This window comes from Perognathus longimembris, chromosome 9 (genome assembly GCF_023159225.1).
Source record: "Perognathus longimembris pacificus isolate PPM17 chromosome 9, ASM2315922v1, whole genome shotgun sequence".
NCBI lineage: Eukaryota > Metazoa > Chordata > Mammalia > Rodentia > Heteromyidae > Perognathus > Perognathus longimembris.
In genome coordinates this window covers 42,545,504-42,617,592 of record NC_063169.1, presented here as the reverse complement: position 1 = coordinate 42,617,592, position 72,089 = coordinate 42,545,504, and the positions used below count along the sequence as shown (strand labels likewise).

General features: G+C 39.1%; 1 protein-coding gene across 1 annotated transcript; it reads left to right on the top strand.

The window, feature by feature from the left end:
- Window positions 1-51,734: 51,734 nt before the first annotated feature.
- On the top strand, window positions 51,735-69,625 carry LOC125357581 (TBCC domain-containing protein 1-like). The gene is made up of 2 exons (XM_048354541.1): window positions 51,735-52,021; window positions 67,683-69,625. The coding sequence occupies exons 1-2, from the start codon at window positions 51,735-51,737 to the stop codon at window positions 69,091-69,093; spliced, it is 1,698 nt and encodes a 565-aa protein (XP_048210498.1). The 3' UTR covers window positions 69,094-69,625.
- The last annotated feature ends 2,464 nt before the right edge of the window (window positions 69,626-72,089 follow it).

Sequence of the window (72,089 nt, the reverse complement as noted above, 5' to 3'; positions counted from 1 at the left end):
AAAGCCCTGGGTTCTATTCCTCAGCACCACATAAACAGAAAAGACAGGAAGTGATGCTGTGGTTCAAGAAGTAGAGTGCTAGCCTTGAGCAAAAAGAAGACAGTGATGGTACTCAGGCCCTGAGACCAAGCCCCAGCACTGGCAAAAAAAACAAAACAAAACTCCTCCCTAGTCAACATTAGCTTCTCATTCCTAGCTGCAGTCTTTAAACTGGTGATTAGCAGATATCTTGGAGGGAAGGTAACACAGTAGTAGAAAAATTTGACTCAGGACAAGTTGCAAATTTTCACTTATGTTCTAAGCCAGCAAAACAAGATTTGAATATCAAAGGCTTGTCAGAATATATCATCTACACTAAAGAAGAAAAGGCATTGTAAAATCTTCCAACTTTTTTCAGATTATCAGAAACCCTGCATAAAGTTATATAATGACCCTTATACATTAAGAATAAACATAAGATGGAGTTTTTTGTTGGTGGCAGTGTTTTGTTTTGTTTTATTGTTGTTTTGCAGAAAGGTCAAATGCTAAAATTAAGAGGGGAAAAACTCCAAGAAAAAATGTAGAGTTGATTTGTCACCTCAGCATGTGCTGGCTTGACTACAGGAAAAGCTGCAGAGGAACCTCCATGGCTAGAAAAACTGAGCCTAACCACGAGAGTTTAAGGAGTATGTGAGATAGAGAGAGAAATTTGCAGCTGGCCACCCATGGCTCGAGCCCATAATCTTAGCTACTCAGCATCTGAGATCTGAGGATGGCAGTTTGAAGCCAACCCTAGCAAAAAGTCTGTAAGATTCTTATTGCTAATAAAACTCCTCAAAAAGAGCCAGAAATGGCACAACGGCTCAATTGGTAGAGTGCTAGCCTTGAGCAGAAAGAAGCTCAGGGACAGTGTCCAGGCTGTTCAAACCCCAGGACCAGCAAAAAAAGAAAGAAAGATAGATACAGAGAGAGAGAGAGAAAAAGAGAGAGAGAGAGAGAGAGAGAGAGAGAGAGGAAGGAAGGAAGGAAGGAAGGAAGGAAGGAAGGAAGGAAGGAAGGAAGGAAGGAAGGAAGGAAGGAAGTTTGTACACATGAGAAGGGGCAACCTGCTGAAAGAATGGGGGAGACTGTACCACTAACCCGTGTAACTTTTCCATCTCCCTACACCATCCCACTGCCTGCCCTTCAGAATCTTGCTATGTAGCCCTGCCTGTCCTCAAACCTATAAATCCTCTTGCCTCGGTCTCCCAGAACCTGAGATTATAGGCATGTGTATCCACACCCAGGTTAACAGTTTAGCCTTCAGGTCAGAAATCAAACCTTCAAGTCAAGAATACCAGAAACACAGGAAGGAAGACTTCTTTTATACGCCTGTAGGAGGGGAAGGAGATAATCAGCTAAGAGCCTGGTGGATCCTAGCACCACCAGGTTTCTGTGTAGAAACTAGTAATAGTGGCCTGGGGTTTCTTAGTGGCAATCATAACCTGCATTTGTATTTTACCATTTATTAGATTCCAGAAATGTGCTTATGTTTGCGGGTTCTGGGCTGTGGCTGTGGCAGCCTGAAATATTTAATTTGCTTCAGACTATTTACAGAGTTGCATGGGAAAGGGAAGGATGGGAAGATGCAATGTGCTTCAGCTAATATGCTAAATAAACTACATACCTAAAAAAGGGCGCACAAGGCTCAGTAGCAGCGGGAACCCTGAGATCCACTGATATATACAATGCATTTCTGATGAGTTCTCTGTGCTCTGGGCAGAACAGAAGGAAACCAGGCGATACCTTTCCATTCTCCTCTCCTAACTATCCCTGAGGAAAGAATGTACTTGGGGTCCTTGATTTCCCCCTGAAGATCCAATAAGAGCACACATCATATCGTTCAAATTTAATGCACATTTATATGGCTAGCCTTGTCTTCCTCCAATTAAATTCTAGTATTTAGGCCTCATTGCTTCATCTCAAGTCAATTAGATTTCACAGAATTGCTAGGCAAAATGTTTTTGTTTTTGTTTTTGTTGTTGTTTTGTTTTTTTGTTGTTTTGGGGTTGTTGTTGTTGGCCAGTCCTGGGGCTTGGACTCAAGGCTTGAGCACTGCCCCTGGCTTCTTTTTTCTCAAAGCTAGCTACTCTACCTCTTGAGCCACAGCACCACTTCCCGCCTTTTCTGTTTATGTGGTGCTGAGGAATTGAACCTGGGGCTTCATGCATGCTAGGCAAGCACTCTACCACTAAGCCACATTCCCAGCCTATGCAAATTTCTTTAAAGGAAATAAAATTGTGAAGCAAGCAAGCTAGCTCTGAGCTCCACTCCCAGCCTTTAGGGCAGGTTTTTAGTTTTTGTTTTTTTAATCTCTATACTAGTGACATTATAAACCAATAATTCTATTGTCAGTAAAGATACTGAGCACTGTGGCTATGTTTAGCAGAAACCCAGTCTTTATTTACCCACCACATTCCAGTAGCACTGCCCATCCTCATAGATGATGATCAAAAAACATCTCTCACATTGCCAAACGTCCCTTAGGAGTCATGGACAGTCGCTGCACCCCAGAAGAGCCTCCAGTTCTTGTTAATTTAATTAATTGGAGGCAGATGCAGATGCACTTGAAAGTATGTTTCTTACTTATTTGGTTGGCTGAATTTTTGAGATGGAATCTGGCCTATGTAGCCCAAACTGGTCTCGCACTCTCAATCTTCTGCCTCAGCCTCCCAAGTTCAGGGATTCAAGATATGCATTACTATGCCTGGCTTACATTTTAGTTGTTTTGTTTTGTCTTGGTTTTTGTTTGTTTGTTGTTATTGTTGTTGTTGTTGTTTTTGGTGACCTACTCATCAAAAGAGTACTCAGAATCAATGTCTTTCCAGAGAGCAGACTCAGGAAGATGGGAGCAAGATTGAGCTGACGGTTCCTGCCTCTTTCTCCCAAGAGAAACCACCATAACATGTATGAAGAATTTCTTGGTTTGGGGATTGATTTGTTTGTTCCTTTGTTTTGTTTTTTGTGTGTATGTGCCTGTCCTGAGACTTTAACTTGGGGATGTTTCTAAACATGTTTTTGATCAAGGCCAGTGCTCTACCACTTGAGCTACAGCTCCACTTTGGTTTTCTGGTAGTTCTTTAGAGATAAGTCTCAGGGACTTTCCTGCCCAAGGAGGCTTTGAACCACAATCCTCAGATCTCAGTCTCCTGAGAAGCTAAGATTATAGGTGTGAGCCACCAGCAAACCAGGTTTCTCTTTCTCCTATATTACTGCTCAAGGCCTATAGGATAGAAGCCAAGGAAAAAAGAAGAAACTGGAACCAAGTATTGCTGTTTTGATTTCACAGTTCCCAAAACAACCACTTTATAACTTGCTTTTCTGCTCAAGGCTATTGCTTTACCACTTGAGACACAGCTTCACTACAGGATTTTTGGTATTTAAGTGGGGACAAGAGTCTCTAGGGGCTGGGAATATGGCCTAGTGGCAAGAATGCTTGCCTCGTATACACGAAGCCCTGGGTTCGATTCCTCAGTATCACATAGATAGAAAAAGGCCAGAAGTGGCGCTGTGGCTTAAGAGGTAAAGTGCTAGCCTTGAGCAAAAAGAAGCTAGGGACAGTGCTCAGGCCCTGAGTTCAAGCCCCAGGAATGGCAAAAAAAGAAGGGTCTCTAGAGCTTTCCTGCCCAGGCTGTACACACGTGCATGCATGTGCATCCATGTTGTTGGGAACTGAATTCAGAAGCATCCACCACTGTCACCTCCACCTCCAGCTTCTGAGATGGATCTTACTACATGCTTTGTACTTCAGTACTTCATAATTCCCTGTTCACATGTCAGGTCTTCAAACACTCAATGCCACGTAGCTCTTTGAACCAAAGCAGCTCTTCTTTTATAAACAGTTTTGTCATAAGAAGGGGTTCTTTCCTGGTGATTATTTCTCCTGATGTTTCCTGGTTCAACATTGAGTAATGTGCTCATACAATGATTTCAAAATTTGACTCCAATACTGTCTGCACAGACAACAATGGAATAGCTTTCCTTCCTGTTCTAGAGCCCATGCTGTATTTACATGGCATAAGCTTTATAGCCAAGCTGGGCATTGGTAGCTCATGCCTGTAATCCTAGCTTCTCAGGAGGCTGAGCTCTGAGGATCACAGTTTGAAGCTGGTTTGAAAAGAAAGTCTGTGGGACTCTCCTCTGCAACTAATCACCAAAAAGTCTTGAGCTGTTGCTCAAGTGGTAGAGTACCAGTCTTGGGGGGGAGGGAAAGTGCCCAGTACCTGAGTTCAAGCACCAGAACCATAAGAAAAACCAACACCCAACCAAAAAGAGATTTATAGACTTTTTATGTAGTCTCCTAGTTCATATATATATATATATATTTTTTTTTTTAAGAATTAGCCTCTTGTATTTGTGTCAGAGGTGTCTGTAGGGCTTAGTATTTACTAATTCATATACATAATTCATCTTATTCATTTCTATCTAATAAGCAAGTAAGTGTAATAATATATTTAGTATCATAGGTTTTGTCTTTTTCTTTTTCCAAGCTGGACTCTAACTCAGAATCCTCCTGCCTCAGCCTCACAAGTGCTGGGATTATAGGCATGTATTACCATGCCTAGCTTGTTTTCTGCTTTTTGTTGTGCATCTTTGTCAAGGTTGCTCTGTGAATTCATAAAGAATTGTTTCATTTTAAGTCTATCAAATAGGAAATATCAGCACGACTAGTTGGTATAAAAGTTTAGAAATATCAATGGGAAAGAAATAGTGTTGGGTTCTGAACGGAAATTCTAGTTCAGAGCAATTGGTGTTAAATGCACTGTTATAAGAATATATGAGAGATAGGAGAGGAGGAAGGAAGGAAACTGGGAAGGAGAGGGAGAACACATGGGAGAGGGAGAAAGAGGGAGGACAGGGAGAGGGAAAGATAGAATTCAGTGAAACATCTTACCTGTACACAGGGAAGGTATGTTTATTTTGCTTTAAGTCACTTTATTTATTCTAGCAATAGAAAATGAAAATGGTATGCACAGGCTTCCCTATGGTCTATTTTTAAAAAATGTTCCTGGTCCAGTCTACATTTCTAACAAGCTTTAAAGTGAGCAGCAAAGATTGTATTTCATCCCCATGATATTGTAGACAAAGGAACAGAACTTTGTTTTTTCAGCCATCATTTAGATGAATACTATTAGGAGAACTGTCTTTCTGCTCATTGCTTTCTTCAGCTGTCACTGCCCATTTTACCACTACTTAACAATAATAATAACAACAACAACAACACTCCACGGGGGTAGGATCAGCTGGTAAGGAGAGATGCCAGTGTTTGGAATACATGGCTCCACAGTGTCTGAGTGTTTGTCTGAGTGTTTATGGGGCTTGCTGGGGCAGCATCACTGACACTTAGCTGATACAATGTCTCTCTCATTACCAACACCTTGGAGCTATTTGCTGTAAGCCACAGGTCAATGGCAGCTCTCTTGCTTTTCAGAGGTCTCAACTTCCTAGGTATCAGCAAGTTCAAGAGCAGACATTCAAGGCCAACTATTGTTGTGACATGAAAATGGGATAATTTCCAGGAGAAGGCTCCAGATTGCAGCTCTTCTGTCAGCTCAGCATTGTACACAGCAAAGGGAGTGTTCCCAGAGACCTGGAGGCTATGGGCTGTGTTTATCTTGTTGCCCTCGGAGCTGTAATTACATGAAAGTGGAATGTCAGCTGACCTCTTCCTGATGGGTCCCAGCATGAGGGTTGGAGGAAAACTGAAGTTTTCAAAGAGGATAAAGTACTCCGCCAAAGCCTGGAACCAACACCCAAGGTGGACTGGAACACTCCAGCACCAAACAAACAAACAAGACCCAGGGCAGAATCAGAAAGGAAAGGATTTGAAAAATGTGGCAGGGACTTGTGATGAGGGATGAGGAGACTGCCTGAGCAAGGCTACACGCAAACCTTACATTCTGCAGAGCAAGAAGGCAAATGCACAGTCCCTGGAATAAGGGCTTCCCGGCCATCCAGTACTTGAGTGTTATATTAGGGACAGGCCCACGTTCCCTGGGGTCTACTCCTTGATTGTTTTCCTTTCCTTTCCTTTTCCTCTTTCTTTAATGTGAGTAAATACTGAGTCCGACAAACATCTATGGCACAAACACCAGAAGCCAATTCTTAAGAAATAATATATACAAAAGAGATAAGAGACTACATATAAAGGCTATAAATCTCTTTTGGGTTGGTTGCTGTTTGTTTTCTTTTTAATTATTCTGGTGCTTGAACTCAAGACCTAGACCTATCTTTCTACTCAAAGCTGGGGCTCTACCACTTGAGCAATAGCTTCACCTCTGGCTTTTTGCTGATTAATCAGAGGAATGAGTCTCACAGACTGTCTTTTTTTTTTTTTTTTTGGCCAGTCCTGGAGCTTGAACTCAGGGCCTGAGCACTGTCCCTGGCTTCTTTTTACTCAAGGCTAGCACTCTGCCACTTGAGCCACAGCGCCACTTCTAGCTGTTTTCTATGTATGTGGTACTAGGGAATCAAACCCAGGGCTTCATGTATACAAGGCAAGCACTCTTGCCTCTAGGCCATATTCTCAGCCCTCTCAAAGATTTTCTTGTCCATCCAGCTTCAGACTGTGATCTTCAGAGCTCAGCCTCCTGAGAAGCTAGGATTACAAGCATGAGCTACCAATGCCCAGCTTGGCTATAAATCTTATGCCATGTAAATACAGCATGGGCTCTAGAACAGGAAGGAAAGCTATTCCATTGTTGTCTGTGCAGACAGTGTTGGAGTCAAACACTTGAAATTGTGTGAATTCTTTACTCAACATTGTACCAGGAAACATCAGGAGAAATCATCACAAGGAAAGAAGCCTGGGAATGCTTTCTTATGACAAAACTGTTTATAAGAGAAGAGCTACTTTGGTTCAAAGAGCTATGTGGCATTGAGTGTTTGAAGACCTGACATGTGAACAGGGAATTATGAAGTACAAAGCATGCAGTAAGATCCATCTCAGAAGCTGGAGGTAGAGATGACAGTGGTGGATGCTGCTGAATTCAGTCCCCAACAACACAGATGCACATGCATGCACGTGTGCACAGACTGGGCAAGAAAGCTCGATAGACTCTTGTCTCCACTTAAATACCAAAAGCCTTGAGCAAAAAAAGCTGAGGAACAGTGCCCAGGCTCTGAGTTCAAGTGCCAGGTCTGGCGTGCACACACACACACACACACACAGACACACACACACACACACACACACTGTAAATGCCATAGTTTCTCTATATCACATGATGCCTTTATGAGTTCTCTAGAAAAAAAAAAACCTAGAGTCTATAAAATGTGTATATAAATCTGCAAAGGTTTATGTATTTACATATATATGTAACATGAGAGAGATATTTTAAGGAATAAATTTGTGCTAGCAAGTCTGAAACCTAGAAGGCAAGCCTGTATGATAGAGATCTCAGGGAAAGTTATAATATACTCTCAATCCAAAGCAGCCTAAACAAAGAATTCCCCTACTTAGGAGGTCTCAGCACTACCCTACGCACACTTTTTTCTCTTTTTTTAGTATTTGAACAGCAACTTCATTTCTTTTCTTCTTTTTTTTAAATTTAATTGTGTTGTCAAGGTGATGTAGACACACTTCTAATGATCTTCAATTGGTAATACAAGGCCCACACACATCTTTGGGGGGGAAGGGGAGAGATCTGTTTTATTTAAGTTAGTAATCTAAATAATAATCACATGGGTGCTCATGCCTGTAATTCTAGCTACTCAGGAGGCTGGGATCTGAGGATCAGAGCTCAAAGCCAGCTGAACAGGAAAGTTCCCATGAGACTCTTACCTCCAACTCAAAAACCAGAAGTGGTGCTGTGGCTTGAGCACAAAGAGGCTCAGGGCCATTGCCCAGCACCTAACTTTAAGCCCCCACAACAGATACTGGAGTGATTTAGGCTTTTTTTTGCAGTGTGCTCACAAAAGAAACTTCCTTTTTTTATCTTTATTATAAATCTCCCCAGCATCATGTCTCACGGTCCTGGGCCTGGTCAGAAAGTGGATCTAAGTACATTATGTGAATGTATGCAAATATCACAATAAAAGCCTTTGTCCAATTAATTTATACTCATAAAAATTGTGAAAGATCAATGTACTGGTCTGAAGAAAGCCAAATTATACACAAACTCAATCATCCTGACTTCCACACTGTGTTCATATACATGTAACACCATAAAAGTCCCAAAAGGAAAACCTGCTTTACTGCAGGGACCTGGTTTGTTTCTTTGAGCAAGGGTACTGAGCTTCTGGAAATAAATGAGAGGACTGGCTTATTTCAGGTCCATCTTTTTCTCCAAGTTATACATATACATCTTCTGTGCCAAATGAAATATCTGAAGTGCAGACACATGTAACATTCTCAACTATTTCAGTGTGGTAATGGATACGTTTTAAAGAATATATTTGGAGGATGAAAACTGAAATGTTGACTGAGAGTGGGAAAATGTCTAGGATAATGGGTGAGACTGGGTGATGAGCCATGGAGCTTCTTTATCCCATCCTCAGCTCTTGTCTGTGTTTGACAATTTTACAATAAAAAGTTATGAAAAATTCACTGTGGTTCATGGTTTAATTAGCATTAAAAATAAACGATACTGGAACTCAATGTAATGGTACACCCTGTAATTTCAGTCCTTATGAGGCTGACACTGGAGGACCCAAAGTTTAAGGCCAGCCTGGGTTATATAGAGAGATTCTGTCTCAAAGCCAAAAAGACAGAGAAGCCAGATGTTAGTGGCTCACACCTGTAATCCTAGCTACTTCAGAGGCTGAGATCTGAGAATCACATTTTGAAGTCAGCCAGGTCAGAAAGGACTGTGAGACTTTTATGTCCAATGAAGGACCAAAATGCCAGAAGTAGAGCTGTGGATCAAGTGGTTGAGCACTAGACTTGAACAAACAGATGCTCAAGGACAGTGTCAGGTCCCTGATTTTAAGGAAAGGAGGGAGAGAAAAAGAGATGGAGCGAGGGATGGAAACAAGAAAGATCCATAAAGAACTTGAACTAAGGTCTTATCACTGCTAGCCATTCCTGTCACATTGTTCTGCCTGTTGGAAACTGCCTGTTGGAAAAATCCACAATTACATTATTATTAAATTCCAGGCTGGGTGCTGGTGGCTCACACCTGTAATCCTAGCTATTCAGGAGACTGAGATCTGAGGATTTTCAATTCAAAGCCGCACAAGAAAGGAAAGTCCATGAGATTCTTATCTCGAAATATCCACTAGAAAAATGGAAGTAGAACTGTGTTCTAAAGTCGTAGAGCACTGACCTTGAGCAGAAAAGCTCAGGGACAGCACCTAGACTCTGAATTTAAACCTCATAACTGATTTTTAAAAAAATCAGGGCTGGGAACATGGCTTAGTGGTAGTGTGCTTGCCTAGGATGCATTAAGCCCTGGGTTCATTTCCTCAGTACCACATAAACAGAAAAGTCCAGAATTGGTGCTGTGGCTCAAGTCGTAGAGTGCTAGCCTTGAGCAAATCTAGCTCAGGGACACTGCAGAGGCCCTGAGTTGAAGCCCCAGGACTGGCAAAAAAAAAAATAAGTTTTCAATGGTTTTCTTCTTAAGTAAACTCTGTTTTCACATCATGTGCTACATGTACAAATCACAACTCTTCTCTCCCAAATATATAGCTCCTCCTAAGCTAATAATTTCATCTTGCTATTTACAAACTAATGATGTTTCTCACCAAGAATCTTTAATCCATCAAACTCAAATCAACCAGCCAAATCCATTGCCAATGTTGAGGCATTACTGCTTTAATATCATTATTTGGTTGTAGAAATATGTATTGTTCACACATTCATTATTTAAATGATGCATAAATAAAATCCTCCAAGGTTTTCAGATTGCTGTCCATAATCATTTATGTATTTTGAAATACTCCAACTGTTTTGGCAAAGAAGTGTGTGTGTGTGTGTGTGTGTGTGTGTGTGTGTGTGTGTGTGTTTCTAACTACCATTCTTGGACTCATTTTTTTTTTCATTGAGCTTAAAAAGAATAATTTGGAAATTTATTATATTTGTTTTCCCCTCTTTACTATGTCATCAGCGCTGGCTGCAAGTTCTTTGAACTGCAGAAAAGAATTTGGCTGTCTAGACAACAAAATAAGAACACAATGCTTACTGCAAGTAAATCACTAACTGCTGTTGGCCAACAATGAACACAAAGATATTTTTTTTTAACACTTTTTCTGTTTCATTGTTATCTAGGATCTAGGAGCCATATTTCTTTCCTGGCTCTTTTCCATTTTGTCAATAAGGGTGGTGTGTGTGTGTGTGTGTGTGTGTATGTGTGTGTGTGTGTGTGTGTGCACGCGTATACCAGTTTGAGGGATTGAGCTCAGGACACTGTCTCTAACCTTGTATGTTCAATGCTAGCATTCTACCACTTGAGCCATAGCTCCACTTCTAGCTTTTTGGATGGTTAACTGGAGATGAGAGTCTTACAGACTTTCCTTCCTTAGCTGGCTTTGAGTAGTTAGGATTACAGGTGGGAGCCCCTAGCTCCCAGCTCTCAAAAACAAAACAAACAAACAAAACCCAACTATTTTTTAAAAGAAGCTGCTAAAAATAAAATGTAAAGCTTGGCCTGGAGTATCTTACATCGAATATATTTTCACTGGGTAAGTTTGTGTTTGTACAGGCTACAAGCTTTGCTGAACAAATGTAGAAGCAAGAGATGTCTCCTGTTTCCAAGACCTGCATTTGTAAAGACTCAGTCCAGACTGTTATTTGTGTTATCATAGGAAGGAAGATGAGTGGGCACGTGGCCTCATTCAATTGACTTAAAACCAAAGATTAAATGTGTGGGACATGCCAGGGCATGTTACCTCAGAAAGAGGCAACTAGCTGGCCCCGCCTGTTTCCCAGCCCCGGGGTCACCTGTGGCTATTATGATGGAACCTGGAAAGGCGGTTCTAGCTGGCCCTGCCTCCCAGCCTTGGGAGCACATGTGGCTAAGATGGCACCTGATGGTGAACCCGGAGGCAGTCCTGTGGGCTGTGACGTAAAATTAGGCCGCCTCTTAGGATTGGTCCCTCGGCCTTCCGGCCTTCCACCCTTGACAGACAGCTCAGGCCTCCCCTCACAGTCCCTAGATAGGTGCACATACACCCCTACCCTTCCTGCCAATCTTTGACCTGATTGGCTCCTGTGCCTTATTTAATGGTGGGATCTACCTCAATAAACGAGACTTTGCACTGGACTTAGCTCCTGGATGCGTCTGTTTGTCCTCCAATGAGGGAGGACTGGGTGCGGGCAGGCTGTCGACCCTTTCCTTTCTTGGCTCGCCCAGTCAGGGCATGCTTCCCCATCTCTCCCGCAGGTCAGGAGAGTGTGTGGGGGGAGGGGGGGAAGCTAAAAACCCCAACATAAATGAAAATAATTTTTAGCTACTCATTACTCTGTGGACCTAATTGGCCTCTCACAGATCTCTTTCTTATAAAACTAAAATGGACATAAAATACTCTTGCCCCAGAATTGGGGGGAGAATAGCTAAATTTATTGTCAATTTAATATGAAAGAAAAAAATTATTTTAGCAGTAGAGGACCTGGCTCTTCACACTTGCTAGGCATCTGTTCCACTAGGTGATCTATACCTGGAGCCAGTTTCATTCAAGTTATTTTTGAAATAGAGTCTTACTTATTGCCTACACTCGCCTGGACAGCACGTGATCCTTCTATTTATACTTCCAGCCATAGTGGGGAAGACAGTCATCATATCTATCTTTTTCTGTTGAGATGGAGTCTCTCAAATTTTTTGCCTGAATTGTCCTAGAGCTACAGTCCTCCAGGTTTCAGTCTCACAAGTAGCTAAGAGGACATGTGCACAGCACTACACTTAGTCTTTTAATGACTGAAATGGAGTCTTAGGAAGTTTTTGCCCAGGATGCCCTTGAACCACACAGTTCTCCCCCAACTTTGCCTCCTAAGTAGGAAGAATTACACACATGAGCCAGCAATGCCTGGCAAAGTGATTATTTTTAATGTGTGAATTTAAATCATTTACTTGGGCTGGGAATATGGCCTAGTGGCAAAAGTCCTTGCCTCCCATACATGAAGCCCTGGGTTCAATTCCTCAGCACCACATATATAGAAAATGGCCAGAAGTGGCACTGTGGCTCAAGTGGCAGACTACTAGCCTTGAGCAAAAAAAGAAGCCAGGGACATTGCTCAGGCCCTGAGTCCAAGGCCCAAGACTGGCAAAAATAAATAAATAAATCATTTACTTACCAAGTCTCCTTAAGGACCTGCAAATTAATGGCTTCATGAAAGTAGAGATCAGAAAACCATTGTTGGATGCATTTCCTGATAAAAAATGCTAGCAAGACACTATTTGAAAGAACACACTGGATGTGGAGCTGTGTAACTCCAGTGCTAGTTCTAGAGGAGGCAGAGAGCAGAGGCTGGCCATCCATAGCTGGCCTCTGGGGTGAAAACTTCTGATCTTTGAAAAATAGCTAAAGCAAAACCCTGCTGGAGTATGACTGACTCAAATGTAGAATGATGCCAAGCACCTGTCACTCATGCCTGTAATCCTAGCTATTCAGCAGGCCTGAGATCAGAAGATCAAAGTTTGGAACCAGCTGAGACAGGAAAGCCAATGAGACTCTTATTTCCAACTAAAAAAGCCAGAAGTAGAGCTGTGGCTCACATTGTAGGTTACTAGCCTTGAGTTGGGGGGAAAAAATAAGCTCAGAGGCAGCATCCAGGTCCTGAGTTCAAGTTCCACAACTATCACAAATACACACACACACACACACACACACACACACACAGAATGCCAGTGTAGCAAATGTGAGGCTCTAAGATAAACCTCAGGACTATGGCAAGAAGATCTATGTCCTGTTGTTTCATAAGCACAAAAAAAAACATATATATATATATATACATAAGAAAGAAAGAAATATAAATTTGAAAAATATAGGGGAAAAATAAAGAGAAAAGAGAAAACAAAATTTAAAATACGAAAGAATATAGAAAAAGAAACAGGGAAGGAAATAGAATAAAAAAGCAAAGAAATTTCAGGTAAGAATTATAAATTTCATCTAGGTAAGAGTTATAAAAACACACAAACATTGATGTGTTTGCCACAACAGAAAACACAAAACATGTTTGATAATTTCTCCAAAGGGATTTTTAAATCCTTGCAGAAAATTCTTAAGCCGAATTACTACTGTTTCGTTTTTTGGTTTTTTTTGTATTGCGCTACTATCTGCCACTAGAACAACAGTCAGATGCCACTGTCTTAACTCTAGACATAACAGGAGAGATTTCCAGCTCATTTGCAACAGATTGCTCCCCAAACCATACTACAAGCAACACAGATAGATGGTGAGGGCTTGGCTCAATAATGGCTGTGGGAAGGACAACTTAGACAATATTATCTTCCTTTTTTAAACTGCTCTATGTGGATATTTTTAGGACTAGCTCTGGTAGACTAAACTCTAAAGAGGCTTCAGAATTTAATGTCTCTCTCTCTCTCTCTCTTTCACACACAAACACACACGCATACACATGCACACAGACCATGTCTACTATTGTTCCTACTTAACACATGAAATTCAGTATCCCAAAACACAATAAAAGCATATAAGTGGTGAAAACACTGTCTTAGTCCACCGTGATACTGAATTCAGAGTTAAAGCCTTGAAATCTTTCATTTTAAAAACGACTCCCAATTCTGTCTTTGTCTGTCCCTCTTTTAATATAAATATTGTGTCTCAAGAGAGCTAAGAAGTAATGCAATCTGAGATGGCAAGAAGATCTACGTCCTGTTGTTTCATAAGCACAAAAAAAAAAATACATAGGTCATGGGCACCTCTTTTGAAAGTCTGAAGGCTAAAAAAATGTAAGTGTGAGCAAAAAGCAAGCTGAGGCTGAATAGAATATGCCTCTACTCAAGCTTGGTTTTCCAAGATATCTATATAATTTAGATCTGACTTAGGCCACTTCATGCCCAGAGATAAGCTAGAGAGTCAGTGTTGGGGTTCCCAAAGACAGGAGAGAGAGTTTAAGACAGGCAGTAGCTCAATACTGCCATTACACTCCTTCATTCTCTTCTGAAATCCAGAATGGAAGTACCTATCTATAAGTACAAAGACAAATGACCAAAACAATCTGACCAGCGAGTGGAAGGAAACAGACCCCTGCGAGAGAAGGGGTGACATTATTCAAAGAGTAACGTACTTATTACCTGACTTATGTAACTGTTACCTCTCTGTATATCAACTTTATAATAACAATTAAGATATAAAAATAAAATAAATATTTTTAAAAAGAAAGAAAATAGACACCTAAGCTGGAAGTTAGAAATCAAAATGAAGAGTGAAACATGGAGAGACATACTAAAAAGTCTGGAATGGAAGAAGTAGGAGAACCCCAGTGGAAGAAGCTTTTATTTTCTCTGAAGAGGTAAAATAATTATTTTACTTTTTTTTTGTGTGCTACTAGAATTTAAACTCAAGGCTTCCTTTTCCTTGCTAGGCACCTACTCGGCACTTGAGCCTTAACCAACCCTTGTTTTGTATTTCTGAAAAAGTGCAACCAGACTCAACAAAATATGCAAAATCTGTGAATTTACTTCTTCCACACTCATTTTTGAATTGGAGGAGATAATATCTGACAACAGGTCAAATCTAATGCCATTCTCTTGGATAACAGATTTTCTCAACGAAGTAATAACAGATTCAGTGCTTTGACTTGTCTCAATGAAATTGAGCTTTTTTTCTCCTTTGAAGGTAGAGTGTTAGGTCTTGGAGTTTGGGCACTTCAGCATGTGATCTCTGTTATCAAACTGGGTGAAGGGAGAAGTGATGAAGTTGAGCCCCCTAAACCCTCCCAAGTAAATATGATGGGTGTTGGAGAGAAGCAGAGGTACAGTTGCCCCTCCCTAGCCATGGGGATTGGTTTTAGGATTCCTCAAGGTAGTAACTGTGATGCTTAAATCTCCTGTATGAATGTCACCATATAACCTCTGCATATTTTCCTAGATTACTTATAATAGCTAGTACTGAGGTGCCAGACTTTGAAGTCAGGCCCCACCACGTGAACCCCATTTTAGAATCGAACCCTGAGCCAATCAGATTTGTACCTGTGTTCTAATCTTGCTTGCACAGCTGATTGTTGTAACCTTGTTCTTTGCCTTTATAAGCCCTGTGTAATCACAGCTCGAGGCTTCCTCCTAACCTCCGCTGTGTCTGTGGGTAGGACGAGGCCCGAGTTGGCAGCTCGTTAAATAAAGCCTTGCCTTGCTTTTGCATTTCGGAGTGTCTGAATCTCGGTGGTCTTCTTGGGGTGGTCTTGAAACTTGGCACAACATTTGGGGTTTCGTCCGGGATAGCCCCAGAGACCCCGAGATCCCAGACTCCGAAGGTAAGAAAACAGCACTGTTCATTTGTCTTGTCCTGTAATTTGTCTGTTTTGCTTTTGCTTGTAGGGCGCGAGTCAGTTTGGTTTTTGGCCGGAACTGACCAGGAGGACCTCCTAAACGAGACTCAACCCGCCCACCTTGTACTTGGGTCTGCTCCTTCTGCTTATCTGGCAGGAGGTTGTGGGCCAACTTGGGTCCACTCCTCCCGTACCCTGGCAGGAGGTTGTGGGCCAACTTGGGAGATCTCCAACTCGTAACTCGGGTCCACTCCTTCTGCACCCTTGCAGGAGGTTGTGGGCCAACTCGGGTCCACTCCTTCTTACAGGAGGTTGTGGGCCAACTCGGGTCCATTCCTTCTGCACCCTTGTAGGAGGTTGTGGGCCAGCTTGGGAGATCTCCAACTCGTAACTTTTCTTAGGCCTGTGTGTTTTCCTCCTTTTGTATTAATTGTTTTGTTTTTGTAGCCTTTTGGAAGAAATTTGGAAGTAAAATTGTCCTAAATAATTATTGCAAAGTGAGAAAAGGAGAATTATGGCTACCAAAATGTTTAATTGCCATTCCAGCTTCTTTGTAGGTTTTTTTGTAACAGTTTCCAGCAGGCCCACAGAGAAGCACAGGTGATTCCTACAAGTTTGTCAAGATCTAATACTGACCCTTAATAAGTTCCAGGTAAGAGAGCATGCTTAAAAACTACTTCTGTGTGGACCACCTTGTTGCTTATAATTGGAGTAAAGTGGCCCCTTATAAGACTCATTGATCTGAATCTGCGGTTCGAAGCCAGCCCGGGCAAAGAAAGGTCCCTGTGAGAGACTTGTCTGTAATCAGCCAGCAGAGTGCTGGGAACGGAGTGGTGTGGAGCTCAAAAGTGGTAGGGTGCTAGTCTTGAGCTGGAGAGCTGAGGGACAGCACTCAGGCCCTGAGTCCAAGTCGAAAGTCACTCCTCCTGGGACAAAAGTGATGGAGCATCCAGAGGCAGTAAGCCACTGCTTGGATGGCAGAGATGGTGTCAGATCCTAGAGTCACTACTGTTGGCCTTTCAAAAGTTAAAGCTGGGAAGTCCTAGAAGAATAGTTCGTAAGCATGCCTTTCCAATGCCCATGTCTGTCTACTGGGCAGGAATTTGCCAGTCATCTGTGATAGTGGTTAGTAAGGGTAAGTTTGTCAAATGAGAGGATAGATTAAAATCTCACCCCCCGCATTTACTCAAAGCCCTGACTGGCAGTGAGAATTTTAAGCTCATACATCTGTTTAGTAAAGAAAGCTTGTAGACCTGAGATTGTGTCCTTATTGAGATCTGTTAAAGGCCTGTCAGCTTGCCAATGCCCCCAATCAACAGATTACTAAAGGAGCTCGCCTCTGTGGGAATAGGCCAGGTGTGTATTGGGAAGTAGATTTCACAGAAATTACAAATATTTGCTAGTTTTTGTAGACACATTTTCAGGATGGGTTGAAGCCTATCCAACAAAGCATGAGACTGCGAATGTAGTGGCTAAGAAGATCTGGAAGAAATCCTACCCAGGTATGGCTTCCCATCCACCATTGGGTCAGACAACGGACAGGCTTTCGTCTCAAAAGTAAGTCAGGGAATAGCTGCAGCACTGGGGACGGATTGGAAATTGCATTGTGCTTATAGACCCCAGAGTGCAGGACAGGTAGAGAAAATGAATTGGACTCTAAAAGATATGATTCTGCTTCTGTCCCTACCCCCCATTTATTCAGACCAGGGGACTGAAATCCTAAGAACCACGGTGGAAGGAACCCTAGACGGCATCGCCACTTGGGTTCATTGCTTCTACGCCAGGCCAGCTGACCCCTTTGCCCTGGATGACAACTACCGTGGTGGAACATGGGAGGTCTCCAAGCGCCCAACTCAGCCGCTTCGCCTTCGCCTCAAGAAAAGAAAGTTAGACTGAATATTGTTATAATTTTCTTTTTGCCTTCTTTCCTTACTACCCTGGCTAGTGTTGATGTTATTTTGGCAGCTCACTCCAAAGTGAGGTGAATCCTGCAGTCCCTTGGTAAAGTAGACTAAGGTTATAGGTTCCTGGCTAGGTAAGGTCAACGCCCCTGAGTCAGCCTGAAGAAATTACAGAAGATAGATGATCTTCACCCATCAGCCCCCCTTTAAAACCGAGGGACCAGAGTTATTTTCGGATACTACTTTTGGCCCTACTGGCCCATGCCTTACCTCTATATCATCCCCTAGATATGCAAGCCATTGAAATGGACAGAATGGAGCCATGATTGGCTCCCAAGGTACCAAAAAGAAAAAGGGGGAAATGAGGTGCCAGACTTTGAAGTCAGGCCCCACCACGTGAACCCCATTTTAGAATCGAACCCTGAGCCAATCAGATTTGTACCTGTGTTCTAATCTTGCTTGCACAGCTGATTGTTGTAACCTTGTTCTTTGCCTTTATAAGCCCTGTGTAATCACAGCTCGAGGCTTCCTCCTAACCTCCGCTGTGTCTGTGGGTAGGACGAGGCCCGAGTTGGCAGCTCGTTAAATAAAGCCTTGCCTTGCTTTTGCATTTCGGAGTGTCTGAATCTCGGTGGTCTTCTTGGGGTGGTCTTGAAACTTGGCACAACATTACTATGTGAATGATATATAAACAGTTTTTATAACCTATTGCTTAGGAAATAATGACAAGAAAGACAGGTATGTATGCATTCAGTATAGATGCAATTTTTCCCCAAATATTTCAATCTGCAATTATTTGAACCACAAATGCAAAACCCTTGTGCCTGGAGGGCCAACAGTAGCCAAGAAACAACCCCATTTTGCTGATGCAGACAAATAAAAATGTGATGAGATACAAAAAAAAAAAAAGGGCAAGGAGCATTGTCAAGTTCAGGTATGGACAAGCTGAATTTGAGATGGTCTTGGGAGGAAGCAAAATGGATATGTAAACCAATCTATTAGGTTTATAGACCTGCGGTCAGGAGAGACACTTGAACTAGAGATTGTTTTTGCCTGGGATTTGTCACCATATAAGTAATGATAGAAGATGTGAGAGGATAAGGATTATTTCTTTTACATAATTATGGACAGAATTTGTTTCCTATTAACCAGACAACTCTAACTATCCACTTCATTCTCAGTATTGCTAGCCATCTTTCCTGTCAGGCAAATATCTTAGGAAAATAAGACCAACAGATCACCTTAGAAAATTTTGCTGTCACTATGAAAAAAAAAAAAACTTCAAAATATTGAGTGCAAGGAAAGCGAAGGAGACCGAAGCTGCTGCCTTTTTCTCAGCATGGTTTCAATAGAGGAGAGCAACCAACAAGAAAATTCAAAGAAAACTAGCCTGAGATCAAGAAGAAGACACCAAGAGGGTTTTTCTTATGAATCAATGAGACAGGATGTTTATAGGAGGGAATAATAACTGACTAATTTCTGTCTAAGACTTGCTATGGATGCATGCCTGGTAGGGATTTTGTTTGTCTGATTTGGTTTGTGTTTTTTGCTGGCACTGGGATTTGAACTGGGTGCATTTCATACCATTTTTAGATCTTGATGAACACAATTTTAAGGCAGTACTTGAGAAGGAAGCAGCCCGCTGGATGGACTTCAGGAAAGTAGCAGAAGCAGAGACAAAAACAAGAGTTCAGGCACTTAGACGCAAAATAAAATGTTAAGGTCAAGAGTTAAAAAGAGATGTGAGATCCAGAGAGGAGTGTTTTGGGTATGTGTGCTTCTTCTTCTTTTTTTCTGGTAATATCATATATTTAAATCCAATACATGAAAAGCATGTAGATAGGAGAGGTTAGAGATTAGAAAGCAAAGATAACCCTGAGGTCCAGTTTAAAGATAGAGGAAGCTGATTTCTTCCTTTAAAGCCACTATAGACAATAAGATGAAAAGAGGAAGATAGCTAAAGTTAGATGACTGAGTGGAATTCATTAGATTTGAAATCACTGTAATGAAGAGTGGATGAACAAACAGGCTCAAGAATTTCATAGTTATCTACTGGTATTCATGCTCAAGATACTTCTTAATTGAATCAAATTTCTTCTCCCTGAAGGCAGAGTGACCAAGCTCTTTTCCCAAGGAGTATGTTTTCAGCTACCAGATGGATGAAGAGACAAGACCTGAATAATCAAGTTATAGCCTACATGTTATATTCCCCAATGTTAAGGGAACTGACCTACAGCAGCACAGACAAATTTCATCACTACTTATTAGAAAACAACAGGAACCCATTCCTAGCCTTGGGTCAGTCACAAGCATAATTAAATGAGATCAAGCAGTGAGGCTAACTCGATATGACATTCCTGGCCAAGTTTTCCTAAATTCCTACTTCTTAAGAGAGATTGGGCTGAGAGGGTGAGTTAGATTTACAGACAGGAATTAAATGGCTTCAAATGTGGATTAAAAGTTTGCAGAGTCAGGCAGATGACAAAATAAAGCTTTGTAATCTTAGAAGAGTTCCTTCCCACCCTTGAGTCCCTAATCACATACCCAGAGCATTTGTGTGGTACCACCAAAATGCTGGGTGCTCTCACTAATGTATGGGAATTAAAAGGAAACTCTATGATCCTGAGTAAATATATCATGATGAAGTGAAAAGGGAGAATGGCCATAAAACCAAAGTGAAAAAGAGGTCAGAAGTTCAAAGTCTGCAGAAAAATAGTTCATACATGAGTAAAGAAGGAGGGAAAGGGCAAAAGTATATTAAAAATACTAACAGTTGCTATTTGTTTTCTGAAATTAAAAAAATTCAAATTTATTATACATTTCTTGACTTTTTCCTGACTAGGATGAAGCCTGGGAGATTCTGTCTTTTCAAAACCACTTTGAGTAGAAAACCTGGCTTAATCAGGTTAATGGAAACTTTCACCCTTGCTCTCTCCTTTTCTTTCTTTCTTTCTTTCTTTCTAGTCCCAAGGCTTCAACTCAGGGCCTGAGCACTGTCCCTGGCTTCCTTTTACTCAAAGCTAGCATTCTACCACTTGAGCCACAATGCCACTTCTGGCTTTTTCTATATATGTGGTGTGGAGGAATCGAACCCTGGGCTTCATGTATGCAAGGCAAGCACTCTAACCACTAGGCCATATTCCCAGCCCACACCTTTGCTCTCTGACTACTCTCCATATCTTAACACTCTGGCCTACTTTCACCCAGAATCCTATCAATGAAAGGACAATGATAATATTAGAATGCACAACTTTCAACTCTCACCTGCTGTAAACTTCACTTTGGCTGTCCAATTGTTTCATTCCACTTAGCCCAAACTTGCCATGAATGCTGGTAATCCTAGCTACTTGGGAGGCTGAGATCTGGGGATCAAAATTCAAAGCCAGTCCAAGCAGGAAATTCCATGAGACGCTTAAGTCCAACTAGTCAGCAAAAAGAAAAACAAAAAACAAGCAAAACAAAACAAAACAAAAAAAAAACTGAAAGTGGAGCTATAGCTCAAGTGGTAGAGCCCTAGCTCAGGAACAGTGCCCAACACTGAGTTCAAGCCTCAGGACTGGTACAAAACAAAAAGCTTAACCTAGAGCTGGGCATGTAGCTTAGTGTTACAACAGTTGCCTTGTACACATTAGGCTAGTTTGATGCCTAGTATTACAAACAACAACAATTGTTTGAACTAATATTTATCAAAGCTAGCAAGTGAAAGAGAGGCAACTATATGTGATTCACAAACAAACCAAGTTCAGTGGTTTACACCTGAAATCCTAGTGACTTGGGAGGCAGAGATAGGAAGATGGTATAGTTCAAGACCAATCTGTAATATGAAGGTCAGATCTGGCCAGCGCCATCATTGGCTGTTGAGGGGTGTCAGATTGACTCCATCTCAGATTAGTTAAAGAGAGCAGAAATCAACTCCATCTTCACTAAGATCTCCCCCACCCTATCCAGGGAAGTTCCCCTTCGATGTGATAAGATTATGTAAACTGCTTGACCACCTGAGTAGTGGAACGTTCAGGGTTAAACCTGTGCCCTCCCATGAGTAGGCTTATCCACCTGCATCATGTGAGCCCCTCCAAATCTGTGTGCCAAGTCTAAAATGATAGGTTGGTTCAAACAGTTGCTATGAGGCAGATTGTAACTCCATTGACCACCTGCATGTGACCTGGCATGCTCTGTAAGTGTTGTAACCTCATTGGCCACCTGCATGTGGCAAGCTTGACGATGTGGTATTTGCCTTTATAACCCGACCCCAAGCTTGGCTCTGGGTGCACGGTCCCTGGCCGGCCAGACTGCTTTTTATGATGGTGGTCCCAGCTCCCGAGTCTGGGTTGTGACCCTGACAGGTCAATATACTTTTTACTTCCCCAATAAATCCATCTTTTTATTTGAGACTGTCTGAGTGGTGGACTCTTGGAGGAATGGGGGATTTCCCCCCCTTGAGCCCCATTACATTGTGGCCCCTCCCTTGGGGGAACCCCATTACATAATCCAGGCAAATAAACTGAGCAAGACATTGTCAAAGAAACGCCAGATGTGATGATTCACACTGCCATCTAAGCTATGTAAAAGAATTAAGTAGGAAGTCAAAAATCTGAGAGCAGGTTTAGATTAAACAAGACCCAGTCTGAAAATAAAGTGAAAAGGCAATATCCAGGGGCTCTAGTGGTAGAGTGCTAGCATCAACAAATACACAGCCCTGCGTTAAGTCGAAAGACAACAAAAACAAGTATATTGAAGTTACTGGAATAAGTGGCTTGTGATGCTTTTATTTAAGAAGCTAAGAAACTCTAAGCTTCGAATGCACATGTCATCACATACTTTGAAATGCCTTTAACGTTTTACTGAAAACAAAAGTAAGATTGTAACTCTGGTACTGATGTATCTTTGGAAAAGGTGCATCCTGAGAATCCAGAAACTTCCAACTTCATTGCCTCAAGTTATATTTGAATTAATCCAGGGGCCAGCAAGCTTGTAAATAACCATAGAGAAAATACTTTAGGCAATGCAAGCCAGATAGTGTTCTTTGTGATTATTGAGTCGCTGTTTAGATTCTTTAAAAAATGACTAAGGATAATATGTAAACAAATGCACAAATCCAATAAAACTTTATTTAAAAAACAAATTGTAGCTGAAATTATATATCCTCCTAGAAATACCTATTTTTGTTTTGCCTTTTTGTCATTGGGTTTATATATCCTTATGCATATTTTATATTGCATGATGTTAGTTTTTTTTCTGCCCAGAATTTAGAGTCCAAAAGGGACAAGGCTTCTGTGTGTTTTTGTATCCTCAGCAGTGTCTAGGGCAGTGTCTGGAATGCTCAAAGCTCTGAATAAACATTTATTGGAGGAGCAAGTAGATAAATGATTTATTAAAGGAAAGGATTGGCAATATGTTTAGTGTTATTATTTGCTAAATGCATGGAAGAGGCAGTGGTTTAAAACATATTCTCTATGACACCATGTTCTTACTTCTCAACATATTGAATATCTTCTTGTTTTATAGCAGTTCCATAACTGAATGTACGTCGTGTTGCAGCAACATTAATAACCAAAACACATGGGATTTCTTGGTTTTGAAGATACAAAATGCCACATTAGGAGCCCAAATGAGTTTCACACCATGTGTGTCAGGCCTTAGCCTAACTCTTGGGAATGAAACTGAACAGATTGTACATATAGTCAGATATGATAAGTCACTATATGAACTGGACCAAGATTAGAAGATACCTTGACTCACCTCTGGAGCAGGGCCAATCATTTGACAGAGACATCTGATACAGCTTCTATTGTGCATGAGATCTCACTAATCAGCAACAACTGTGTGGGGCTTTTGACACAGACATTAGGAATGCAAAAGAATGTTTTGTAATAACAACTTCTCCAGAGACACAGAACCAAATATCCTGGGGCTTTACTGTTATGAAATGTCGCCTCAAGTTATCAAGGTCATATCCTGCTGTACCAAAGCGTCAAGGGCTTGAGGTCACTTGGCATTTGGAAATAGTTGCACAGTGTCCACTGGGATCCTTGAATTTTGGCTAGCTCGGGGCTCCAAGAACTGAAATGAACACAAGTGCCCCTTCAGCTTGAACTTCAACATGGTAGGAAAATAAGAGAATAAGATACAAATGCAAGTTTGGTGTTTGAAATGAGCTAGAACCAGCCCATTAACTCTGAGAGACAAGCCCAGAGGGCTATGGACCTGTGTGCCGAAGAGTAGCAAGGAACCTATGCATTTCCTTATCAGTCACAGAGCAGTACTGGACACTGTCTTTGATTGATTTCCTGGCATACAGATCCCATATGCACACAACATGCAAACCTCATTACTCTCCCCATACACATTGAACTCTAAACTAGCATCAGTGTATTGTGAGAAATTTCTGAAACTGATTGGCCTTGATGCAGTTCCTAGATTGCATTAGTTGTATTAAAGCACTTTAAGTTTGTTTTCAAAGTTTTGCTTAATAAACATCTTGCTTACAAACAATCTGATGTAGTAGAGAAAGAGTTAACTCCCTACAGAAGTGTTTTATCCCGTAACAACAGTCCTATACTAATTGAAATAACTACAAAAAACAAATTTGTAAAAGACTTGGAACTTAGATGCCATAAAAAAAGAGTATGTAGAAATGAAAAACATAGAAATGAAAGCTACTCTGGAGGTTGAGATGTAAGGATCACAGTTTAAAACCAGCCAGGGGAAGGAAAGTCTCTGAGGCTCTTATCTCAACCTTCAGAAAAGCGGAAGTGGTGTTGTGACTCAAGTCGTAGAGTGCTAGCCTTGAGCAAAATAGCTCAAAGCCAGCACCCAGGCCCTGAGTTCAAGCTTTAAGACCAACCAAACAACAACAGCAGCCATGGCAGAATTTTAAGAGATTATGAAGGTGAGATTAATGGTAAGTACTAAAATTCACAAGTACTAGTGATGTTCAAACAAGGAAGAAAATTTTTCCTGAGTAGGAATTCGATGAAAGTTTTATGTTGAAGATCTTTTAAAAAGTCTACAGTTTTGTAAATACCCAGGGATGGTAGTGCATACCTGTAGTCCAGCACTGGGAAGCAGAGGCAGAAGGATTATGAGTTCTTGGATACCTTGGGCTGCATAGTAAATTCCAGGCTCACTGGTGCTACAAAGCATGACCTTGTCTTGCAACAATCAATAACAATAACAAAAAAATGATAATTAGCTAAAGATAGGTGGATAGATGACAGACAGATATCTTTATCTGATGAAAGTAAATGATTGAATGTCTATTAGGAATATATATTTTGGTATTTTGGTGTGTGTACTGGGGCAGGAACTCAGGGCCTCATCTCTGTCCCTAAGCTTTCTCATTCAAGACTAGTACTCGACCCCTTGAGCCACATCTTTACTTCTGAATTTATGGGTGGTTAATTGGAGATAAGAGTCTCACAGACATCTGTGCCCCAGCTAGCTTTGAACCATGATCTTCGAATCTAGCAAAAATTACAGGTGTGCTACTGGTGCCTGGATAGGCATATTTTTTTTAATAATTCTTACCTTGTTATTTGATATTTACTATTACAATATATTAGACTGCCCAGAATCAAGGAGAGTAAATGGATATTCAAAGTGATACCACAGCCAGGCACCAATGGCTCACACCTGAAATCCTAGCTACTCAGGAGACTGAAATCTGAGGATCTCGGTTCAAAGCCAGCCAGAATGGAAAAGTCCATGAGACTCTTAGCTCCAATTAACCACCAAAATGCCCAAAATGGCACTGAGCTTCAAAGTAGTTGAGTGCTTGAGCTTTTTCGCTCAGAGACAGCTCCTAGGCCCGGAGTTCAAACCCCATGACTGACAAAGAATAAATTCTTTCAACAATTCACGATTATACCATGCTTATGTCTCTTCTTGTGAATGGATAATTCAGTAATACTAAAGGATGCTTCTAAGACCATACAGCTAGTAATTGGTAGGACCAGCCTAATATCTGTAATCTCAGAACTTGAGAGACCAAAAGAGGAGAATGGTGCAGGCTGACCTAAGTCAGAGAGTAAGTTAAAGGCCAGTTGGGGCAACAAAAATAAAAATAAACCAACAAAAAACAATTCAATGTAGTTATACTGTAATATTCCAAGTACTATGAAAGGTGTATGTAATGTACTTTAGTGTAATCCATGTTATTCTCTGTTTTTTCTCTTGAAATCCCTTCAGTATTTCTTTGTGGAAAAATTCTCTTCCACAAGTTCTAAATATTCCCTTCTTCCTGATTCAAAATTACAAATTCATGCTTCAAAATTTGACTGAAAGTGATACCTTCTTCACTTCAAAGCAGTGGTTCTTTGCCTAATTTTCTCTATTTGTTCCTTAAGGAACATGTTCAGGATTTTTCCCTAATTATCCTTTTCATGAATCTTTACTATCAAATATACTATGTATGTGTATAGTGGTCCTTTGAGGAGTCACAGACTATTGTAGAATTCAAGTATTTCTTATCCCAAAGTCTTGGGAATCGAGAATTTCAGATTTGTATTTTCTTTTCAGATTTGGGAATAAATACATATATCCATGTATCTACTCAAATACTTTCAGGTTAGGACACAAGTGAAAACATAAAATCAAGTTATGTTCATATGCACCTTGTACATGTTACCCAAAAGTAACTTCATTCGTTATCTTAAATAATTCATTGCATAAAACAAAATTACACCACTAGGAATTTTCCACTGAAGCATCATGTTGGTGCTCAAATTCTTTCAGGTGTTGTAACAGTTTGGATTTTAAATTTCCGAGTAGGAATTTTCAATTTGTAATTGCTATGGCAACCTCCAGCCTAAGAAGCCAGTTTTATCTTGGAGGCACAGTGACTCAAATTGAAAATCCATGGAGACTTCTCAGCATTTACTTTTTCAGGCCAATTACTTCTTTGTGGCACACCCTGCCTGTGCACACTGAATACTTCCCTAATGCATGGACTACTTACCCAATGCATGTTATGGGCTCAACCCAGTCACTGTAGTCGTGCCATCGGAAACATCAGGCATTGCTAAATGTCACCTAGGGAATAGAACTGCCCTTCAACTAAACTAATTTAACCAGAGGGAGAGGTGAATGCTTAAAGGTACAGAGAAAAGGGTTGCATATTTATTATTAATAAAACCCTTTGGTTTCATTTTATTCTATTATAAAATGAAATAAATATGCAATATGATTTGCTGTAGAAGAATACCAGCAGGCTGGAGGTGTGGAGGAGGTGATTGATATTCAGTGGTGAAGTGCTTGCTTAGTGTGTGTGAAGCTCAGATCCCCACACTGAGAAAGGGGAACTTTTAGAAAATATTAGGTGGGCAGGTTGGAAGTGTGGCTTCGCTGGTAAAGCGATAGCCAGTGAGCAAAAAGGGCCACAGGATGGGGCTGGGGATATAGCCTAGTGGCAAGAGTGCTTGCCTCGTATACATGAGGCCCTAGGTTCAATTCCCCAGCACCACATATACAGAAAACGGCCAGAAGCGGCGCTGTGGCTCAAGTGGCAGAGTGCTAGCCTTGAGCGGGAAGAAGCCAGGGACAGTGCTCAGGCCCTGAGTCCAAGGCCCAGGACTGGCCCAAAAAAAAAAAGGGCCACAGGTACTGATTTGAGTTGCAGTCTTGGACCTGGGAGGAGGGCAAGACACTAGGTTTTAACAAACTCAGTACTCTTCTTTATGAAATAGAAGAGAGAAAATAGAAATCACTTTACCACAAGAAAAATGTGAAATAGTATAACAGGAGCGGAAAGTATTATTAGTTAATGGAATTGACACACATCTTAAAAATTCAAGGTCATTATTTGGGGAGGTGTTTAATGGCCCACATTCTAATTTTTCTCATCCCTAAGCATCAATTTTAAGCCATAACATGAGGGTTTGTATTTTTGTGTGTTGAGATTGTGTGTGTGTGTGTGTGTGTGTGTGTGTGTGTAATCACAATACAATAGAGAAAATGAGAATTTGCAAAGCTAGAAAACAGGTGGAAGAGCAGTAACTGATTTAATAGCCCCAAGGGAGCCAAGTCCTTGCCAAGAAAAGGAAAGAACTAAGAACCAGTATGACTTGTGTGCAGAATCTTAAGTGCCCAAGAATTAGAAGAATGTATCTGTGGAAAGAGAGTAGAGGAGACAAACTACAAGACCAATATGCAAAAACAGTTAGAGTTCTACATCCCCCATCCTTATGACTGCTCCTCTGCTTCTCTAACAGGAGACTGAACAATTATTCTCAAGAGACAGCAAAATAGAAGGCATCTCCAGAACACAGAAAGCCCAAGTGAGGGTAAGATGCTGTTTAAACGAAACTGGAAGGATAAGTGATCACACAGGCCCCGAGAGATAAGGGTCCTCTATAAGATGAGAACAGTTTGTAGGAAGAGAATGACTTGGAATCTGTGAAATTGTCCAAATCATGTTCCTGTTTGTGGCTCTCTAGTCTGAGTATAAATAACACCTGTATTCTGGCAAGCAGGGTTTTAATCTTAATTCTCTATCAAAAGCAGCCTGCCAAAACTCATCAGATATCCAAGAAAGTCACTGAGAGGACAGAAAGTAAAAATAAATATATTTTTTAATTGACTAAGAAGAGAGAGGCACAATCAGGAAAATGATATTTCAAGAATTGTCAAAAGATGCAGACTTAGTGGTGTATGCATGGAATCTTAGCTATTTAGGATGTGGAAGCACAATGTTTACAAGCTTCAGGCCAATCTAGATGAAGTTAAGGAGACTCTAAGACTAATCCAAAATGAAAGCCCCTGATTATTTTTTTTAACAAAGCGAACAAATGAAAACCATCAGTAATATCCTACGAGAAGGGCTGGGAATATGGCTTAGAGGTAACGTGTGTGTGTGTTGCATGTATGAAGCCCTAGGTTCCTTGGCACCACATAAACAGAAAAGGCCTGAAGTGGCTCTGTGGTTCAAATGGTAGCCTTAAGCAAAAAGAACAGGGACAGTGTTCAGGCCCTGAGTCCAAGCCCCAGGACTGCAGAACTGGCAAATAGATAGAGGTGCGGGGTAATATATAAATGTCCTATGAGGTGCAGAAGGCTCATATCTACAAGAAAAAGAACATCATGAAAAAATTCTGTAAAATGAAAAATAATCATACAGGAATAAAAAGAAGAGAACAATAGTCTCAGTAGAAAGATCAGAATGGAAAGTTTATGAATTCTTCAGTAGAATAACAAGCAAGTCAATTATTACACAAAAAATAAGAGAAGGCTGGGGATATAGCCTAGTGGCAAGAGTGCCTGCCTCGGATACACGAGGCCCTAGGTTCAATTCCCCAGCACCACATATACAGAAAACGGCCAGAAGCGGCGCTGTGGCTCAAGTGGCAGAGTGCTAGCCTTGAGCCGGAAGAAGCCAGGGACAGTGCTCAGGCCCTGTGTCCAAGGCCCAGGACTAGCAAAAAAAAAAAAAAAATAAGAGAACTTCAAGGTAGTCAGGCATGACCATCAAACATTCAGGACCCCAAGTTCAACGATAACTTGGGCTACAGAATGAGACCTGTCTCAAATAACCAAGAAGGAAGGAAGGAGTTAAGTAAGAAAGAAGTAAGAAAAAAAGAAAGAAAGAAAGAAAGGAAAGCAAAAGAAAGGGGGGGGTGGAGGTCATATACTGCAGACTAGACGCTCCAATATGTGAGTAAGAGGAATTCTCTAGAGTAAGAAAACCTAAAGGAGAAATTAGCAGTAAATAAGTCACAACTTTTCCAGTATTAAAATTTAAGAATTTCCAGATTCAAAGAGCCATCTCAATACTTACTCAATACTTGCAGTGAATAAATACAATCACAGCATAGCATATTTTGTGAAGTTTCCAAATACTATAGGCAAAGAAAGATTCTATAAATTTCAAGGAAAGAAGAGCTCAACAAACCATTTTATGCTTAAAATTTAAAAGTTAAGCATAACATCAGAATTCTAATCAGCATCACTAGAAAGTATAACTCAATGTAGCAAACCCACAATATCATGGAAAGAAACTATCTCAAATTTAAAATTATATACTCAGTTGAACTATCAATAGAGTATAAGAAAAAACATCACAATGGAAAAATAAAGTCAAATATATAATCTCCTCTGCACCATCTCTGGAGATATTAACAAAAGATCCACTTGAGTCAGAAAGTAAGTCAATGAAGATAGGATATTGAAAGAGCTGATTTTCGGGCTGGGAATATGGCCTAGTGGCAAAAGTGCTTGCCTCACATACATGAAGCCCTGGGTTCAATTCCCCAGCACCACATATATAGAAAATGGCCAGAAGTGGTGCTGTGGCTCAAGTGGCAGAGTGCTGGCCTTGAGCATAGAGAAGCCAGGGACAGTGCTCAGGCCCTGAGTCCAAGGCCCAGGACTGGCCAAAAAAAAAAGAAAAAAAGACAAGAAAGAGCTGATTTTGAAGTGAGATGTAGATTTCCAGATTAACAGTAATGGGAAAGCTAGTGATGTGTGCCTGTAGTCTTATCTACTCAGAAGGCTAAGATCTGGGGATCATAGTTCTAAATCAGGTAGGACGGGAAACTCCATGAGACTCTTACCTCCAATTAACCACAAACAGCCAGAAGCAGAGCCATGGCTCAAGTAGTGGAGTACTAGCCTCGAGTAAAAGACTTTCAGGACAGTGCCCAGGCCCTTAGTTCAACCCCCAGGATGGGCACCAAAAGAAAAACAAACAACAGTAACAAGAAATCCCACCTCTGTAAGTCTGCTAGATATGCAGTACTCCCAGGGCCAGTACAAACCACAGGGCTTCAGGTCAGAGGTCTCTGGGCCTAAAGGAGCTACCTAACATATCTAAAAACTATAGACAATGATAGACTCTTGACTTAAATTATTGGTTAGGACATAGAAAGCTAAGAAAATAAATAACAGAATTAGTAGTTCTTGGGATAAAGTTGAGAGTAGCATTTAAATTGTCATAATAATATCAATAGACTGCTCTAATGAGTATTTTCTTTGAAGCAAAACTATGAAATAAAGAGGGTGAGGAAAGAAGAAGAGAGTAAGCATGGGAGTTGGGGACTGGAAGCTCACTGAGTGCTAGAATGCAGCTAACTCCCTGTTGATATCAGGAAGTTTCCTCAAAAGTGAAGTCCTAGGAAGGAGTAACATGAGAATTGAATTCAGAGATAAGGAAGCCTGTAGATAATGATGAAAAAAAGACTAAATGTTTTCTAAAAAGAAGAAAATGTGAATGGAAAGAGAGACATAGTTTCACAACTTTGTAAGATTATGCTTAAAAAGACAGCTTACATGTATAAAAAGGAAACCAATGATATTAAATGCATTTTGGTGCGAAGTCAAACTGCTTACAGTTCCACTTGGGCACAGGCTTCTTGGAAGTGGACAGAGATAGTCGATGAGACCATTTTTGGATGTTCCTTAATCCTCTCACACAAAAACAGACCAATTATGTAACAAATCCAAATACCCACAGACAACATTTACTATAAAATTATGGCATACAATATCTTCACAAACTCCATAGTAAGGAAGTAGGGATGAAGAAACAGAAGCTGCTCAAGGCTTGCATACCACTGGTATTGGCGGGGGCGGGGGGGGGGGGGGGAGAAAGAAAAGAGCAGAAGGAAGGGTTAGGTTCATTCCCTACTGCTACATGAAAGAAATCATCACAAAGTTGAGAGCTTCCAAAACAAAAACCTATAAGGAATCAGAAATAAAAGTATTCATGTGTAGAGTCTGACATATTTTCCCATACTTTTCTCCTAGGTTGCTGTCAGTCTTTAGAATTCCCAAGAAAGACATGCCCATGAAATACACCAAAACCATACTGTTCTATTTAAAATTGTCTCAAAATATTAAGAAAGTTATATGACTTGAAAAATAGCATTCCAACTTAAATTAGAACAATAAGATAGATCTTAGAAAATAATTAAAATCTCTTTAAAATATTCAGAAAGGAGATAAACTAATAGCACACAAAGCAATGACTGCTACAGATAACCCCTTAAATAAATCAAAAAAAGTTTTTAAAAGTAAAATTGAGTGAAGGAAAACGGGTTCTAGAAAAAGAAATATATGTAAAAAACAGACGGAGAAGATCTGACAGATAGACCAACAGAAACTCTAGATAGGTAAACAAAAAAGCAGAGGAAAAAAAATAAACAAGTAAAGCTATAATTAAAGAGAAAAAAAACAGCTGCAGTACAAAATAAAACTGAATTTAAAGAATGTATTTTATATCTTAAAAATACTTACCTAGAACAATTAACACTCAGCCATTTCCTAGTAAAATGACTAGGCTTTAAAAACTATTGGAAATATAGGCAAAAGTTAGCAAAGACAAAGGAAACTAAGTTCTCAGCAGATGATTCAACCAACGTTAATGCTGGAAGAAGAGTACTTAAAATATTCATGAGAAGAAAATGAGCCAAAGACTTTCTATCACACAAAACTGACTTCCAAGTATGAAGACACCAGGCAAGCTGTTATCAAGATGCAAAAACTCGGAGTAATGCTCCCATGAGTCTTGTTTGTTTTGATGAATCTATTAGAGCATGACATGAAAAAAAGGGAAAAAAATAACTAAATGGAAAAATCAGTGTAAAACTAAAAACCAGGATTAAAGGGACAAAATATAGTTAGTAATGGCTTATAGAAGCTAATATTATAGAGAGAACATATATTATATATTGCACTTTTTTTTTCCATTTGTGGGGGTAGGAGAATGCACAAGTAAAACTGATTTGCAATAATCATTGGAAGTGATACAGATGCTAACAAACCTTTAGTTTGGCTTTTCCCTGGTGGTAAAAATACAGAAATATCTTTAATTTTTCATAAATATAAGCAGAACTAGAGAGCATCAGGAATAAGACATTACTGTTCTTTCATACATGAAATCCCCCCAAATAGATCAACTCTGGTTCTGGAGCATTCTAACATAAAAAGAGATCTACATTTTAAAATGTTGACTTATTTTGCATAAAATTATTAAAAGAGAACATTTTTCATTAAAATCCTGTCCTCCAAGACAGTTCAGATTAAGTCTTAATAAGCACTATAGTTTTACGGCAAAATAAAATCCAGTAAAATTTCTGAAAAACACTTTAATAAAATAGCATCTTGATCCTGTTAGCAGGATTGACAAGTGAGGGGCTGAGTTGTTGGCACACTGACTATTTGTTGTTGTTGTTGTTGTTTTACCATGCCTGTTAGTATCCTTGCTGCTACATCCTAATCACCCTTCCAGTGCATAAAGACAGATGTGTAACATCCACCCCACATGGCTCCATACGATTTTCTGTGTCAGCTCTGGCTGAGGCTCAGCCAGTAGGACGGCAGTGGCTACGTGCCCCAAGACATTCCACAGCCTGGTTGGAATGAGTCAGGAAAAGTGAATCACACAAACTCAAATCCTTGCCTCTTTTAATCCCATTGGGCTTGTTTTCCATGCGTTTAATTTTCTCTGCCATGTAGACATTAAACAGGCAGCAAGTAGAATAGTTTCCCAGTATATCATTTGATTGGAATTCTGAGCCAAGTGTGAGTATTGCATTAATATTCAATATAATCCTCTTTTAGCTAATACATTTGTCACATCCCATCTCATCCTCATCCTGAGATACTTTCAAATGACTTTGAGAGAAAAATGTGTTGTTCCAACATGGATTCATTTAAAACGACAGGCTGTATGTGAGAAACTTAGGCTTCAACCTGGAAACTTCCTGTGCTAAGTTTCAAAATGTATGTGTACAGGTTTTTGTTTTTGTTGTTTTTTTTTTTGTTTTTTTTTTTGTTTTTTTGCCAGTCCTGGGCCTTGGACTCAGAGCCTGAGCACTGTCCCTGGCTTCTTCCCGCTCAAGGCTAGCACTCTGCCACTTGAGCCACAGCGCCGCTTCTGGCCGTTTTTCTGTATATGTGGTGCTGGGGAATCGAACCTAGGGCCTCGGGTATACCGAGGCAGGCACTCTTGCCACTAGGCTATATCCCCATCCCCTACAGGTTTCATATCTGTGTATTGCCTGCTAATGGTCTTTATGGGAATATGTGTCTTTTAAAGGTGGAATTCAGGGATCTAAGACTAGTGGGAATCTTTGCTAACAACTTGCAAGTGTTCATTCACTAGATGGAGAAAAGAGAGTCCTCTCTTAATTGGTCAGAAAATGAAGAAAGGAGATGAAAAATGCCCAGAACTATGAAAAGTAAATTTCTCATCACATCCTGTTGTAAACAAAACATAATAGATGAAAAGTATATTAAAAGAAAACTTGGTAAGAAATGAAACATACAGAAACACCTGTACATATAAATAATAGAGAAATGGCCACTTGTGAAGGATGGAAAACAAAACAGATAATGCATCTTCAGTTATAGGAAGATTTTTCTTTCTCTTTTTTTTTTTTCCTTTTTTTTCCCTGTGATGGTACTAGGGCTTAAAATCAGTGGAAATTTTGAGGAAATACATTTTCTTGAATAATGTAAAAAAGAAAAAATACACACAATGTCGATGGGTATGAAAAATAGCACTACCATTTCAATTCATTTAAAGAAAAATAAAGAGATATGTTTATAGAGACAAAGTAGGATTTTTAGCTAACATAGCAATTTAATCCACTCTTCACTCTTCACTCTTCAAATGTTATAATTTTCAGTAGCTACAAGCCAAGAAAGCACTTCTATTTTTAGTGTTAGTGTTTCATATAAAATATTTTCTATGCTTTAGAGAGGAATTTGGGCCTGCTATTGCAGTCACCTGCAAATTCAGAGTATTGAGAAACAGGGGGAATATTTCCCTGCTCCGAAGGAAAGCAATCCAGATGGGTACTGCAACAGGACACTTCAGAACTCACATCTGTGCTTGCACACAGAACGGGACAAGGAGTAGGACTTTCTCTGAATGCCTTCCTTAGCCCGGAAGGTGACCAGACAGTGCCTATGCATTTTGCAATAGGCCATCCCTTCTCACTTGAGAAACAGTTACAGCAGACTTCACTTGAGCATGTTAGAAGCACTTTTGGCATTCTCTGTGGGCCAGAATTTAAAGGAAACAGTGAGGTTATTATCTCCCCTATGACACATCTGACTGGCCACTCCCAAGTAATTCCAGCTTTCAAAAACTGTCCAATTTCCAGCATGGACAGCAAATAGATTTCACTCACTGGTGTTATTCACAGCTATGACTGCATAAAAGAACTGACAGGAGTAAATATAGCAAACATGATCATATTTGCCATGATTTTTAAAAAGGAATTGCATAGTTGCCACAAACTGCACATTAGTGAAGAAAATCAGTATGTGCCATTTACAGAAACTCATGATGGTCTGATGCTATCCTAAGAACTCTAAGAAAAAATTGCATAAAATAGAATTGGCTGGCCCAAGTTTGTATTTTTATTTTTTGCAAGCAGGTCATTTTTTTAAATTGACATATAAAAATGTACGTAAATCAGGCTCCAGTGTCTTATATTTGTAATCCTAGCTACTCAAGAGACTGAGACCTGTAGATCTTGGTTCAAAGTCAGCCCATATAGAAAAAACCCAATTAACTAGGAAAACGTTGGCACAAGAGGTATGGCTCAAGTGATAGAGCCAAGCACCAGGCATGGGTGAAAAAAGCTGAGTAAAAGCAAGAGGTCATGAGTTCAAAAAAATAAAAAGGTATAAAGGTAAGTGTATTGTTTGTAAAGGTTTTGATATATATATACTCATATATATTATATATATTGTGGAGTAGCTAAATTAAGCTAACCCAGGTTCTTAGGGTACATGCTTTTTATGTTGAAAATAGTTAAAATCTACTTCCATAATACTTTGCAAGTTTGCATCATGATTAACTCTAGTCTCCTGGTTCCATTTAAATGGGAAAACAAAATGAAAATAAAAATTTGTTTTCATAAAAGCTTCAAACAAAGTCATCAAAATGCTATAATTGAAAAGCCAATGTCAATTTCAAAATAAATATTATCTGTGGTTAATGAAATCATATCCACAGTTCTCCATAGTGGCTTCCAGCTCCAAACTTCTCATTATACCTTTAAAACTCTCAGAATTCTCTTTATGAGACATAGTTTTCTGAACTGTGCTATAGAAAAAAGGTAGCCAACCTACAGAGAGAGAGAGAGAGAGAGAATTCCTTAGGCACATACACTAGGAAATTGTAGTTACATAATATTAGCAGTCTGGTTTAATACAGAGCATTTCTGAGCCTCTGCTCTGTTATGGGCACAGCCTCTAATAATAAAATGGAGAATGTAGCATTTCATATATTTCCTAAATTTATTTCATCACAAAAACCAATTTATTTGGTAAGTATTCCTGTAGGTCTGGAAACCATTTTCAAATTGATATTCCAAATTACCGAAGCAGACCTGCTTAAATACTTTTAGTGTACCTTTTCCTACAAAACAACATCTAGATTTTAACATGAGCCTGTCAGTATGAGCCCCCTCCACCTCACAATGCTCATGTGCCCTTCAACAAATTGCCCAACCTTCCTACAATGTTGCTATCTTGAATCTGTAAAAATTTTCAGTGCTGGGTCATAGCTCAACAGAGAAACCATGGAATCTATTTTTCTTTGGGTCTGGCTTACTTTACTTAATATGGTTTTTTTTCCATGTCTTTCCATCTCCTTACAAATGGAGCAATGTCAACCAACAAGTTAAAAAAAAAATACTAGAGCTGAAGGGGCTTTAAATTTCTGTACCTAAATTCAGCAAAGAACTTCATCTTTTCTTAGGACATTATTATCTTGTTCTGATAAGAAATTTGATTTTTTTGTACCTGTACTGGGGGCCTCAATTTGGAGCTTAGTCACTATCCTTGAATATTTTTTAATCAAGGCTGGCTGTCACCTACTTGAGCCACAGCTCCACTTCCAGCTTTTTGCTGCTTAATTGAAAATACGAGTCTCATGGACTTTCCTGACTAGATTGGCTTTGAATTGTAATGCTCAGATCTCAGCCTCCTGAGTAGTTATGATTACAGATATGAGGCACCAGTGCCCCACTCAGGAATTTTCATAAAGATATTTCAAAAGACAAAGCAATGGACAGTATGGTTCAATAGGCTGCATATGACTCAGCCTAAAAATCAGTGCACTGGATGTGAACTAGATTGAATGAAACCAATTTTTTTTACAAATGGTTGCCAAAACAAAATTTTTCACATCTCTCAAAGGCTGGTTGATTTGAATCACATAGAAAATTGTTGTAGAAAACTTGAGAAGTGTTTCCACAATACTCTTGCTAAAACACACACAATGGCCCCAGAAAAGATGGCACACTTCTGAAATGCTAGCTTTGGGGAGGCAGAGAGTTTGAGATCTGCTGTACCAACCTAGAAAGACCTTGTTTTAAAATAAAATTTATCAGTGTACAAGTGAGAAAGGAAAAAAGGCAAGAAGTAAGGCTGAAAGATTTTCCTGGGACTACATATTAGAGTGAAAAGTTCACTTCAACATGAAAGAGAGAGAGAGAGAGAGAGAGAGATCTAATTCTGGAAGTAGGATGCTATCAGGAACAAATGGGTGCTTGGTGCTCCTCCTACCTGCAAGACTACAAATACACAAAAGCATTTTTGTTAACTATGCCAGTGAGTCAGCTGAATCAGAAGAATCCTAAAATAATTGTCTTGCTTATGGGTATTATTCCCATAACAGTTGATAGAACTCATTTGTTAAAAATGACTACAGAAGAAAGAAATCCGAGAAGCTATGAAAAAGTGAACCACTGCCCATATCAGAAGACAAAAATGGGCATATATGATCTCATGCATTTGATGTCTATAAATTCCATGCCAAATGAAAGAAAATTACTTTAGTGTTTTTAAATGACCAGAAAAATACCTAAGCTATCGGGGTACTATGGGCTAGAGCCTATAATCCTAGCTACTCAGGAGGCTGAGATCTAAGGATTCCAGTTCAAAGCCAGCCTGGGGCAGGAAAATGATAGAGATTCTTATCTCCAATTAGGCATTAAAATCTGAAGTGGAGCTATGGCTCATCTAGTAGAGTGCTAGCCTTGAGCAAAAAGAAGCTCAGGCCTGAGTTCAAACCCCCAAGACCAGTAAAAAAGAAAAGAAAATACCTAAGCTATGTAAAATGAACAGATTGGATTTCACCAAGGCAAGTCATCATTTTTCCATACTTTATGATTTTTTTATTCAGCTTACATTAGCTATACAAGGGAGAGTTTTGTTGTGATTTTTCCATAGATGTACATAATATACCTCAGACAAATGCACCTTCTCTATCTTCCTTCTAACTTGTTTGAGTCTAAACACTCTTTAAAACAACGAATATTCAGCAGGCATTCCTGTTTGATATCCTGGCCATCATGGACCTCACTATCCATTATCAATTTTTTATTCTGATAAAACTATCAACAGTATCTTGTGATGATGTAGAATGATGCCCTGTTGAAATGCAAGTACACAGACACAAACACAGGTTTAACTGGATGGTACCAACAATCACAAGATGATCTGCTACCACATAGTCATATTTTCTTCTTACCTCTAACAGTGACATAAAGCATGCTCAGAAACAGGACTGGGAAACACACAAGTATTCTGAAGAAGGATAATTAGAAACATGCAGTGTAAAAGGAGAACATGACATTCTCCTTCTTAAAGTGGCACAAAAGAACAAGCTCACACACATAAATGTGAGTAAGAGTGTAGATGAATGTGATACAAAAACCTGATAAGGTTGCAGTTCATGGAAAAAAACAAAAAACCTAAAAAAATACAGATTGCAATGGGAGTGAGCAAAACAGAGCCTTGGGAGAAAACTGGCTTGCCTTCACCACCCTGTGAAGAAGAAATAATACTGAATTCTTCACAGATAGACCTGGAGTTCAATGCTCCAATTGCCATTTATTAGCTACCTGTGTTTGGGAAAAATAACTGGCTTTCTGAGACCAGGTCCAATTTTGAAAGTATAATAATAAACTATAGCGCATAACATAGTCCTCAAAATTGTATGAAAAAACTGTTTAAGTGAATGAGATTTCACTGGTTTTCAGCGTTTGAAGATCATGAAGGGAATATTTCCCAGCTTCCTTAAAAAAAAGAAAGAATGAACACAACGACCACCAAAATTCAACAGGCAGAATAGAATTTTCCAAGTAATGCAAATTCCCATGGAAAGTACAACTGAAAATAACTTCCTACTCCTAGACAACCCCCAAACCACTACTATTATTCACATCTCAAAAAGAAAAAAAAAAGGAAAACTTGAGTCCTCCCTTTTCTTTTTATCCTTATTATAAAAGTGATGTACAGAGAGATTACAGTTTTGTAAGTCAAGTAATGAGTACATTTCTTTTTGGACAATGTCACCCTTTCCTACTTTCTCACACTCTTTTCTGATTACTTTTTAAAACTTCAACTACAGACATATGGTGAAATTCTCCTAGGTAAGAAAAATAAGGTAAATTTGCTCCTATGAGTGAAGTAATTCTATACCTTCAATATACTTTGTTTTGTTAAGGCAGATGTACATAAAATATATTTTACAACTACAATCTTTACAAAGAAAAGCTTCCCAGCAGCCAGTTTGGGAATACTCAGAATTAAGTATATCCTTGATTTTTCCCAGTGATCAGATTACTGTCCATATAAAGAAAGCCAGCTATAAAACTGAGCCATCAGTGGACATGTGTATTTAACTTGGCCTTGAATTAATCAGTTTTTTCAACCTGAGGCCTTTGGGGCTGTTTAGAAGTGGCACCCACTTTTGTAATCTACTGCAATCAATTTATCTCATTGAAATGCATTGCATCGTTCTCTTGGTACTGACTTCTCATAGGTATTTAATGCTTTTTCTTAACTGAGAAAAAGAACAAAAACTGTAATAAACGTTTAAAGAAAAGAAGAAAAGGAAAGATAATCAACATTGTCATCAGTAACAAGAATTTATTGAAAGTTGTCTTCTTTTCCTCACTTGGATTAGTAGAAGGTGGGCAGGAAGGGAATTAGCAACAAGCCCAGACCTTGGATGGAACTGCAAATATTCCAGATATCCTTGGAATACGAATAAATGTGAGTAGTTCTGGCAAGTGCCCCAAGAACACATCAGTTAGGTTGTTTTTCAAAAATTCCACAGATCAGTGGCAATGTCTACATCACCTTAGAAACAAGAGCAAAGAAAGTTGCTATTTGTTTAAATACTATGCATGATAAGTGTTATAAAGAAGGTCATGATAAACTGTGTGATCAGAATTATACATAAAAATCTGGTCAAGGTTGTTACATAACTATTCTGCAAAATACAACCTGTTGTTTTCATGAATTTGTTTGTTTCTAGAAATACATCCTTGAACACCAACATGTATTTACTTAGAAATTCTAAGAAAAAAAGTTTTCAAAGAATACTTGATTTAAGGAACATTGTAGAGGGAATATTTTTAAACTACATTTTAAGATGTAAAATAGCCAGGTATGGTGTTTCATCCCTGTAATCCCAACACTGAAGAGGTTCAAGCCTGAGCACAAAGATAGATCTTGTCTCAAATCAACAAGGAAAGTTGCTGGTTGACTTTTACCGTTAGTGTTTATGATAGTTGCTCATTTTTAGAATACTTTATATGAGCACAGGGGACCTACAGTAAGAATTAATAACTAAAAGCATTAATAAGATTAGAAATCAGTAATTAATAAAAGTTGATAAATTTATTCACATTTACCTTTTTTCTCTGTCCCCACATTTTAACTGCCTTTAATGTTTCTCTGGCTTCAAGGAAACTATTTGAACACCTTTGCAAGAGGAAGAGTCAGCATTTTCTTTAGTCATCAAATACCTCAGTTACTCAAAAAGAATTAGGATCATTTTTATATTTTTATGCCTGAAAGTAATGGCCAATCACATTTTGTTCATTCATTAAAGAGGAAAAAGTGACTCCAAATGAAGTTTGACTTAAGATATTTTGATAGAGGTTGGACAGCCAGGTGTGGTGACACATATCTGTAATCCCCATACTTGGGAGGCTGAGGTTGGAGGTTTGAGGACAGCCTAGATACAGTGAGACTCTGTCACAAAGAATAACACAACGGTAGCATCATACACCTGTCCTTTCAGAGGCAACCAAGTGAAGGCCAAGGGACTTTTATCTAAGCAAGAGCAAACTGACTCTCACATTTGGTCACTGTTCCACCTCTTTGCTGACACACTTTGTTGGTTGACCCTCACCATGGCCTGCTTCCAAGGCCGCTAACACCGGCTCCATCACATGGGCTCTCTGCTTTTCCTGCTTCTTTTCCTTTGCTGCTTCTGTCTGCACTGGTCTCCTGCTCTTCTTGGCTTTCACTCCACAAATGCAATAGTTTGGTGAACCTCACCAGCCCACCGTAGGAATGCTTTTTTTTTTTTTTTTAATTTTTAACTGATAAAACAGATGGAAAGAAATCCTCTTTTGAACTTTCTACACTAGGTAGATATTTTCACTGATTTAAGAATTCAGGGGCATATTCTTGCTCTGAAAAGTCTTTGTTGTGTCTCCATCTGGGATTAAAGGCATCTGATGTGATGAGTTTGATATGCATCAATTCAGCTAGCTGCAACTACATTGTTTAGCCTTTGCTTCCTTGTACAGTCGTAATCAGCACAGCCTATGAGAAGCATTTTTCACACAAAGTCAGAAGTGTGAGATTGGTCCTATTCCCTTTTCCTCAGGAGTTCTGCCACCAGGCCTGGTACATCATATGCATAGCTGTGCTCATTTGCTGGCCTCTGGATTGCAGAGTGCAGCAGCTGGGCCCACAGCATCTACAACTCCTGCTGAAATCTCACCTTTGGCATCATTACATCCTGAGACAGATGAATATTGAGAAGCTCCAGGATGTCCTGTTTATTACTGGAAGCTGGAAGCTTAGCACTTCTAAGAATGGCAGGATCAGCAAGATGCCTCCCCTTTCTCAAGAGCATCGGTCTCCCAGCTGGATGTAGGAACACTGATTTGTCATTTCATTTCTATTATATTTGATATCACCCTGATTGCATCTTATGAACAGAAAGTGATGATAACATCAGGAACATGGTAAGGTAATTGTGTGCCTGAAAATTCACCTAAAAATTCAGTGAGATTGCTAGTGGATCTGTGGTCTAGGGCGTTTCCCTTCTAACGTGAATTTCAAATTGTGGTGTCTGAATCCTCCTCCATTAAGAAAGAGGTGCAATGTCATTGCTATTTCTCTATGTGGTTTGAAGGCAACTTGTATTTTATATCATTAAAAGATACAAGATCCTGGGGAATGTGGCCTAGTGGCAACAGTGTTTGCCTTGTATACATGAAGCCCTGGGTTCGATTCCCCAGCACCACATAATATAGAAAATGGCCAGAAGTGGCGCTGTGGCTCAAGTGGCAAAAAGAAGCCAGGGACAGTGCTCAGGCCCTGAGTCCAAGGCCCAGGACTGGCAAAAAAAAAAAAAAAAAAAAAAAAGATACAAGATCCTCCACTTAGAAGTAACCTGAAAACCTGTCCATTTTTAGAGGCTCCCATAAAAAAAGTAGATTTTGCAACAGGTACAGGCTATGGTGCAAGCTTCAATACCAAATGACTTCTCCAATGATTAGCCCTAGTGACATACCAATGAAATTTTTGCTTCCTGCCCTTCTTTGATCTCAGTTGCTCCAGAAGTCTTAGTTTCAGAGAAGGGAAGGCTGCTGCCAGAGGAACATCACCAGAAAATGAGATGTGTCCCAAATGTCTTTAGACTTCATATATTAACGAATCACCTGGTACCCGTGGAAATGATTAGTCCAAATATTAAGGGAAATTGAGTTTCTACTACACAGTAGAACAGAAGGTTATGTCTGGATTAGAAAATATCCTGGGGCAGCCATTGGAGGTGGTTTATATTTTGTTTTGCTTTGCCAGACATGGGGTTTGAACTCAGGACCTGAGTGCTGTCCCTGAACCCTTTTGCTCAAGGGTACTGCTCTACCATTTTGAGCAACAGCACCACTTCCAGTTTTCTGTTGGCTAATTGAAGATAAGACTCTCAGAAACTTTCCTGCCCAGGCTGGCTTTGAACAGCAATCCTCAGAGCTCACCCTTCTGAGTAGCTAAGATTATAGGCATGAGCCACCAGCACATGATTTCCACTGGAGTTTTTAAGGCAATAAAAACACCAATGAAGGTTAGGGATCAGAGACCTTCTGGGAATTAATAACTGTTAACAATTTAGTTGAATTCTTATTATATATTTAGATTGAAATGTGATTCTACTAGAAGAGAGATGAACATCACCCAAAGACAAAACAATTTATCTTCATGAGGGCAAGAATCAGTGCCATTCCAACTGTATAAAGGATAGTGTGATAATGTTAGGCACATACAAGATTTTCCTTCAGCTGTTATTTGGAACTTAAGAATCATTAAAAAGGATGTATGTTTGGAACCAGGCACTGCTGGCTCACACCTGTATTCCTAGCTACTCGGGAGGCTGATACAGAGGATCGTGGTTCAAAGCCAGCCAGTGTACACAAGAAAAATCCCGTGAAACTCTTATCTCCGGTTAACCAGTAGAAAAACCAGAAGTGGAGCTATGGCACACAGTGTTAGAGCACTAACCTTGAGCAAAAGAGCTCAGGAACAGCACTCAGGACCTGAGTTCAAGCCCCACGACCCTCTTCCCCCCCAGGCCTAAAAAAAAAAGTGTATTTGGAGGCCAAATTGATAGAAGGCTAAGCTACCATGGACTTGTTAACTTGACTAAGTTGAAACTTTTCATTCTTATTCTTGCTTGCAAGGTTCAGAGTGAACATGGACCACAGAAATAACTCGGCGGGAGACTTGGAAGCTCGAACATGTTCTTCCGGAAGCAGGTCCAGAGGTGGCCGCACTGCTGCACCTCCTAGACTTGTCTGCTGACCCAGTGGTGGAGTGTGGTAGCCGCTGGGTCCCCAAGGACTCCACTCTTGCTGCATCTGACAATTCAATTTCTCTGGCTCCTGGGACCAGTGCGTATTTAGCTTCCAGACCAAAGCCTATAGTTTCCCTTGCACAATATCCTCATCCTAGAAGTTAGAGGCTTGGAGGCACAAAGAGACAGGGGTTCCTGTTTTCATTGTGGTTTGCAGTTTAGTTTCAAGGATCTTGTTTTTCCTTATTTCTGTCACTTCATGTCCATCTGATCCCTTCCAACTGCCTCCTTTGCCAACAGAAACAGCCAGCTCCACAATATTTTGAGGTGCTGGGAACCAAAGTCAGAGACTTGCATATGTAGCTAAACACTCTACCACAAAGTGACATGCTCTGCCCTTGGTTTTATTGTGACCAGAGTCTCATGAAATAGACTAGCTTGGCTGGAACTCATGAACTACTTGCCTCTACCTTCTAAGTGATGGTATTACAGGCATGCATACCACACCTAGATTTCCAACAGTTATTCTATAAAATGAATTTTCTACAATAGATTTCTTATATGTTTACATTTTCCAGTGTGCTTGCTTCTCTGATGCTACAGAATGAGAAAAGTCAGGTTGTTAGATAATCAATGTTTCTTTAAAATATGCACAATACTCAAAGGCTTTCAAATGATAGTGAATAATGTGAGCTAGGGTCCTTGCCATCAAACATCTGATGAATAAATGTAAAGACACACTTTTCCTAAAGATTCTTGATTTTAAACTATGCTATTTTGCCAAATGTCAAAAATCTCTTGAAGTAATTTTCAGAGATTGTAGCTGAAGTAGGTAGAAATAAATCTGAAGTAACCCCCATGTGTCTTAAAGTATATTTACCACCTGCCATTACATGATGTGATTCCTTAGAAATTCAGTTCAGAAACATAAAGGCAACTCATTTTAAGAAGTTAGTAAGCTGATTTGTGAGAATTGAGAGTTGACATACCATCACATATTTTTAAGCCTGCAGCAGAAACAGAACACTTGAGAGTAATCAGAAATTGGCTGAAAATTAAATTTCAAGTTATACTCAGGCTAACAAAGACAACTTGGCAAGAATATAGACATAGTTCTACAGGGAGGAGGCACTTCTCCAATAAAAGATAGATTTCCATGTCTGTAATAACCAGCACAGATTTTCATATGTGATTGGACAACACTCCCTGAGCTGGTTATGTATTATCCAAAAGAAACTGCAGCAAAACCCATCTGTCTTATGTGATAATTCTGTGCATTGTGTGGCTAGTCATCATTTTAATTCTTATAAGAAAAAATCTGATGAGCTCTGTATATGATTCATATTTGGTTTGTATGACTACTGCACTTGAATTTAGTTAAAAATTTGATACACAATTCCCTTAAAATAGTTTCAGTCTGTACCAAGAAATTAGAGTAGATCAATATTCCCATCCAACTTTCACCCAAAGTAAAAAATGTACAGGTTTTAGATGATTGCAAAATTATCATGATCATGCAAATGATAATGTGTTTTAGTTCTTGAAGATAGAAGTAAAATTAATGAAGTATTATCACATATGCTTTCCTTTTATTTCTCTTCATGAATAAATGTTATGCTTGGTAGGACATGTATTTCTGGTTCTAGTAATCAGGTCTCTGTTTTCAAGGCAGAGATATAACTGCAAATTATCCAGCAAGGCAGTTTCCATGTGTGCCCAATCAATAGTTACTGAGCACTAATCCTCACTTACAAACAGAGATGCCAAGATTATGGTATGTCTGGCAGTTGATAGTGATATATAAACTCTGTTCTTGGGGCTGTTCCCTTCAGGAGCATATATTATCATCAGGCAAGTTAGCAGACAGATTTAGAAGAGAGAGAAGAAAGGAAAGAGGAAGAGGAAGGAGAAAGGGGGAAGGAAGAATAGTACATCTAGGGCCACATTATAACTAAGATCCAAGAAAGAGAAAATAAAGGTCATACATCTCGACTCATATCTGTTTTGCACAACTGAAGGTCATGATCATGTGTCACAGCCCAACTGCCCAGCAACAAACTCCCACTGTGCCTACAAATACTATTTGTATCTATTGCTAAGAAAGAACAAAAATCACTTCTCAGTCTTCCCTATGTTATCACCTTCTGATAACTGCCAGTGTCAGTCCGCTTCCAATGCAGAAGTTTCCAGGGTTTTCAGAGAAATTTCTCTCCATTCGGGTGGTCTTTAAAAAGACAGACAGCCTAAACATTGCCATAAATAAAGATGTTTCTACCTATGTTTAATCAACATGCATTATTTTTATAGCTATGCAGAAATAACAAGCCAATGAAATATCTGCATATACATTACCTGATTTGTATTTACAAGGTTTCTTTGTGGTATTCATAGAGGATTTATGTTTTTTCCTCCCATATCCAAATGTAGAACCAAACTAGTTGTAACTACAGTCATGAAATCTGCTTATATCTTCTTTTATTTCAAAGTTGTCTGATACCATGTAGATCTCAACACCAATATAACTTTGAACTATCTTCCATAAATAACAATCAAACCGGGGTTTCCAGAGGCAGAACACAGATAATTACCAAATATCTGATGCATCAGCAATACTTACTGCATCTTATTTAAAGTCAGGACCTCTAAGCATTTCATACTAAAGATTCTCAGTAAGTTAGGGTTAATCAAAGTTCTTTCTGTGAGCTACCTGTCTCAGAACCATCTGGGATGTGAGTAAAAGCAAATAGACAGCTTTTGGCTCCTGTCACACACCTGTAGATCCAGCATAGGGTTCCTATGTTTTGGTTAAGTTCTCAGGCTAATATTATGCAAATAATTGCTGACCAAGTTCATTCCCATGGGACAAAAAAAAAAAAGATCTGCTACAGAGATACCATAAATACAAGAGATTTAGATAGCTGTCATAAGAGTACATAAACTGTCGGGATTTAATATGAACTACACAAAGCTAAAGTGAGATCAGCTAGAAACACATTATAGGACTGAATTTGTTGTGTTTACATGATACCATTGGATTTAGTACCATCTTGTTTTATTCATCTATAAAGTACACATAATACATAAGTATGCTAAATGGGTGAGGATTGCCTCTGTGATAGTAATAAATGTGTTGATGAATTCAACCAGAAGATAATAAAAGGAAGGATAATAGGGAAGGCTCCTGTGTATTATGTCTCATCTCCTGAGAAGGTTGTCACCTGCACTTCCATTAAAAGCAGTTATTCAAACACAGAAATAATAGCCATGACTCAAACTTGGCAGCAGGTTAGAATAAGTCAGCATATTTCAAGATAAATAGGTCACATAGCCTACAAAACTTTTACTTTGACTGGGAAGCCCATAGCAAAAGCTGCCTTGACCTGCCTGGTTCTGCTAAGTCTTTGTCCTGTGATTAGATAATTAGGGAGAACATTGCAATGATGTTAGAACTACAGAACTACAGTCTTACCAGCTAACCAGCTAATCTTACTAGAGGGGGATATATGTGTATATATATCCATATATATATATATTATTACCTCTCTCTTAATAGTAGCTGTGATTAACTGTAATAAAATATGACTAGTAATTTCAACAGCACATGAATCCTAAAATTATTTCTTGCAAGGACTGAAAGAGCACTTACTTTAAAAGTTGTAATTTGTGTTTCAACTACTCATTATAAAAATCAAACTAAAGCTGAGAGAAATTATCCAAGGTCAAGGGAAAAATAGATTGTGCTTTCAAGTCTTTCCTCAAGTTAGAAACTACTTTTGCTCCTACTCTTACTTTTCCTTTCTATTCTCAAATCTATGAAAAGAAACACCTCTAGGAAGCCTGAAGAATAATTCTTGAAAGGCGACTGCATTTGTGTGAGACTTATACTCAGCTTTTTTTATTTCAAAAAATTTCTTTTGAAAAAAGCAAAATTAGTTCCCTTTCTTTTAACCTGTACGCTGCTATATTACATTACAAGGGCTCAGATTACTCCTTTAAAGTGTGTATCTATTTAAATTAATCTAACTTTCTTTATACCCAACACTAGTATATCTAGTCTTCACAGAGAACAAATTCTCTGGTTTGCTGTCACTTCCAGAAGTTCAATTACTGCCAAAAAAGGAGACAACATTGGAGTTCAGCTTTTATTTTTTACTTCCACCCATCTGTGGCATTGGCTTGGTATCCAAGGAATAGACTATCTGTTATTCTAATAATTTCCATCAGGAGAAACTGGCTCATGCTATTAGAATCTTTAGCTACAAAACTGGTAAGGAAAAGCAACTCCTCTAGACCAGCTTGTTCAATCTATCTATCTATCTATCTGTCTATCTATCTATCCTTTTCTGAAAACTCATTCTGAGGATACTAAGAACTATCACTGGAAACAGCAAGACGTTACATTCTATAACCTATTTTCTTTTGATGTTGTTTTATGGCATATACAATAATGAATATATTTGGTCTCCATTGGCCTGGCCTTCTTCTCTTTGTTCTGTTTTATGGTAACATTATAAACATTTCCAGACCAAAAGTTGCAGTAGATAATAAAGAGCACTTGGCATACACTCAGGTTTTTACAAAAGCACAAGAACTACCTTGGTGATCAGATGAATCAAGAAAACCCTGTTTGTTGAGTATTTCACATGAGGGCATTAATAAAATGAGCTCAGATCTGAGCTGCTTTCTTGACAATAATGAATCACTGATTTAAAAAAAAAAAAGCATGAGAACTCGGCCAACAAACTTAATTATATATTATTACTCAAGATAATGGCAACATTTTAGGTATGAATTAAACCTTTTGTGGTAGAGACTTGCATCATTTGGGAATGTAAGTTGGTACAATGACTTTTTGTAAATCTAAGGACAAAAAACTCAAGGTTTGTCATTCATTTAAGAGGAGTTACAAGAGGAGTTTGCATTCACTTTTTAAGATGTTGGGAGTAGGAAAGTGCAATTATTTTCTTTTTGAAAGCAAAAGAGAGTCAAGCACATCATCAGAAATGGCTTAGAACCATGTAATTATAACAGAATCAGATCCAAGGAATCATGTGACATGACCTCCTGACTGTAGGCAAGACTTAAGCTAGGCATTTTTATAACATAGGACCAAATTAATTTCCAGAGTCAAGACCCCCAGCTGTCCATACCAGGGCAACAGCATGGCACAGAGCTGAGGGAAAATAGCTCTTAACTCCAGGAAAATGACACCAAATGTTTCTGTACTGGATATCCCTGCAAAACACAATAGAGAGAGAGAGGGGAAAAAAAGAAGAATCTTGATGCTAAAGACTTGTAAAGATAAGGAAATCATATTAAGTGTCATTGGTACAAAAATTGTATCTAGTTTCCAAGTTCTCAGAAGCACCAAGTACTCCATGCTCGTTTCAGAAGAAATCAGCCTACACTGTGTGGAAAAATAAAGTATACAACCTGTGGGCAGAAATGGGAGAGGGAAATGAGGAAAACAAAGGAAGGGGTGACACTTTCCAAAAAAGCAACATACACATTACTGACTTAGGAAATATAACCCCTCTGTGCAACACTCAAAGACACGGTAATTCAACCCATGTTTTATTTCTGTGTCAAGTTGAATTTGTTTAAAGTCAAATAAAATTTATTATCTACAAGTTTTCCATTCCTAGGCTCAGATAATCAGGGTCAGCAGTATTTCAACACCCAGAGCTCAGGTGCTGAGTGATATCCACACATGCATCTCTAGCCAATGGCTTAGACCCCAATCTACTTCAAGTATGGACAAGACCCTGCATGCTCCATCAACGCATAAAGACTTGAATGCATGAAGACTCAGCCCATCATATGTAAGTTTTTCTTTGATTAGTGTTTATTGGAAAACAGATCCTCCCCTTATACATTCATATCTATTTTCTCCTAGTCTTTAAAAACAAATAGTTCTCTCCTGGAGTTCTCTCCTATAAACTTAGTTTTATCTGTTTCATCATAGACAGAAAATGATCACTCATGACCAATCAAAGTAAAAAGTTTTGAGACATGGACGCTGTGTAGCTCAAGTTGATCTTGCTCCTCCTGCCTTAGCTCCCAGATTCCAGGGTAACAGTCATGTACCACCAGATCCAGCTAATTTAATTGGTTTTATAGTCAAGTTTTGTTCAAATTTATGGCATGAATTTTAAGTAGGGATCCTTCTTCTTTAAAGATCAGTTATTTTCCACCATAAGTGAGGGTACTCACTTGTGGTTAAGATAAAGACCAATGAGTAGAAAGTACTTAGCAATATTAGCACCAACCCAGACTCATAGTCATTCATGGCCAAGCCAGGCTTACCACATTATATTCCTCCTAGGCCTGACACAAACAAAGAAAACATACAGAGGGAATGCACAGAATTGCTTCATTATCTTTTGTATTCCTGTGTTGTTGTGATTGGCAAAGAGAAGGAAAAGGGAACGAACGAGTCCTTGTCTGATCTACCTACCCATGTGAACTGGAGATTTCTCCCCAGTAGTCTTTTCTCTGAGGACTATTTCTCAATGTTACTCGTTCTTCTTGTATGTCTCCAGTGACTCCCAACTCTCCCTTTCAAAACACTTTTTCTGGTGACTGTTCTAACTTCCCCGCCCATGTAAACACTCCAGGTTTCTTCTTTTTCTGTTCCAATTAGATTAAGGACAGCAAATTGCTGTTTTATGATTAGTATGACTTGCTTTCTTGCATTGTTTAATTTCAGGTATCCATTCCAAAAGCACTGCATCCAGCACAAATAACTTCAATTTCTGTAAGCCCTTCCAATCAAGTAGACATTTTCCATATTTGTGTGTGTCCATGTTTGGCTTCTTTTTCTATCTCATCCATGTTCTCTAATTTTCACTTTAGTTGTTAGGCCTCCAAACTTGACAAAGTACTATAATAAATGAATTTTTAAAAGGCTTTGCTCACTGAATAGGAAAAGGTTGGCTTGGGAAAGCATATTTCTTTTCATTTCTTTTCTTCTATTTCTGTCCTACTTCTTCATATATATATATTTGGTCATGGAGCTTGAATTCTGGGCCTGGGCAATGTCCCTGAGCTCTTCAGCTCAAGGTTAGCACTCTACCACTTGAGCCACAGCACCATTTCTGGGTTTTTGGGTGGTTAAATGGAGATAAGAATCACTGCCATGAGCTGGCTTTGAACCATGATCCTCAGACTCAGCCTCCTGAGTAGCTAGGACTACAGGCGTTAGTCATCAGTGCCCCACTTCTGTTTACATTCTTAAATCATGATTCTTTTTAGCCATGGTCGATAGTTTATGTATTGTTATAGACACACTGTAGATTTAGTTCAGATTGGATCTCATTAACATTTTGCCTAGGTCGGTCTCAAATTTCAATCTTCCTAATCTCTACTTCCCAAATTTTGGTGATTACAAGCATCATCCACTACCTTAAGTTGAACTTCTTAACTATTCGTCACAGATTAAAGGGCTTTGCACTTTGTAATTAATTCTAAAAGGAAAACTGGACTTTATTACATAGCAAATTAGCAGAGAGAAACACAAAACTGATGTTAAACTTATTTTAATGTGTTATAATTACTATAAATGGAAATACTTACTTTTCTACATTGGACCTGAAAAGCAGTCCTAAACTACTCATTTCAATGTTGAATGAGGTGGAAATAACTTAAGTAAGACATGTGTTAAAATAAACCAGGTGATATTGGAAATAGGCCATGGAAGTTATCTGCTCATAAAATGGTTAATATATTCCCAGGAACACTAAATCAGTTTTAGAACAACTACATGTAAAGTGATTGTCCTTTTGTGTTGAGACTTTGTTTTATTAACTTTCAGATTTATGTAGCAACTGTTAGATATAAATGTCCAAGAAGCTAACAATAAAATAATGTTTGAACAAAGATCTAATTCTTAGTAGACATTTGGCACTCCTCTGCATCCCAAGATACCTTTATAAAATATCCCATTCACAAGCCTCAGGGTGTTAGCGACAAGAAATTAAGGATGATGTTATTATCAGCCAAGCTGGAGTGGCTGTAACCACTGTAACCATAGCTACTCAGAAGGCTGAGATCTGGAGAATCTCCAGATTAACCAGCAAAAAAAAATCAGGCTGAATGCATAGCTCAAACGGTAGAGCACCTGTCACACAAGCTCACGGCCTTGAGTTCAAACCATGGTATTGAAAAATAAAAATGACAGCATGAGATTTCAGATTGGTCAATAAAAAGAGGAATCTCCAAATATTACTTCATGCTTTGACTTTCTGTTTTCCGAAATACTGCCAAAATGATATAAACTTAACAACTCTTTATGCTAGTTAAGTTTGTAGCAAGTGATGCATTTTGATTTGCACAGTTAGAAATTACAATGTAATAATAATATTGTAGCCTTAATTTTATTTCCCATCTAAATCTGATGAATATGACCAATGGGAAGGGGAGATTGAAATCCCTTACAATGAACAACAATTTAAAGATGCATTAGATATGCTGCAGAAATTTCATTTGAGGTCTTGCTCATTACAAGCCTTGCTTCATAAAATATTCTCTCCTATCTGCCAAACCTTAGAATAACCCTTGTAAAAAACCATAAATATGGCACAGATAAACAATGGCAATCTTACATAACAAAGAGTCCTTGCCAAATGGGAGTAAAAGAAGACTCAGAGCTGCCTCCCACTTAGCAACGTGTTGCAGGCAGAGCACGGCTGAAGCACCATCATTCACATTCACACAGTGGTCTGGCGCCCAGCAGAAGTTCAGGTTTATGTCGGCTACCGAAAGGCGAGCTCTGCAGAAGCTTCGCACCCAGAAGCTCTCACTCCCTCTTGCTAATATCAATTACGGTGTGATAGTGTTGTGTGCAAAGATTCTGTCACCATCACCATGCATAGCACTGTATATCACATCTCGTGGGCGCTTAATGTTAATGAAATCAAACTGCATCTTCATCTCTACACGAGTGTTTTAAGGAGTTATTTATTTGTTCCTTGAGCAGAACGGACACTGCATAATGAAAGCTACCCAGAAGCTAGGTGTAATAATTACAGTCACATCTGTAATTCCAGCATTCAAAAGCTTGATGGGGGAGGGGAGGAGGAGGAAGAGGAAGAGGAGGAGGAAAGTAGAGGAGGATAAGGAGAAAGAGGAGGAAGGAGGAAAAGAGGGAAGAGGAGGACAAGAGGGAGGAGGAAGAGGAAGGAAGGCTAAGGAGAGGAGGAGGACAAGGGGGAAGAAGAGGATGGGGAGAGAAGAGGAGGAGGACAAAGGGGAAGAAGAGGATGGGGAGAGAGGAGGAAGAGGGGGAGGGGGAGGAAGAGGAGGAGGGCAGAAAGAAAGGAGAAGGGAGAAAAGGAAAGAACAAAGGAGGAAGGGCAAAAACTACACAGATTCAAAAAGCATTTTCTCCTCAAAAGAGTTCATTTCACTCAGTTGATACATACCAAAAATGGGCAAAGAACACAGCCATTGGAATAAAGGTTAAGTGTTGATATATATTATAATGTTGTATGCCAAAATGGGTAAGTGTGTAAGCACAAAGAAATGGTAATCAAAGAATTCATCAGCTTCTATTGAGCACATTTCTCAGAGGTTTCAGAAAACTAACTCTGAAAGCCCATTTCCCAGCATCACGTCTTATTAGATATCTAGGAAGTAATGTAATTTCTGTATAGACATGATTCTCAGTGAATTGTCTAATTTTTCTATGCCTCAATTTCTTCTAAAATCAAGATACCACTTTTCTTATGGTTGTTATAAGTATTAAATGAGTTAATTTGGTATTTTATACTTGTAATCCTAGAAATTCAGGAAACTGAGAACTGAGGATCACAATTCAAAACCACCTTAGTCAGGAAAGTCTGTGTGACTCTTACCTCCAAGAAACCACCAGAATACTGTAAGTGGGGCTGTGGCTCAAAGTGGTAGAGCACAAGCCTTGATCAGAAAAGCTCAAGTACCTGGGCCCTCAGTTCAAGCTCCATAACTGAAAGAAAAAGTTAATTTTGTAAAATGTTAAGAACAAGGTTCAACACTCACATGAAGAACTATGTAAATATTTGTTAAATAAGTAAATTAACATGACCCCAGATCCTAGGAAAAAACATCACTATAGTATACCAGAAAAAGTTACAGAATAGATGGAATCAGACTCAAAAAGCAAGATATTTCTACACTAATCTTGAACAATTATTTTTTCTTAAAAATGTATGCTGTTTTACATTTGATTCAATATTTAATGGCTATTTAAATAACTGTTTACTGTGTTAAATTAGCTATTAACCTTTTTATCTTCCTTTCAAAAGTGAGAATTATTAAGGAAATCCATCAAAGACCTTTTTGTTTTGTATTGCTTTTTGCCAGTCCTGGGGCTTGAACTCAGGGCCTGAGTACTGTCCCTGGCCTCTGTTTGCTCAAGGCCAGCATTCTACCACAGTGCCACTTCTGGCTTTTTCTATATATGTGGTGCTGAGGATTTGAACCCAGGGCTTCATGTATATGAGGCAAGCACTTTACCACTAGGCCATAGCCCAGCCCAATCAAAGATTTTTATTAAACCAAATTAGAAGAAATATAAGGATGGCTGGAGGCATAAGTCCAGGGGTAGAATGCCTGCCTGGCATGTATAAGGCCCTGAGTTCAATCCTTGATACCACAATGGTAGTGGGAAATAAAAGCTGTACATTGGTTGATAACTCATTATTTCCACTCAACTATCTTTTCTAACTACTAAATTTAGCTTTAATTTTTCCAGGAACCCTGAGCATAAGCCATTAGACCTGATTGTGGTCTATAGCCTCTCTAAGGAGTTAAAGGTCACTAGCACTCACATGTCTTCATGTGCATAATACCAGTCACCAAAGAGATATCACTCAGGTAGCATAGATACTACTTACTTAGTTTATTATATAATAGGAGACTAAAAACATTTCAAAGCATCTAGATAAACTCCAATTCCTAAGCTTCTGTGTACTTCACTAAGAAGGAAATTTACATCATTCCTAATATATATATTACCCTCACTAATCTTCTCTAAAACATTTATTTCTTCTTGCTCTGTTTAAGTTTCCATATGCAAACACAAGAGGTACAAAACTTTTATATCAAGTCATGTAAGAATTATACATGTAATGAAATCAGATAAAATAATCCAAAAAAATTGGTGAAGAATACAATCTAAGTGACTATTATTTTTACATATTTTACATTTTTTTAGATTCTTATTAATTTAGGTGATGAAATTAAATATGACAACTCAATTTTACAGCTATTCAATGAGTCCTTGCCATGTTGAGCACAATAAAAATATAAGTCATTTATTCTGAATAAAATTATAATTTTATGGAAGAGGGCAACCTACACACATCCAAGTATAAAATGTAGAAGACAGCATGAAGAAAAATAAAATTATGTCATTTGAAGGAGAATGGAGATAACTGGAGATAAACCAAGATCATAAAGCCACTATGTTTTAAATTTTTGGTGTAATCTAAACCTAAATGATACACACACACACACACACACACACACACACACACATTGTGATTGTATCTGGGAACATTTGGAAGAAGGAGGAGGAGGAGGAGGAAAGATGAAGGGTTTATGAAAATGGCATGAGGAAACTCACTGAAAGCTGTTGAAGACTGGGGGTGGAGGAATTAAGGAAGAGAGAGCAACAGAGGGGAATAATCTTACAAAAATATAATCTCAGCAAGGATGAAGTTACTTAGTGAAACCCCCTTGTATAATTAACATACAGGGAAAAAATAAAGGAAAAGAAACAGGCTTTGTTGGGGGTAGAAACCAGCAGGAAGGAAAACTAGGGGAAATGGGTGGAAGCACTTTTTAGGCATGTATAGTAGACAGAAAAAGGAAACCTGTTGAAATTGTTTTCCAAAGGAAGATGGGGATGAAGGAGAATGATGAGAAAATGTTTGATAGAGTATGCATGTATGGAGATGCCACAATTATCCCCCCTTTTACAACCAATATATACTAATAGGAACTTCTTTCAATTGAAGGCAGTTAATATAATTTATATAACATGAATTATTTTGTAGACAACAAGAAAAGTATATTTCAAATGATAATCCCACAGACAAAAGAATAGTCAACTGCCATGTAAAATTTGGTTTTAGAACGCATCCCTTCCTTCCTACCTTGTGATATTGTAAAAAGCAGTTTTGTTTCTTCCATCAGGGTTTGACTAATTTCTGCTGTGTTATCTTAGCACTGATTTTTGCTGTCCTGTGTGCATTACCCACTCAGAACCAACAAACTGGACTGAGACAATTCCAGGCCTGTTGACTTCCATGGGCCAGCTAGCTTGCCAGCTCTCTGGCTGATGATTCATCTGTCACCCTTCGAAGGGCATTGAAAGAAATGCATTTGCAGAGGGCAGTTAGCTCCTCTTTTCAATCCTGGCATTGTCAAAGCTCCACTGAAGCCTGAGAAAAAACATTAGGCTTTCTCTTCAGTTTCATCAGCAAACAGGAATCATCCTAGCATTATGACACTGAACTCTGTTGTCTTTGATGAGTGCTTTGAAGATTAGAAGATTTCCATTAATTTTGCTTAGCAGTTTAAATTAATGAAGTTAGAAATAAGACATATTATGTGTTTGGAAATACTTCATTGGTTTTCTTGCTCTTCCTGGGCTCTTGCTTATGTATTCAAATTCATTTCACACTCTAATTGATAATTCTCCATTTGATTTTGTTGTAGGTATTTATATTCAAAATACTTATTGTTTATGACAAAAAAGTTAGAGTTTAAAAGGTTATTCTAATTATCTTTCACTAGGCAGATAGTTATTGCAGTCATACAGGAAGGCAGTTTGCATGTTTAATAATTCCATCCAAGTATTAGAGGTCAATTTAAAAAGCTCAGTAAATAAGCAAGTGAGAAAATCAGGGAGTCAAAATTGCAAAGCATGCTTTCTATGTATTCATTAGAAACATCATTAGAATTCAGCCAACTCCTGGAATGTTTCATCTTTTATCAAGCTCTGAGAGTAATAATAATAATACATTTAAAGATTAAGACATAAGCAAGCTGTGATTCCCAATGGTCACTTGAGTTCTGTCTTCAATGTACTAATGTATCACATGCATTTAAGATATATGCACAATATTCTGTCTGAATTATTTATTTCAAATGTGACAAATAAATGAAATTAAACTTGCATGCCATATCAACTTATTTTTTACCAAGTTCATCATATTAAAACTCAGAGTCAGAACAAATAATATTAGCTATAAAACATACTTGAAGAAAATGTTTTAAAACCTATCACAAGTGGGCTAAAATTCAAATTTAGGAAATCACCTAAATTAGAATTCCAAAATGGAGGAGCAAGAATTTGTTTTTTATTAACTTTTGGGCTTGAATCTCACAGTCTTCTTAGCCAATATTGCATTCATTTTTTGCTTGATTTAAAAATCAGAGGCAATTTATTTTCTGTGATTTTGGTGCAAATGTTTTATTAAGCTAAGGCCTAAATATTCTTTCAACTATTTTAAGGAATATATTAATGTGATGCTTAATTTTCATAAGTTAGGCTAATGTATGCAGATTTTTGGTCAAATACTACTATAGCATTAGCTTTTAAGATGTGCTTAGCATTTAAATCAGTAAACTTTCAATAAACAGATTACCCTGAATCATATAAATAGGCTTCATCCAACTAGCCAAAAGCTTTCAAAGAAACTTCAAGTTCCCCGAGAAAGAAAGAATTCTGTCTCTAGACTCATAGCTACTGAATCTTTTCTGTGAGTCCCCACACTACGGACCTGACCTGTGGATTTTATACTTGCTGGTCCCAAAAGTGGTATGAGCCAACAATCCCTTATAATAAAGATATCAGTCTCTCTCTCTCTCTCTCTCTCTCTCTCTCTCTCTCTCTCTCTCTCTCTCTCTCTCTGTCTCTCTCTCTCTCTCTCTCTCTCTCTCTCTCATTTTTCTGAGCAATACTGACTAATACAACTGCCTTTTTTTCCTTCTCTTTTCCTTCTTTTCAGCTTGAAATTTTCCTTGGCCTTTTCTTCCTGAATCCTTCTACACATTTTTGGGGTGAGGTTGACTGAATTCATCAGTAGTCAGAGAAAGCAGACCCAGGAGAATGAGAGAGATCAACGAAAAGAAGAGCCAAGGCAATGCAGATGAAGTGTGCTCATGGCCTGTATGTGTTTATACAAGGGCATCCCATGCATCATCACCTAAAAATGAAAGGAAAAACTGAATTTGATGGACCCGGACAGTGAAATCCGGACAATTAATCATAAAGCTCTCTTGAATGTGGTGAAGACATGACTGATGCTCATGGAATTATGTAGGATTTATTTTAATTTTGTTCATCATAGACCTTTTTGAAAGCTACAGTGTGATTTCTAATCACAATCATCATTTATTTCCTAATCAGCCAATGTCAAATACATTTTGTGCTTCCTAAAAGGCTTATAGATCCGCAGTCTCCTCAATGTAGCTCTACTAGGCTGACACAGCCCAACTATATTACACAAACAAAGTTTCTTTCTGGCTAATAAGAAAAGTGTTAGCCAAATGGCTCACACCTTAATCCTAGCTACTCAGGAGACTGAGATGTGAGGATCACAGTTCAAAGCCAACCCAGGCAGGAAAGTCCATGAGACTCTTATCTTCAATGAGCCACCAGAAAACTGAAAATAGCACTGTGGCTCAAAGTGGTAGAGCACTATCCTTTAGCAAAAACAGCTCAGGGACAGTGCCTGGACCCTGAGTTCAAACCCACAACTGACAAAAAAGAAAAAAGTTTTACACCAAAAGTCACATAAATATTGGACGTAACAAGAGGCCAGGGCCTCACTTACCACTGCTTTAAAAAAAAATGTCTAGGGAAATTAGAGACACTACATAACCATTCCTTTGTGGTTACTCTAGTCAGCTGTGTTGAGACTTCATTACAGAAAGTTGCATAAGACCAACAATGAACTGGAGGCTGAAGCTCAATCACCTAAAACCTTCCACCTCTTACTATCTCCAAGGTAGTTCAAAGCCCACTTGAATGAGCAGTATTTGGACACTGTAAAATTTACCTCAGACTCTTTTGTATAGCAGATCAGAAAAGGACTAGCCAGTGCCATGCAAACTGAAATATGACTGAGTCGCATCATGTTCTTATTTGTGTAAAATTTTCTGATACTATAACTCTGCTACTCTGTTTAAAGGAGGTCTGTGTATTTAGTTAAGACTTTGAATCTAGATGAAGAGCCAATGATACTTCTGAACTCCATCCTCAAGTATATTTTGACAAAATGTTTTTTTCATACAAATTCTCATCCAGATTTGTCATATGTAAGTTAACCTGAAGGAATTGGCTCTTATGAAGAATCCATAACCAAGATAGAGTATGAGAAAAACTGTCTTTTCTATCCAAAGTGTGTTGCTTAGAAGTTCCTGCTTTGAGCCTGGTGCAGGTAGCTCCAGCCTGTAACCCTAGCTATTCAGGAGGCTGAGATCTGAGGATAGAGGCTAAAAATCATCCTGGGAAGGAAAGCCCAAAAGTCTGAAAGATTCTTATCTCTAATTTGCCACCAGAAAACTGGAAGTGGTGCTGTGGTTCAAGTGTCAGAGCACTAGCCTTGAGCTGAAAAGCTCAGAGACAGCATCCAGGCCGAGAGTTCAAGTCCAACAGCTGACAAAAAAAAAAAAAACAAAGTTCCTGCTTTGATTTGAGTATCCCAGACAGCAGGGGGAGTAAGAATATTTTGAGATTATTTGTATACTGTTGATCTTATTTCAAAAGTCACCTTATGTAAACACATTTTATCCTATTCAAATTAGCTAATCACAAGCAGACTGTGAACCTAAGTCAACCAATCTGAGGAAAGGGGCAGGGCCTCCTGCATTAGGGATAAGTAAGGCAGCAGACTGACTTCTATGTGTACTTGCTTGCCAAATTTTTGATGATGGCATACCCTTCCGCAGAAGTAAGTTTTACCTCACTGAGACAATTCTTTATTTTTGTGTCTATCATTATGATTCCATTGGTCCTTGGAGCACATATTTATAACAGAGTAAGGCCTACATGATTCTAATAGGAAAGGAAGAGATAATGACTAGTAACTTTGAGCATTTGTTCTCTGTTCTCACAGCTTTGTTGATTTGATTTTCTCTGAGCTTGGCAGTTATATAGGGAGTTTTAGTAATATGTTTGCAACCCATAAAACTCCACATAACAAGCAAATTGACATGGCCAAGAGGTTTCTCTTTTCTATAAAACCAAAAAGGGAAACAAAAAAAATAATCCTTCTTGTTTTGCATGGGGTTTTTTGTTGTTGTTGTTGTTTGTTTGTCTGGTTCTGGGGTTTGGATTCAGAACCTCAAATTCTCACTAGACTTTTTCACCGAGGGTTGGTACTCTACCACTTGAACCACACCTCCACTTCTGTATCCTGTACTTTTTCATAAGTGAATTATGTCACATTTTAGCTAACAAAATGCAAAGTATTTTGACTCCAACTGAATTTTTTTCCAGCAAGACTAAACTACATGTTACAAATAAAATTGAAATGAACATGACAGTTTAAAACTTGGATAAAGTATAACATTTTAAAAAGAGTTTATATTCATTCCAAATGTCTTCTGACAACCTTTGTACAGATGCATATGATGACAAGAGCATCATTTGGGGAAAAAAAGATTTATTAATGAAGTAGAATCCTATGCATACAAGGAGAACCCACCCACAATTCTAAGCTCACCATCAGTGCCATGACAATTCAAAGCTGTTTCTCCTGAAATGGGAGTTGTGTTTAATTGCAGTGTGGTAAATTTGTTCCCAAGTTTTTGTTACAATCAACAGAAAATTTTAAAATATACTTGATAGGGCTAATTTTCTCTAATGAATATAAATGGTTCACTGTGCTTATCATTTTAAACCATGAATACAATTTACAACATTAATTACAGGAATTATCCAGGTACCAATGACTCATACCTATAATTCTAGTACCTTAGGAGACTGAGATCTGAGGATGCTGGTTCAAAGCCAGCACAGGGAATCTCCAATTAACAACAAAAAAAAAGCCTGAAATAGGGCTGGGAATATGGCCTAGTGGCAAAGTGCTTTCCTCGTATACATGAAGCCCTGGGTTCGATTCCTCAGCACCACATATATAGAAAAAGTCAGAAGTGGTGCTGTGGCTCAAGTGGTAGAGTGCTAGCCTTGACCAAAAAAGAAGCCAGGGACAGTGCTCAGGCCCTGAGTTCCAGCCCCAGGACTGGCAAAAAAAAACAAAAACAAAACAAAAGCCAGAAGTAGATTCGTGGTTTAAGTGGTAGAGTATTAGCCTTGAGTAACAGAAGCTTAGGGACAGCACCCAGGGCCTGAATTCACATCCCAGTACAAGCACACATATATACACATACATGAAGGGAGAGGAGGAGAAGAAAGGGGAAGAGGAGGAGGAGGAGGAGGAGGCGGAGGAGGAGGAGGAGGAGGAGGAGGAGGAGGAGGAGGAGGAGGAGGAGGAGGAGGAGGAGGAGGAGGAGGAGGAGGAGGAGGAGGAGGGAAGGAGGGAAGGAGGGAAGGAGGGAAGGAGGGAAGGAGGGAAGGAGGGAAGGAGGGAAGGAAGGAAGGAAGGAAGGAAGGAAGGAAGGAAGGAAGGAAGGAAGGAAGGAAGGAAGGAAGGAAGGAAGGAAGGAAGGAAGGACCAAAACAGAAAATGTGATGCCATATATGAATCAATGTTATTCTTAATTTTTTTCTGAGAAACATATCCAGGACTGTCTGTGGTATTATGTCACCACTTTTATCCTTGTGGGTTATCATTTTCCATCCACTTGAGCTTACTCTTTTATTTTCCAAAACCAAGCTCTGCCAAACAATTTTTGAAAGACCTGACATTGTGTTTAAAGCATGTTATAGCTTGAAATCTAAATCCTAACTAAATTCTTTTCATTTAACCAAAATAAGAGTCAATCCTACGTCAGAACAAAAGAAGAAACAGCCCAGGCAACCATTCTGACACATCTACATAAACTTATACAAGACATTGCATAAATAATACAAACAGTTTTATGTGATTTCATACCTAAATAAAGTCATTTTAATATACAACAAAAGAAACATCATTTTCAGCTAGCATAGTCTTGTAAAGAATGAATGAAAAGCCCTAAAATTTCTGTATGTGCTTTTTTACTTAAATTTGCAACAGTAGCCCTATTCAAAATATGAACAAATTTGAGGTAAGTTAAATCTGCAAAATTAAGAAATTTTGTTCTCTTTTGTAACTATAAACGATAAAGATATCCAATATAAACAAAGATTTTGTATTGAGAAATGTGAACATGTAGCCGGGTGTGATGGTACTTGTCTATAGTCTCCGCATTTGGGAGATGAGAAAGGAGAATCACAAGCTGAAGGACAGCCTGAGCTAGAGAATGAGACCCAATCTCAAAAACAAAACAGGGGAAAAGGAAAGAAATGAAAGGAGGAAGAGGGGGGAGGGAGGGAGAGAAAGAGAGAGAGAGAGGACAGGAAGGAAGGAGAAAGGAAGAGAGGAAGGGAGGAAGGGAGGGAGGGAGGCAGAGAGGGAGGGAGGCAGGGAGGGAGGGAGGCAGGGAGGGAGGGAGGGAGGGAAGACAAAAATAACATGACAGGGCTGGGAATATGGCTTAGTGGTAAAGTTCTCATCTCATATACACAAAGCCCTGGGTTTGATTCCTCAGCACCACATATATAGAAAAAGCCTGAAGTGGTGCTGTGGCTCAAGTGGCAGAGTGCTAGCCTTGAGCAAAAAGAAGCCAGGGATAGTACTCAGGCCCTGAGTTCAAGCCCCAGATAAGTGCTTAGTTCCTAGCTGAGAGATCTTATCATAAGAGGTGATTGAATAATGGTACACTAACTTAAATGAACCAGTCCACTGCTGAGTAGTAATGACTACCAGGAGATAGTGTCTGGTTATGGGCCCTGGCCTCTTCCTATTGGTCTTTCTGGCTTCTTGGCTAACATGAGATGAGCAATTCTCTCATGGTGAGCCAGGTCCTTCTATTGTGATGTTTCTACCTGGCCACATTCCTAAGAACAATGCAACAAGCAAGCCATGGAGTAGAATTAATGAAACCATGAGTCAAAATAAATCTTTGCCCTTTTCAAATTGTTTCTCTCTGATTATTCTCATAGCAATGCAAGTCAAAGTTCCAATGTACTCTCATATCTGCAGCCCTTGTATCCCTGCTTGAGCAGGTATCCTTTTGACATGGGAGTTAACTCCTCTTCATCGTTTCCTTTAAATACAGTGCAGTTACAAATAGCAGCACACATGATAGTCCTTTTTTATATGACAGTACACCTGAGTCACTTTCATGTAGCCAGCCTTATCTCAAAGAAGACATATAGATTCTATCCAGGGAAGGTCACTCATTTGTTTCTTTAAAGTATCCCTGAGTATCTGGAAAAATGTAAGCATTCAGGTACTTGGAAAGACCTCACACAGGTGGCATTCCACCGTCTTTTGGCTTTCTTCCTCACATTAAAATTAAGGCTTTCTGAGGACACAGGCTTTTCAGATACATCTATATCATTTGATATAGTTGCTCCAAATAGCATGATGAGCACAATACTAGAATATACATCTGAACACTGAGCAATAGAAATAAAAGAACATTATTGTTACTTTAAATTTGACATTTGTCTTTTAGAACACACTAACCATCATATATATTCAGTACCTAAAGTCTGAGAAAATGACTATGAAGGAGAAATTACAGAGCCATGGTTCTCTCTACCTAAAAAATAAGTAAATAAATAAATAAAGGTACAGTACTCAAAGCTAGGAGCTCACAACTGTAATCCTAGCTAATAAAGAGGCTGTTAACTGAGGATAACATTGCAAAGTCAGCCTGGGCAGGAAAGTGCATGAGATTCTGATGTCCAGCTAACTACCAAAAAGCCTGAAGTGGAGCTGTGGTTCAAGTGGTGGAGCATTTGCCCTGAACCCCCCCAAAAAATGCTCAAACACATTACCTAGGCACCGAGTTCAAGTCCCAGGTCTGGCACCAAACAAACAAACAAATAAATAGTAAATAATGAACTCTGTTCCCAGCTTTCAGGAGATAAGGCAGAATGACTGTGAGTTCCAGACATCCTGCCTACACAGAAAGACCCTGTACTGACTCCATGCCATTTCTCTTTAGAAAGGCATATTAGGAAATTTTGAATAGGATGCAAGTTGTACTTCAGTTCATATTAAAATAAAATTTCACTGTAGGTTATACTTACCCTTAACCCTGTTTATTATATATTTATAAGTAGCTCATTGCTCATATAGGAGTGAAGAGGAAAACTTTTAGAAGGAAATTTGGGGTGGAATTGAGTAAGTGATAACTACAGACTTCACTTCCTTGAGAGAAGCACATTTCTGTGACAGTGTCCTATAGTGCTCCACTCCTTCACCAAGTATTTATTAGGCACCTGTTGCCAAGGGTATAGATTTAAATCAGTTTGGCTTTACTGATTTTGACTCCATCTGGAGCTAGTTTTGGTTTGTTTTTTCAAATAATCAATATCCTTAAAACACTGGATAGTAAGTAAGTCCAACTTAATTACAAACAAGGCACTGTAATTAAAAATTCAACTATAACACCTTATTGAAAATAATGTTTCCAAAGCCTACTTCTTCAACAAATTAGCAGAAATGCCATTTCTAAAAGATGTTTTCTTTGTTAGGAGGTAGTGGAGTTAACCAATCAAATTTTTTTGTGTGTGCATGTGCTGGTTATGAAACTAGAACTTAGGGCCTAGGCACTGTCCCTGAGATTGTTTTTCTCCAGGTTAGCACTCTACCACTTGAGCCACAGCGCCACTTCTGGCATTTTCTGAGTAGTTGATTGGAATTAAGACTGTCAAGGACTTTCCTGCCCAGGCTAGCTTCACACCACAATCCTCATTTCTCAGGCTCCTGAGTAGCTAGGATTACAGACGTGAGCCACCAGCACCCAGCTCCAATCACACTTTTAAGCAGACCATTGATGTCCATGGAAGACACACTTACTTTCCAGTTTCCCTGATTTCTTGAATCAGTTTCCCTGATATCTTGAAACAGTCTGATCTTTTTGTTTTATTTTTGTTTTGCAGTGCTGGAGATTGAACCTGGGGCCATGGGCTTGCTAAGCACAGTGCATAGTTGAACTATATTGCCAGCTTCCAATCTTTTTCTTTTTTTCCTCCTAGTCTTCTCTTCTTTCTCCTTCTCTTTCTCTTTTGCCTCCTCCTTCTCCTTCTCCTTCTCCTTCTTATTCTTTGAATTTTCTCTCAATATGTAGCCCAGACTGGCCTGGAACTCAGTCATCCTGCTTCATCCTCCCAATTGTCCTCAGCCTCCTAAGTATTCAGACTAAAGTTATGTACTATCACACCTGACCCCACTGTCTTAAATTAACCATTTTCCTACCTGATTATTGCATCAGCTAAGCTGAATCTTATTGATAAATTAATTAACAATTAATTTGCTTTATTTATCATTTTAGATTTACAGAAAAATTAAGCAAGTAACACAGTTACAAGCATCACCCTACTTGCCCCCATCACAGATACAAAAAGCATTAGAATCTTTCATTTTTTTTATTGTATCCTATCAAATGTTTTTGATTATGTTCAGTATGCTGAATCCATTTTTGCTCCCTTTGTTACTGGATACCAGCCATTGTCAAAATAGAATAAAATGATGACAAAAATCAGCCTCGGTGGCTCAGAGTCTACCCAGATAAATATTATAGAAATAGGGGCTGGGAATATGGTCTAGTAGAAGAGTGCTTGCTCATATACATAAAGCCCTAGGTTTGATTCCTCAGCACCAAATCTGTAGAAAAGACCAGAAGTAGCACTGTGGCTCAAGTTGGCAGAGTGTTAGCCTTGAGCAAAAAGAAGCCAGGGACAGTGCTCAGGCCCTGAGTGAGTTCAAGCCCAGGACTGGCAAAAAAAAAATTACAGAAATAAAAGTACAGCAAATAAATATTCATTTAACAAACAGACCCACTTATAAGAACTCATTTAATCCTCACAGTAACTTTTCCCTTACAGGTTCTCTTGGATTCTTTGAGTTAAAAAACTGAAGCATGCAGAGAGATTAAATGCATTGTTCAAGATCACAAAGCTGGTAAGGAATGGAGTCATGATCTGAACCCAGACCTTTAGAACATATGTTCTCCATCACTCCCAACTGCTGCTTTCTGAACTACTGAGTCCTAAAGGGGAGAAATAATGGCATTTATGAGTACAAACAGCACTCCATGTGCTCTCTAAGTAACTCAAATTTTATAATGGTTTTGTTTGCAGTTGCAAGACAGGAAACCATTAGTGCAGCAAAGTACTTAATACTCAAATTTTAAAAAACAGCTAAGTTCTTAAAACCTAGATATTTGGTGCTGAAGGTATTGTTTGGGCTCCTTGTTTGGACTCTTGGGAAATCAGCTACTGACTGATTTCTGCCACTTCTGACATTCACTCACAGTAGTCAATGATCCAGAAAGAACCATCATTAAGTAAGTTCATAATCCAAGATGCAGTGCAAGAACTCAAATCAGATTTGCCAGTTTCCAACAGTCTTCATAGATATATGCATATATCTATGTATGTATGCATAAAGCAGTAACTAGTGTCTGCAATCATTGTCTCTACAGATCCTAAAAGCTACAAATAATCTAGCAAAGTCATTATGCAACATTAAGAACGTGTGATTTTATTCAATTCTATCTCAAGAGATTATTAAAATGTCTCCATTTGGTGTCCCTGCTATCCCAAGCCTTTTTTTCCCAAGGGAAGGGATAAAAGGCTTTTTACTTAAGCCATTAAAATACTGACTGGACAAGACAATCTAACTGAAAAAGGATGAGATGAGTTTGCCAGTGAGTCTACTTTCTCCAAACTGCAAAGCACAAAAAAACCTTGGGAACAAACAATAAAGCTATCCTTGCCTTGACCAAAACAGGAATAAGCATGTGGATATTGTTAATGCTATTGCAAAGGCTTTCCAACATCCCTTATGCTCATTTACATGCTCATTTCCTCATCACAACAACTCAAACACAAATGTATGAACAATTAAAATTTGCTGCCAATCACAGGGTTGCACTATGAAAATGCTCTGTGGTAGATCCTTGTGGCAAATCCTTCATCATTTTCTCAACACATTTCTGATCATCATACACATCACCCCTTCTAATTAGGAGGTCATCTGTCCTCTAACACAGCCTTTCTCAGCACTTTAGAGCTCATCTCTAAAAGAGGATTAGCAATTTTTCCCCTTCATTCTTTATTACTGAGCAACTGTAAGAAGAAATGACAATTTGGGTGCTGACGATGTGGCTTAAATGTGAGCATGAGTGCCTACCAAAGGAGAGACCCTGAGTTCAAACCCCACTACTGCAAAAGAAGAGAAGGAAAGGGGAGAGGAAAGAAAAGCAAGGGAGGGGAGGCCCTTCAGATACTTGCCCAGTGGAATGAAAAGAAACAAATCAGAATTGAAACATCAGAGGATAAAAATCAACAACACACTGTAAAAACTAGCCATGTCTCACAAGCATTGTTTGAACTCAGAAAAACAAATATTCTCTTTGTCCATCTAAAAACATCTCTACTTCTCAGGAAGCTGACATTCACTGAACACTCTTTAAGCTAACAAGTCTACTTCTGGGAGAAAAAATACTCACAAATAAAATATATAAGCCTTTTCTCTTAAGACAATAAAGTCAAATTTAGTTGGCTTATGTTTACAAATTATGACTAGTTTAACTAGCAAAGAATTCAAGACCACATTGTTTTAACTGTTATTATCTTTATAAAAGGTCAACCACAGATTATATCCTGACTTTTACTGGTAGGGATTTCTGACCACTTCATGGAAGCTACCCAGGCAATCTAGAACAAACTCAATGAAGCAATGAAGAACTGCATTTCCTTTTCAGAGGTTTCCTCTCTGAGGTCTCCCATGCTGACCCTTTAATTACTCCACTGGCCATCTTTAGCGAGTTTTAAAGTTGTCTAGAATTTAATAAAAGGGAACATGAAGCAGAGTGTAGAAAAACATTGGTGAGTATGTGACACTGCACAGCTGGAATAAACAATACTTGGCACAACAGATTTAGGCCCATTTTTAAGACACCTACTGGTTTTCAATGTTTTTGTCCATCGTGGGGCTTGAACTCTGGGCCTGGGTGTTATCCCTGAGCTCTTTAGCTCAAAGCAAGTGCTCTACCACTTGAGCGGCAGCACCACTTCCAGTTCTCTGGTGGTTAATTGGAGATAAGAGTCTCATGGAGTTTCCTGCACAGGCTGGCTTTGAACTGGGATCCTCAGATCTCAGCCTCTTGAGTAGCTAGGATTATAGGTGTGAGCCACCAGCACCCTTTGGTTCTCAATTTTGTCTACTATAAAAATCAGAGGTATTGGCCTTCGTGGGGATTCGTGGTCTCCACGGGGTGGGAGTGGCCCTTAACTCGGCACTAATAGAATCTGGGGCGCATTGCTTAGGAGATCTTGTACCTTAATATTCCTACACGAAAAATTGTCGCGGTTTCGTAGACAAGAAGCCTGGTGCCTTAGACGCAATCGTGGGACAGACCGACTTAAGTTCAGATTCGGCTTCCAGCTCGTAGCGCTTTCAGTGGACACCCTACAGTTTCTGCTCTTCTTATACATACAACAATTAAACAAGGTTTCTCTGCGAACATCTTTGATTGGAGAAGAATGGCCTAGTCCCAGAAACAGATCTCAGTCTCCCGAGCTGACTGAAAAATCCAGTTGTCATAATAAGAATTGGAATGATTACAGTCACCAGGCTTTTATCTACGATCATCTGTCAGATCTCCTTGAACTGCTCTTAGATCCAGAACAACTCACAGCATCTTTTCATTCGACCCATACTAGTCTAGTCTCTCCAGAAGCTGTTGTAGCCCTTAGCTTTCTTATTGAAGGCACTGTCAGTAGAGCCAAGAAGGTTTATCCTCTACATGAACTTGCCCTGTGGCAACCACTACATGCAGAAAGTGGCTTCTCAAAGATCTCTAAGACTTTTTCTTTCTACAAGCTGCAGTCGTGGTTGAGAGCCTGTTTGACTGGGAATCCATTTGGTCCATCTGCTTGCCTCAAGTCTGAAAAAAAATTGACTTGGGCTTACCAAGTTGAAGGTACAACCAAAAGAGCTAAGATTGCCTGCAATTCTCACACAGCCCCTAAATGGCACCGCATGGTGGTGATGAGCCAGGTTTGCAAGCAGACATTGGCCAAGAGCTCTGATACTCTGGTTGGGGCACATGTGAGAATTCATCGTTGCAATGAATCTTTTATATATCTGCTCTCTCCCTTACGATCTGTGACAATTGAGAAGTGCAGGAATAGCACCTTTGTCTTGGGCCCTGTGGAGACCTCTCTTCACCTCCATGGCTGTGACAACGTTAAAGTCATTGCTGTTTGCCATCGCTTGTCCATCTCTTCTACAACAGATTGTGTCTTGCACCTTCTGACACCTTCATGCCCACTTATTCTCTCTGGGAATCAGAGAGTAACTTTCGCACCCTTTCATGCTCATTACCCAATGCTGGAGGACCACATGGCCAGGACTGGTCTTGCTACAGTGCCCAACTATTGGGATAATCCAATGATTGTATGCAGAGAGAACAGCAGCAGTATCTTCCGACTCTTACCGCCATGTGAATTCTATGTATTTATTATCCCCTTTGAAATGGAAGGGGATACAACAGAGATACCTGGGGGTCTTCCACCTGCATATCAGAAAGCACTGGCTCAAAGAGAACAGATGATACAGATCTGGCAGAAAACTGTGAAGGAGGCTCGTTTGACAAAGGATCAAAGGAAGCAGTTCCAGATACTTGTGGAAAACAAGTTTTATGAATGGTTGGTTAATACAGGACATCGCCAACAGCTGGACAGCCTTGTACCCCCTGCAGCAGGCTCCAAACAATCAACAGGATAGAACTCAGACACCATGTCTTTGGGCTCTGAACATGACACTGAGTGGAGGACAGAGCTGCCCCTCTGAAAACTGTCCTGTACACTTGCTGCTAAGAGACTTAGGCCCTTCTTTCTATTTAAGACCTTGACTTCATTTCTATCCAATGCTCATTTGTCACTGTTGAGGTTAAATTTTACTGAAGCTTCTGACTTTTATAGAACATTAGAAGACTCCTGATTGTGATGTCAAAAGGAAAAGTTGATGAAGGCATTCCTGCTATGTCTATGTTAATATTTAAGTGATTAAATATAGATTTTAAGTTTATTTCATATTTTAATTTTTATGATGAAAGGATTTTATCCTTTCAGAGTTAAAAAGAGTTCTGTAATTCTTTGTAACTATTTAAAAGGAAATTACTACTCCTTTTTAAAAGTAATTGGAAGGAAAGTATAGTTTGTTGATGTATAAATGAAACAGATAGTTTTTATACAAAGATATTTTAGACTGTAAAGTATGAAACTTAATGAAATTATGTAAAAATCTTTATTTTTCTTTTTTTTGCCTCAGATTTCCAATAAACAAACTCTAAAAAGTAAAAAAAAAAAAAAATCAGAGGTATTGAGGCAAGTGACATTCTAGCTTTAAAATAACATTCTTTCCAATCCAAAAAAGATCCAAAGAATTGTGGTTTGAGTGAGTTAGGGCAGAAAAGTTTAAAGGATTCCACAATCAACAGCAAAATGCTAGACTGACAATATGCCTCAAAAGGTAGAGCACCAGCCGGGCACTGGTGGCTCACACCTGTAATATTAACTACTCAGGAAGCTGAGATCTGAGGCTCACAGTTCAAAGGATCCTGGGCAGGAAAGTCCATGAGATTCTTATCTCCAATTAACCACCAGAAAACAAGAAGTGGTGCTGTAGGGACAGCACCAGGGATAAGAGTTCAATCCCCATCACCAACCAAAAAAAAGAAGGAAGGAAGGAAGGAAGGAAGGAAGGAAGGAAGGAAGGAAGGAAGGAAGGAAGGAAGGAAGGAAGGAAGAGAGAGAGAGAAAAGGTAGTGTACCAGCCAACCAAGCTCAAGAGGTTGAGTTCAAGCTCTGGTATTGGAAATAGCTTTTTTAAAAAAAGATGCTTTACTAGATCGGCTGAATTTCCATTAAACACAATATCAAAGGTTGCCCAAATTTTGGCTTTCAAAGGAAAAAGGATTGACTAGGGATATAGATTTGTAGTAGAATATTTGGCTAGCATGCATGAGGCCTGAGTTCAATCCTTAGCACTAAGTAAATAAATAAGGAAACAAAGGAAAAAACTTCTTTGGTAACTTGAGCTATGTCAGTTTCTCTCGGTTGGTTGTGCTATTGTTATTTCATTAAATAGTTTTAATTTCTAAGGTAGAGCTTTACTATCGATTCTACCATCAAATTATTAGATTATCATTAAATTATTCTTTTATTTCTAATCTACATATAATTTCTATACTTTAAATCCTGCTTCATGCCAGCACCAGTGACTTACACCTGTAATCCTATCTACTCTGGAGGCTGAGATCTGAGGCTCCAGGTTCAAACCCAGCCCAGGTAAGAAAATGCATTAGACTTTTATCTCCAAGTAAGCACAGAAAAAAGCTGGAAGCAGGGCTGTGGCTTAAATGGTAGATTGCTAGCCTTGAGCAACAAAACTCAGGGACACTTTTGGCCGGAACTGCCATCTTTCAGTAATTTGCCAAAATGACGAACACAAAGGGAAAGAGGAGAGGTACCCAATACATGTTCTCTAGGCCCTTCAGGAAATATGGGGTTGTTCCTTTGGCCACATACATGAGAATCTACAAGAAGGGTGATATGGTAGACATCAAGGGAATGGGTACTGTTCAAAAAGGAATGGCCCACAAATGTTAGGCAAAACTGGAGGGTCTACGATGGTACCCAGCATGCTGTTGGTATTGTTGTAAACAAGCAAGTTAAGGGCAAGATCCTTGCCAAAACCATATTAAGCACTCTAAGAGCCGAGATACCTTCCTGAAAGGAGTGAAGGAAAATGACCAGAAAAAGAAGGAAGCCAAAGGGAAAGGAACTTGGGTTCAACTGAAGCATCAGCCTGCTCCACCCAGAAAAGCACACTTGTGAAAACCAATGGAAAGGAGCCTGAACTATTGGAACCTATTCCCTATGAATTCATGGCCTAAGAGATGTAAAAAAAAAAAAAAAAAAAGACCTCAGGTCCTGAGTTCACGCCCCAGGAATAGCACACACACACACACACACACACACACACACACACACACACACACACAATCCACCTTCAGATTAAAGCCTATAATGTAACACTTTTATTAACATAACTTCTATTTGTTTTTGTTACTAGTAATGCAGCATAATGCAAATTTTACAGGAAATTTTGCTAACAAATTTACCACATTAAAAAGAAAAAAAAAGGGGCTGGGGATATAGCCTAGTGGCAAGAGTGCCTGCCTTGGATACCGGAGGCCCTAGGTTCGATTCCCCAGCACCACATATACAGAAAACGGCCAGAAGCGGCGCTGTGGCTCAAGTGGCAGAGTGCTAGCCTTGAGCGGGAAGAAGCCAGGGACAGTGCTTAGACCCTGAGTCCAAGGCCCAGGACTGGCCAAAAAAAAAAAAAAAAAAAAAAAAAAGCTTAAAGATGATCTTGGTCAGTACATTGATATATATCTATATCTATAGATAGATAGATAGATAGATAGATAGATAGATAGATAGATAGATAGATAGATAGATAGAAGAATAGAGATTTTAAAGAAACTAAGTAGCCCCCATTTAAATAAAATCAGTTGAAATACAAGGCCAACAGATACAGACTGCCCTCCCTATCTCAGTAAAAACAAGGAAGGTAGAAAAAAGGCACCTGCTAGTAAGATCACCTCACCATTACATTCTGTATCTTTTTGCCCCCATATCTTTAATTTTAACTCTAAAGAATGAAAATAGTCACGTATTGGACATCAATTTATGCTAGACACAGGGCTGTCC

What these genes read in the sequence shown, in the direction of transcription:
- LOC125357581 (XM_048354541.1), top strand. Translation starts at nt 51,735, where the DNA reads ATGGCAATCTTACATAACAAAGAGTCCTTGCCAAATGGGAGTAAAAGA. An exon ending in CCATCACCATGCATAGCACT is followed by an intron (nt 52,022 to 67,682) that starts GTATATCACATC and finishes GCGGTTTCGTAG; the next exon opens with ACAAGAAGCCTGGTGCCTTA.